Source organism: Gopherus evgoodei, chromosome 15, assembly GCF_007399415.2.
Source record: "Gopherus evgoodei ecotype Sinaloan lineage chromosome 15, rGopEvg1_v1.p, whole genome shotgun sequence".
In the NCBI taxonomy this organism is placed as follows: domain Eukaryota; kingdom Metazoa; phylum Chordata; order Testudines; family Testudinidae; genus Gopherus; species Gopherus evgoodei.
In genome coordinates, this window is record NC_044336.1 from 20,659,854 (window position 1) to 20,720,033 (window position 60,180).

General features: G+C 38.9%; 1 protein-coding gene across 2 annotated transcripts; it reads left to right on the forward strand.

Moving 5' to 3' along the window:
* Window positions 1-6,408: 6,408 nt before the first annotated feature.
* SUZ12 (SUZ12 polycomb repressive complex 2 subunit) lies at window positions 6,409-59,432 on the forward strand. 2 transcript variants are annotated; one of them, XM_030534122.1, is made up of 17 exons: window positions 6,409-6,904; window positions 9,933-9,979; window positions 10,074-10,138; window positions 18,425-18,493; window positions 26,774-26,823; window positions 30,971-31,056; window positions 33,554-33,785; window positions 34,655-34,757; window positions 38,907-39,012; window positions 45,531-45,708; window positions 52,510-52,601; window positions 52,908-53,051; window positions 54,025-54,182; window positions 54,972-55,170; window positions 55,783-55,862; window positions 57,009-57,114; window positions 58,480-59,432. In XM_030534122.1, the coding sequence occupies exons 1-17, from the start codon at window positions 6,595-6,597 to the stop codon at window positions 58,561-58,563; spliced, it is 2,109 nt and encodes a 702-aa protein (XP_030389982.1). In that variant the 5' UTR covers window positions 6,409-6,594; the 3' UTR covers window positions 58,564-59,432. The 2 variants fall into 2 exon arrangements, with proteins under 2 accessions (XP_030389982.1, XP_030389981.1); XM_030534121.1 differs by having other exon boundaries at window positions 6,410-6,904; window positions 57,009-59,432.
* Window positions 59,433-60,180: the final 748 nt, after the last annotated feature.

Below are 60,180 nucleotides of genomic sequence, written 5' to 3' on the forward strand. Positions count from 1 at the left end.
GGAGCTTCTAAGCAGTAGCTGCAGTCTCAGGTCTCAGCAAGCTGATTTAATTAACAAGGCAGTGTACTTAAGCCTGGGGTCAGCATGCACATGCTTGGAGCCATGGTGTCAGCAATGTCAGAATTAGGCTGCCAGAACTTCAATTTACTCTGACTTCCTACTGGAAGGGGTAATTGGCTTCTTAAGATGGGTCATTTCAACACTGGGCAGCCACAATATGGAGGACTGGGAACACTGCGGCTGAACTGTGAGAAACAGAAGAGTGCAACTGTATGAGCTCTGTAAAGGAGCAAAAAAAGCATCCAATTGTGGAGGAAGGAGAAAAGTTCAGGATAAAATATATAAAAATGCATATCTTTTTTCACATACAAGTCAGAAGGTACAAAATCTCTGCTATTCAATCATTCAAAAGTTCAGAGGAATTCCAAGATGGGTGTAGATTGTAATGAGGTCTGGGATAAGAGGGATCTGGGATTAAGCATATGCTTTTAATGGGCAAGAAGCAAATTTTGACATTTTGGATATTGAATGCTAGCCACCCTGTTAGTATATGAAAACAAGACTAGACCAGCTATTTTGAATGATAAACTCTGATATATATCCTAAAATCATCCCAGCCAAGTATTTCTTGACAATTTGTACTGTACTGACACACATGACATTTGCAAAATGGTTGTTTTTATTGCATGCCTGAAACTGAACCTCTTGAGCTGGATGCATTCGCATTGTCACATGATATCCTACACAGTTATTGCAAACAAAACTGTTCTGTGTCATTTGCTTACCCTTGATTTTTATTGTTATCTCTTGGTATAAGTTTTTAGAAGGATGCACTGCAATACTTTTACTATTTGCTAATACTTTAATTTAGGAAGCATCATTTTCACTAACCTCAACTTCCTTTAATAATCTTGCTCTGACATAGTTTAGTTATACCACAAATAATTTGATCTCTAATTAGTGCATCCTGCTAGCTTTGAAAATTCACACAATTTAGGATTGCTAGGTAGGCCTATGACATAATGGTCTCCTATGACATATAGTCAGTGATCTCACTTGGCAGCTAGTTTCTTGCAAAGAAAATGTGCTGTTCCCAGATAGACAAGGTGGCTGAGGTAGTATCTTTATTGGACCAACTTCTATTGGTGAGAGTAACAAGCTTTAGATCTTGCACAAAGCTCCTCTTCAAATAATTTCTTGAATAGTTATATCTAGTAGTTTGTAGTCTTCTTCATGCTCCTCTGGAATGTACTGCAGATCCCTGGTGCTTCTGGGCCCACCAGCAGCATGGAGAATTTCACCCTCTACAATTTCTCTCCTATACCACTTGCTTTCAGAAAAAATTGGAAGGGCTGCAACTAATTTCAAGTTCCTTTCCATACTAAGGGATTCAGGTGGCTTAATTTGTTCAATTTTTGCCAATGATTTAATTTTCTTTGCACACCATGTAATAAAGAATGTTTGATAGACAGGCATATTGATATGAGATTGATCTTTATTGCCAGGCCCAAACATATGGCAGTTCAGAGTTACAAAATGTTATACCCCTGTCACAAAGCAAGGGTCAGAATAATTGATTCCAATGGTTATTCAGTATTGTCTATCCCATAAGAACATAAGAATGGCCATACTGGGTCAGATGATAGGTCCATCTAGCCCAGTATCCTGTCTTCTAACCTAGCAATGCCAGGTGTCCCAGAAGTAATGAACAGAACAGGTAATCATCAAGTGATCCATTCCCTAACACCCATTCCCAGCTTCTGGCAAACAGAGGTTAGGGACACCATCCCTGCCCATCCTGGCTAATAGCCATTGATGGACCTATCCTCTGTGAATTTATCTAGTTATTTTTTGAACCCTGTTATAGTCTTGGCCTTCATAACATCTTCTGGCAAAAAGTTTCACAGGTTGACTATGCATTGTGTGAAGAAATACTTCCTTTTGTTTTAAACTTGCTGCCTATTAATTTCATACGGTGACCCCTAGTTCTTGTGTTATGAGGAGTAAATAACACTTCCTTATTTACTTTTTCCACAGCAGCCATGATTTTATAGACCTCAATCATATCTGCTCTTAGTCATAATTTTTCCTAGCTGAAAAGTACCAGTCTTATTAATTTCTCCTCATAGGGAAGCTGTTCCATTCCCCTAATAATTTTTGTTGCCCTTTTCTGAACCTTTTTCAATTCCAATATATCTTTTTTGAGATGGGGTAATCACATCTGCACGCAGTATGCACTCCGGGGCTGGGGAGGCTGGGACGGCGCTGCCCGCCTTCCTGGCGCTCCAGGGCTGCAGGGGCTGGGGCCGCACCATCCGTCCTCCTGGAACTCTGGGACTGGGGAGACTGGCGCCATGCCACCCACCCTCCTGGTGCTCCAGGGCTGCGGGGTGCTAGCCTGGGGCAGGGCCATGGGGGAAGTCTGGGTCCAGCATGGAGAAGCACAGAAGAGGCGGGGCCTCAGGTGGAAGGGGTAGGGTCTCTTGGTGGAATAGGCGGGGCCTCAGGTGGAAGGGGTGGGGCTGGGGGTAGGCTTCCCCATCCAGCAGTTCACGCGCCACCCATGTTCCTTTCCCTCATCCCATGTTCTCTTATTGGCCATCCCACACCACAAAGCCCCAAATCTTACATTTCACAGTCTTTGGGGCTCTTCCTATGCTACTCTAATGAAATATGTCTGAATTGTGTTTCATAAGAGTTTAAGGCCAAAAGGGACCATTGGATAGATCATCCAGTCTGACCTCCTGCATACCACAGGCCATTACATTTCACCCCAATAGTTCTGTGCTGAGCCCTGCACTCATTGATGTAAATGAACAAGAAGAAGCCAAGGCACCAGGACTAAGATTATTGTTATTATTTTTCTAATTACAGAAAGAACCTTTATAAAGCATCTTTGTACTCCAAAGTCTATTTCTTGGTAGGCAGGATATATTTATGATAATATAGCCACATAGGGTCCCATACTTCCAGCAGCCCCACATGTACACATCTGACTCACCAGGCTGGGATGTCAGCCTCAGTTTCTCCATTCAGAGGCCTCTCTGACTCTACTGTCAGAGATTAATTCCCCAATTGTCCTCCTTCTCCCTGCTTGGAATGTAGCCCTCTGGCTCCACCTCCTGGCTTCCTACTTAGAAGGGTGAGTCACCAGAAGCAGCAGAACCTCTCATGTAGGCAGCGGGAACCTGTAGGAGGGTGGCAGACAATAGGTGACCTTTAAGGATGAGTGTATTGTGATGCAAAGAGGAGGAGCCCATATGAGGCACTATGGGTTACTTGGCAGAGGGTACCACACGCCCCACAACCAAACTTGGAACTCTTAGAAATGGTTCTCACGTGTTAACCCCACCTGTTGAGCTGCCTCTGCTCCGATTTGTGCGTCATCAGAAAAGCAGCACATAGACAGCTCATGTAGGACAGCACAAACACCATAGTATTAGAAAGGAAGATAAGACCACCCTATTAGATTACCTTGCTCTCTTTGAGATTACAGTGCATCAAGCAGTTGTGATGCAACTGGCTCACTAAGCACAAGATATAATCAGTAATAATCCTGAGTGAGTAGCAGAGAAAGAAAGTTAAGAGTTCGCTGGAAATTGAATAATCAGGGGATATTGAAGTCTGGTATTCTGATTATATGGTGGTGAGCATGGTATAAATGTAAAGGATTTTTTAAGTACTATTATTGTTGTTTGAAAAGAGATTGCAAGGCCAAAGGGGGATGGAGGCAAGCAGGGCTGGCTCCAGGCACCAGCACGCCAAGCGCGTGCCTGGGGTGGCAAGCTATGGGGGGCGCTTTGCCGGTCGCCACAAGGGCGGCAGGCAGGTTGCCTGCGGCTTTGGCGGACCTCCCGCAGGCATGCCGCTGAATCCGCGGGACCAGGGACCTCCCGCAAGCAAGCCGCCGAAGGCAGCCTGCCAGACGTGCTTGGGGCAGCAAAATACCTACAGTCACCGTTGGGGGCACGGAGGAAGGAAGGAGGGAGAGAGAGAGAGACATAACATTGACAGATGGGAGAAAATTAAAAATGAAATAATAAGAAAAAAGATAAATGAACATTAAATAACATAAATTATACAGAGGGGGCAAAGACTGTTTACAGAAAATGTCAGCATCTGACGAAAAATGGGAGCAAATAAGAAAGGAAATAAATAGGAAGCTAAACAATTACGAAAGGAACAATTTCGCAGAAAAAAAGGATGAAAGGTGGATGGTGTTGGAGAAAAATGGCTGAGGGTAATTAAAAAAAATTAACAAACAAATTGAAAGAGGAAATATATGTTCTGATACTATCTAAAAATGAGTAAAAGAGAATAGGCGAAAAAGCAAGGAGAAAAAAGTGACCAGGTAAAAGGGTACTATCAGTCTATTCTTACAATATTAAAAAATTGTATTTTAATCTATTTTTATAATCCTTTGTTGGATACTTTAAACAAAAATGTCTTCTCATTGAACAAAATTCCCTTTAACTCTCTTGATATGTATTCACTAGTTTTATTGCAGGGTTATTCATAATGAAAGCTTTTCAATTTTTTTAACAAAACGAAGGTTTTATAGAAAAACATTTGAAATGATTGCATGGACTTTGCAAAGAGAAGCAAGAAAAGACAGTAGCTTTTGTTTCTGTATTACACTTCCTGCCAGGTTTTTATACAAATATATACAAGTTCTTAATAGGGGCCTCTGGGGAGGGGGGCAAGGGGGGCAATTTGCCCCGAGCCCTTCAGGGCCCCCACAAGACTTTTTCAGGGCCCCTGGAGCAGGATCCTTCACTCGCTCCTGGGGGCCTGGAAAACTCTCGCGGGGCCAGGGCCCCCGGAGCTTCTTCCGCTCTGGGTCTTCGGCGGTGAGGGGGTCCTTCTGCCCCAGGACCTCCCACCGAAGACCCCAGACCCCCTGAATCCTCTGGGCGGCCCTGGTTCTTAAAATACAATAAAGGTAATCATACAGAATCAGTTTGCAATATAAAGTTAGAATTCTCCCTTGTGACGTATTGTATGTTTTAACACTGTTGGGCTTGATGTCATGGAGTCAATAATTTGACAAGTTTATGCTTCACACTGCTTTTCTATTTTATATAAACATTAACAATAAAAAAAATCAAAGAACCATATGAATGCAACAGCTGAGGATCTAGTTATTGGCTGTATCAAAATTCAAGGTTATATTCCTGGGTAGTACATTTTTAACCAGGTGGCATTTCTCTCTCATATCATCACTGTCAGTATGTTTAATTTCTCAACAGATAGGGAATAGAGTTGGATGACCATGAAAACCTTTTATTTGCGGAGCCAACCATATTGCTGGTAAGTGGGAGTAACACTACTAAATAAAGTGGAATTGCATCAGTTTATTTCAATGAGTTTGTCTTAATGCATCTTTTGATAATATTTCGTTTTATCACATAAAGGATGTGCATTATAGATTTCTTTATAGCCCAGATCCTGAATTTATGCACCTAACTGTACATACATGAGTACTGGTATGGGTAAATATGGAAAGAAGTGTAGTAACATAACATCGCTTTTTGCTTGATTTTTCCCTCTCTTGGCAAAGAAAAGGGAGGGGAGAGAAAAAATAAAAAGAAAGAAAACAGAGAAATATTCGGTTCCTGGAGGGGCAGGAACAGTATTTCTCAAACACTTTCCGGGGGGGCATTGGATTAGGTAGACTAGAGCTGATCCAGTTCCTATGCTCAAACCAATGGCTATTCACAGCCAAGCCCCGATTTAGTTATTTCAACTAATTCAGCTTCATTTGGCTCTTCTGGAGTTTTTAATGGTCTTAATCCGATTAAACCTCACAGAGGCCATGCTGTGGGGCAGCAGCACGGCCCGGGGAGCGGGTGGGTGGAAGGGGCAGTCCTTCTGGGGGCACAAAGGCTGCTAGCTCTATGGGGCAGCACTAGGGATGGAGGCAGCAGAGCTGTGGGAAGGCATTTGCTAGAGCTGGGGGCATTTGGCACGAGCATGGAGAGAAGCAGCTGCTGGGGAAGTTTGGGGGCTGGAGGGGATGGGTGACCCTATTGGGCCGAGGTGAGACAGGCGGGGGGCAGAAGGGCCTGGGGGGCTGCTCTGAGTGGGCGCCTCGCGGGCAGAAGGGGCTGTTACTAGCTGACGGACACAGAAGGCGTGAGACAGCGCAGGCACTGCCGACGACTCCCAGGGTGCAGGCAACCAGTGCTTACCCACCATGCCCCGCGGTTCGCAGAGCGAGAGCGAACGAGCGGCTCTTTCCCGCGAATTCAGTTCAAAGGAGGGGGAGGGGGAAAGCACCGAGCGGCGAAGTGCACCGACCAACCAAACTCTTCCAGAACCATCTCTGCGTCACTCAGGGGCGGGACTACCTTCGGCCAATCCGCCGGTGCGGCGCCATCCGCGGAGCCAATGGGCATGCGGGGGAGGCGGGAAAGGGGTCGGCGTCGGGTTCGGCTGGTCGCCCGTAGAGCTGAGGAGAACGGAGCGGAGGAGATTTAGAGGAGTTGGAGCTCGGTGCTTCCCCTCCCCCCTCCTTACCCCGCCTGCCCCAGCCGCCCCCCTCCCTCCTCACTCGGTCTCCGGCCCGCCGGGGCCCGCTCTGGGGTGAGGCCCATGGCTCCTCAGAAGCACGGTGGAGGCGCGGGGCCCAGCTCGGGTTCCGCTGGCGGTGCCGCCGGAGGAGGTGGCGGAGGAGGAGGCGGCGGCGGGGGGTTCGGGGGCTCCGCGGCTGCCGCGACTCCGGGTGGTAAATCCGGTGGTGTTCCAGGAGGCGGCGGGGGAGGAGGAGGAGGAAGCGGTTACTCGGGAGGCTCTTCGGCCTCCTCGGCTGCTGCGGCGGCGGCGGCAGCGCTGCCCCCTGTGAAGAAGCCGAAGATGGAGCAGATCCAGGCCGACCACGAGCTCTTCCTGCAGGCCTTCGAGAGTGAGCACCGGGAGCGGCCGCAGGAAGGGAGAGGGGGGCTGGGGGAAGAGGAGGCTCGGGGGGTGAGCACGGGGCGCAGGGAGGCCGGTAAAGGGGGACGTCGGGGCAAGGAAACGAGATCACACCGTGGGGTGGGGGGTGGGGGCGAGAGATGAGCCCTGGGCCGGACTTACCGGAGGGAGGAAGGTCTGGGGGCTAGAGAGGTTCGTCGCATGGAGCGGAAGCGGGGATCCTGGGGTGCGGGTAAGCCCGAAGTGGCCGGCGCTTCCTTCAGATTCGGGGCCCCTTTTCGGGGGACGGCGCATTTGTAGCCGTTCTCTACTGAAGCGCCTTCCTGGCGTTGAATTTGGCCTCTTGGAAATGGTTGAGAAGGGAAGATTTCAAAGTTGATTTTATTTTTTCTCTTCCCCAGCCCTAGGACGCTTCTTGCGAGGGAGGGAAGGGGTATTTGCGCTCCTTCGGTTATTGCTCTTTTTGGTGATTTTTGTGTCTTAGGCTGTTAAGGGAAGATTATGATCCTCACTCAGTTAACTTAATTTTGCTGCTTTGTGCGAAAGAGCATTATACTGGGTTATTTTAAATTGGAAATTTAAGTCACCGCCCCACCCGCCCCCGGTGGTTCCAGGTAGGCAGAGATTCACTTTGGATGCAGGATACAAAGCTTGGTGCGAACACCCAGTGTAATAATTAACTTTTACATTGTGCCCTAGCACCCCAAGCCCTTCAGTCTACATGGTTTGAAGGAAAAATAAATTATTAAATCCAGAGGTTGTTTTGGGATGAGCTTGTCATCACCACTGCAGTTATTTGTAATACATAGTAGCTATCATTTTAATGTTTTTTGTGTGGAGTCTTGAGATCATTGACTAAAAATTCTTTACAACTGCTAATTAACCCCATCAATGCAGATGGAAGGAATGTAGATATTGCATTAGGTCAAGTGATGTAAGGAGAATTAAGTGACTTGCTCTGGCTCACAAGTGATCAGTGGCAGGGCTCAGAATATAACCCAAAATACTTGCTCCTAGTCCTGCTCTAACTACTCGAGAAGATGGCTTTAAATTTGGGCATGTAATGAGTAAAAATAAGTAATACTGTGTAAGGTATACTTGAATGTCTAATTGTGAAATCAATTTTATAGCACTACGTGAAAAGAATTCAATAAATATTACTAGGATTTATGTATAACCTAGCGGTTGTGTATATCATAAACACTTGTGTGGATTTTCTTTTTTAAGGTAATCTAATTGAAGAGGGTAATTTATTTTTGGTTTTGACGACAGTATGATGGGATTGTGGAATATATGTGGCTTAATAGGTATTCTTGGAAAAGTGTTTCATAAAGTATTGTTATACTGTGTGTTTTTTCACTCCTCACTCATTCCTTTAGGAAGTCAGAGTTTAAATTCATGAAGTCATAGTCTGTTTTTAAATGAAATATTAAATCTCTATGACTGCACTTGGTTTTCTCATGTCTTTCTGCATAGTAGTTAGTTTTTACTTTTGGGTTGCTAAGGTGTTAAAGATTCTCTTAAAAGAATGATGACCACAAAACATTTTTATTTTCTATGATACATCCTTAATCTTTTTCCTTCGGTTCTGTTTTTTAACTTGGTCCTAAGCATAGTAAAACCTAATTATAATCACAGTTTATAATTAACACACAGTGAAATCTTTCAGTTTTTCAGTTGGGATATGCAGAATTCAGGACTGAGACTACTTAAGTAAAACTGGATTACATTTGTGAACATTAATGAGCAGAATACTCTTTGTAGTGCACGATCTTTCTTGTTCATTTGCTATTTTCAAAATTCATCAAATTACAATATAACTTCCAGTCACTAGAACAAATTAGGTGTGTCAGGAATATAACAATAAGCAGCTAAAACTTGTACTAAAATATTGAGATGGTTCCCTTACTTTTAAAAATAATCTTGTGGGGGACACAGTGGGATGCAGGAGTTGTATAGGAATTTTCCACTCATTTCACACACTCCAGTTTGCTCTATATTTTCCCATTTGGGTTAAATTGGTGAATATTCTTATTTCAGTTTAAGTGGCTTATACCTTTTTATCTTAAACTGATGGTTAATTGAATTAACCTAAACTGAAAGAAGAGTTTTGTGTAGCCTCTTGAGCTGGTTTAATTAAGTTGGTTTAAAGTAATACCTGTAGTTTGACCAGCGTATCTTCTTATGTAGACAAGGCTCAGTCTCTAGACTGGTGGCTACCTGTCATTATATCAAAAAGAAGTTAGCATACAACATGATTATAGAGTAATAGACCATAGACCCACTATCACCAGTTATGGTAACAGCCAACTTGCTGCTGAAATGGTTGTTAATTTACTAAAGTTAATGTTTTCCCATCCTGTGGACATGAGAGCTTTCTGATATTTTTGTCCTGGCCTAAACCCATTTATATCAGGCATTTTTGTACATGTGTAAGTTTTATACGTCATCATGATTGCCACTCTAAATTAAGATACTCTTTTGGCATGTAATTATTCACAAGTGATGTCTTCATGCTTTACAGCAAAGTAAAACAATCTCAAGTTGTCTGATGCATTAATAGCAGGCTAAGTTATATATCAGACATTATAGATTGGTTGGGGAGAAAACTAGCTTAGTGTCGAAGAATGCTTTGGGATTGCTTTCATAATTATTAGTTTTCTGTCTCTGCCCACCTTCTAAAGGATCTAAGGTGCAACAGGGACTACATCTTTTGATGAAAAATCAAAGGTAGATCAGAGTTCCAATACTGTAGTTGTTATATGCTGTAATGTAGTAGATTAAATAAAATGTTGGTCATGATACAGATAACAAGTGGATATTTAAACTGCTGTTAATCTGAATTATGATTTATACATTATAGTTGTCACACAGTTTTTAATAGGTGCTGTTAAAGTTAAATATACATTAAGTGAAACCTGTTTAGAATTGTCTTTATATTTTCAGTGTTGGCTTGTAAGCTTAGTTTTTTTGTGGAATATAAGAAACACCAGATAATGTGTATTTCTTTCCCACAGAACCAACACAGATATATAGATTTCTACGTACCCGGAATCTCATAGCAGTAAGTAATTTGTTGATCTTAGTCTATTTCTTCACTTTGAATTTGTAGGAATCTCCAATTTAAGCATTTTAATTATTTTTCCATTTCTTTTCAGCCAATATTTTTGCACAGAACTCTCACGTACATGTCCCACAGAAACTCCCGAACAAATATCAAAAGGTAATTTTATTCTGTTTGAAAGCTATTCGTGATATTTGAATGTTAACTGATTATTCTTTCTCATTGCTCCATTTCTATTTTGCACTTTAAATTGGACTTTTCCGATGTAGTGAGAGCCATTAGGCATTTTTGAAGTTAAGATTCACACCAGCACAGCTTTGAAATATAGTTTGCAGGGAAAAAGTTCATGTTTATAAACTGAATTGTTTTTGTAACAATGAACCTCATCCTCCCAACAGTTCAGCACATGCTTAACTTTATGCATGAGAATATTCCCATTGTCTTCATTAGGAATACTTAAATATGCAAGTTAAGCATGTGCGGAATCTGGGCCTAAATTCTCAATAAAGTAAGTTTAAATTTCTGTTGGCAATAACCTTTGACAAGAGATAGATGGATGAAGGCCCAATTTCCAAGATTATAAAACCAATTAGGCTTTATTGCATGAATATGATCTAAATTCTGATTTAGTTAATCAATGTATGTTTTTCTAAAGAACACTGCCAGGTTAGTTAGCTAAATGAGCATGTTGGGAATTCTGCTTTAAGCTACTTATGTATGAAAGTAAATCAGTACTACTTTTCTGTAATTGTTTTGAAAGCTGTTGAGCTTTATCTTTGACTGCACTAAAGTATTAATTTTAACAAAGATTTTTTTAAATATAAAGGCTCTAGAGCCATATCTTTAAAATGGTTGTATTGGGTTGCATTGGGTTGCATATGATTCAGTACAGGGTTTCTGGATATCTGCAGTTCTATAGTTGAAGACTGAAGTGCTTAGAGTTCTTTGGATGAAAGGCACAAAATGTTTGGTGGTTATAATTACAAATACTTTGAATTATTTCCATAGTCAAACAGCAAATCATTCACTATTCTATTGATAGTTAGCAGGCAAAAGTTTTACTAGTTAATCCATTAAGATATTTTAACGTTTGAATTGCTTGAAAAAAGTATTAGTGTGGACTGGAACATTTGTAATGGCGGGTATTTAAGGAATAGTTAAAAACATAAGAATGGCCATATTGGGTCAGACTAAAGGTCCATCTAGTCCAGTATCCGGTCATCTGACACTGGCCAATGCCAGGTGCCCCAGAGGGAATGAACAGAACAGGTGATCATTAAGTGATCCATCCCCTGTTGCCCATTCCCACCTTCTGGCAAACAGAGGTTAGGGACATCATCCCTGTCCATCCTGATTAATAGCCGTTGATGGGCTTATCCTCCATGAACTTACCTAGTTTTTTTGACCCCTGTTACAGTCTTGGCTTTCACAACATCCTCTAGTGAGGAGTCCACATATTGACTGTGTTGTGTGGAAAAAATATTTCCTTTTGTTTGTTTTAAACTTACTGTCTGTTAATTTAATTTGGTGACCCCAAGTTCTTGTGTTATGGGAAGGAGTAAATAACACTTCCTTATTTACTTTCTCCACACCATGCATGATTTTATAGATCTCTATCATATCCCCCTTTAGTTTTCTCTTTTCCAAGCTGAAGAGTCCTGATCTTATTAATCTCTCCTCATACGTAAGCCGTTCTATACCGCTAATACTTTGTTGTCCTTTTCTGAACCTTTTCCAGTTCCAATATATCTTTTTTGAGATGGGACAACCCCATCTGCATGCAGTATTCAAGATGTGGGTGTGCCATGGATTTATATAAAGGCCATATGATACTTTGTCTTATAATGTATCTCTTCATGATTCCTAACATTCTGTTCACTTTTTTAACTGCTGCTTCACATTGAGTGGATGTTGTATAGGCAGCAAATGGTTGTGTAGGCAGTAAATAAAATTGGCATCCAATGAGGATAGACTTGTATTAGATCCAACAAAAAATGTGAAGTGCAAATTCTGTGAGTAAGGCTGTATTTCGCATTCTCATATTTTGTTTTAGTTAATAATCAGCATTTAATGTAATTTCCTTGCCCTTTAGGATTGTAGAAGTCATTTCCACTTATTGCCAGTGAATTGAAGATAGTGGATTTTTTTGTTTTGTTTTGTTTTAAATCTGCACCTACAATCTGTTGTTTCTTCTTAAAAGGACGTTAGTGTCTCCGAATAGGGGATGAACTGAGTGCATGTTCTGACTTCCTGTCATGAGTTAACTTGTAGCTACTTTTTTAAAAATTTTATTTCTCATGACAGTTACTGCAGTGGTTTGGATAGTTTATCTTGACTTTCCCCCTTAATTGTTCTGAATTGGTGCAAAGCCAGACTTTAAGAAATAATGTTCACTGTTTTTTCAGACTGCTTTGGGGTTAGGGGGCCAGCTCATAGTTTCAAACTGCCGTTCTTCTTTTCCAGCAAGTTCTCCAATGGCTATTCAAGCAACCTATCCTGTACCAAAGACTGCCATGTCTCAGCCTAAATCATATTGGTATCTACCGGATATACCAAGCAAACTATACAGTATGCAAAAACAGATTTGTGTTGTGAAAATTGTCATGTGCATTCATTCTGTATAGTTAAAATGTCTCCCCTCATTACCTGAAACTTGGTTTTTTTTTTTCAGATGCCTCTTGTTTGTTGCCAAGCAACCACAAGTGGTGTTTTGCATGTACATTAAGCATTATTTGCTGCTGTCTTCCATAATAGGAAATTTCAATTTCCTCAGCTGGATAAGTAATGCCCAGATTCTCTGTTTGAAACAAATATTTATCTTTACTAACCTTCATGAATGGTTAAAATATACCATCTTTTAAAGTCTAGAAATCTACTTTGTCAGCTGTTATTTCCATATGTAGTGAATAGTTAGTGGTCATTTCATCTATAATAACTATAAGTTCAGGTTTTCTGAAAGTAATCTGCTCCATTGAAATCAAGTCAGTAATTAGATATAGGAAAAATGGAGAGGCAAAGCTTGTTAATACTGTTTACTTTGTAAAGAAAACAAATGTAATACAACTGATGAAGTAGATTTACACGGTATTTCTGAATGTTCAAGGGAAATATTTTTAAACTGCTAAAGATGCTTATCCACAAATTCATTTTCCCCTAAATCTTGCTGGTGGGTCTCTTGTTAGACCTGATCTATACTTAAACTTTTGCCAGCATAGCAGTGTGTATTAAGAGTGGTGACTTTTTCCCCCTTTCCTGACCAACATAACTATGCTGGCAGAAGCCCTAGTGTTCATGCACTTTATATCTGCAAAAAAGTCCTTTTGCCAGTATAACTTACTTCATTCAAAGAACTGGTTTAATAGAACTATTTTGCTGGTGTATATGGCATCTCCAATGGGAGAATTGCTGATATATACCTCTGCCAGTATATCTGTACTGGCAAACATGTAGGCCAGACCCTTATTGCCACTGTTTATTCAACAGGAATCTGTACAACCAATTAAGCTCTTACTAAGAGCATTATGTACTACCTACTCCTTACATCAGACACTATGATTGCAGGTAGCAAGAAGCTTGAAAGGATGTTTCCTTTATGAAGGAGGGAGTGGAAAATCTCATTGACTGAGGCTTTTATGTGGAAAATTTGTGTACACAGCTTGAGCATGAAAATTTTAGTGGGTTCATCATTTCTTGATAAATGGTACTTATGGAAAAGCTATTATAAATCACAATGCATATATAGTAAATACTTCATTTTATCAAGTGACTTTTATGCTTAGCAATTTTTTTATATTTAAAAAGCCTATTAATTGCTCTGGGTATTTACAATAATATAGAATATACAATATAAAGCAACATCTGAAACTGCATGTGATATATTTACATACCACAATAATAATCATCTCCACTCTTAATATCCCTGGTCTCTCAAATATCTCAAAAAATGCCAGACAAATTATAACTAAATCACTTACACCATAGGTCATTCAGGGGGAGAGAAACTATCGTGTCAGAAATGAAGTTTTCAATAAAGCTTTGCTTTGATGTAATTAAGGATCAATCCATTTTGCATTTTATTACAAGCAAAATGCAGTCCATTTTGCTTGTAGTCCAGCAAAAATTAAGGTTTTGGTGGGTGGTGTTTTTTTGGATTTTTTAATTTTTTTTAACAGAACTGATTTTTCCTGTTCACTCAAGCAGTAGTTTAGACAGCATGAATTTTTCTAGTTTTCAAACTATTTTGAAGTTTTGTAGTGAGTGTTAAAAATTTACCTTTTTTTGGGAAAAAAGTACCCAAAAAGTCATACTGTTGTTACATATATGTATATTGAGGATAAACTGGTATTTAATTAAATACGTATTTTGTGTTTTGTAATGATTTATTTAGTGCAGAAGGGTGACCACTTATCCTATCAACTTGGACTGCTAAGTCGGTTTTGGTTAGCAGTCCTTATTATGAAAACATTAATATTAAAGACGTTTGGAGAAACTTGTGCTTTAATATTGAGGCACACTACCATTTTTATTCTTATTGTTAAATGTGTGCTGCTTGACTGGGGGGGAGACACAAGCATCAGTAAATGGTGATAACTTGCAAGATTTTCAGTGTATGACAAAATCATTGCAATGACAATGTGACATATTTTAGTCTTCAGATATTTCAGCTGTGCTTATCATGTTATGTAATGTCCAACATGACACAAACCTAGTTCTACTCTTCTCTCACTTTCCTTTTATGGAAGTCTTCCATGACTAGTCATTGTCTGTCTATCTCTGGACCCCTTCTGTTTTTTGCTCTCTTTGATAGGATTACCAGAACGGTACTTAAAATGAAGTTATATCATGGATATTATAGTGATTATATGTATATGGCATATTTCAAAGTTACATTCTATCCCATTTTTAAGCACCCTGATGTTTTGTTTTTTTGCCTCTCTCTTTGTATTGAGTGGATACTTTCTTTTTCCTGAGTTCTATAATTTAAAATCTAACAATGTGTTAAGAGTTTAGATAATTTTAAATATGCACTACATTGCATTTCATTTATCATATTGCTCCTTCACCAGTTGCGTTTAATCTCTCAGAATTACCAGAGTAGTCAATGCAAGAGAGAAATTACTTTTGTCATATGCAAATGTTGCTACTTCACTATTTAATTTTTTCCCCATCTTTAATAAATATACTAAACATCAGTCCTAGTACAGCTAACTGGGTCATCTCATTATTAACCTTCTGATGTCTTGAAAATTGACCATTTATTCCTTTGCTTTGTCACTTAGCCATTTTTTTAACCAATGACATAACTTTGCTCTTGAGCCATGATTGCTAAAACTTTGTCTATGGTGAGGAATAGCCCTCATTCAACAATTGGTATTGGCTTGTACCAGTGTAGACAAGGGCATTCTCACTGCTTGAAATCCCAATTACATGTAGAGGTAAATCTTGATTGTATATAAACCTTGCATGCCCTTGTCCACATTTGAGTTAGTAATGGTGCTGCTTCACTCTTTGCCAAACAAGGACTATTTCCAAGTGTAGTCAAGGCCTTAGTTTTCTTAATAGATTCTGTCAAAGGCTTCTTGAAAGTAGAAATAAATTTACTGATTCTCTTTATCCAGTATCTTGTTGATATGCTAAAGAATTATAGTGCACTGGAGAGAGAATTTTTCATTTATAGTAGTTATGCTATTTTGTCCTTATGTTCACCTAGGTGTTCAGTAATAAAAAAAGTAATAACTATTTTATCTGGTATTATGTAAGGTCACTGGATTGTAATTCCAGATAATCCCTAGGACCATTCTAAAGATTGTACTTGTGCTATTCTTCAGAATAGTAGCTGATTTTAATTATTACAAGTTAAGGTATGCTTAAGTAACACACATGCCAAATCTGATTAATTTTAATTTCTTTACTCTTGGTTTCAAGGTTGTGGGTTTTTTTAACTAATTCCTCTTTTAAAAAAATGAAAAACAAAAAGCTCTTCCCCCAAAGCTTAATATATCAGTGCTAGTTTTGGTAATCTCTCACCTGAGAATGTGGTGACTATTACTTAGTAAGTATAGTTGAATCACTGTTGAAAAAAGTTGCTTTTATTACCGAGCCTTAGTTTGAGAGGACCATGTCCTGTTTCATGGTCTAGAATTAATTATTCCAAAAAAATAGTGGTTTGCTTTTCTAACCAATGTCACCAGCATGAGAGAGAGTCAGTTTGTAGAGAGTTGCTTGACCAATATTATCACTTTGTTGTGGTTTTGCTAGTAATATGAATCTATTTTTAGCTAAACACTCAAATAAGTGAGCAGCTTAACATAAATCAAAACCTGAGCAACTGAAATTTTGTACAAGCTGGAACTTCATAAAGTGTTAAATAGCTTTATTTCTGGCAACATTGTAATATGACACTGCCAATGTAGAGCTTCTTAATAAATTAATTGAATTGAAGGTAAATTTGTAAATGTTTCAGAAAGGCAACTGGAGAAAGAAAGGAAGTATGAGATGAGAAATTTGCAGTGGAGTAGGATAAACTATGCTAAAGTTAATAAAAGGCTTATATTGAGATTATAGCATTAAACCATACTTGCAAGTTATCAAAATAAAAATTATGGATGTGAAGGCAACTTTCAGGGTATTTGTACACTTATCTGTATAGTAAATATTGCATTTGGCCCCGTTGGTGGTAGATTTTGAAATAGCAGACCTTTATTTTTTTAAAATGCTATTTGAATATCAGTAAGATTTGAATAAAGTAGTTATAGTTCATTTAAGAATCGAAATAACAGTTTGATAAGCTGCCAGGTCACACTTACCTTTTAATTAATGTTTTGGTCTCCCTTCTTCACATTACATTTTAAATCTACAAATATCTAAATTAATGTCAGTGAAATGTCAGCAAAACAAGACTACCAGAAATGCAAGTATTGCCTTTTCTAAATCTAAATGTGGAAAATCTTGTTGGTGTAAGGTTACGTTGGTGTAACCTATAACATTGAAGGGAATATTTTTTGTGACTTTGGGGATGAGGATTCAATCAGTTTACACACCAGTCTATTTTTATAAAGGCATCTCTATTGTGCATCAGCTTAGAGCTAGAAAGTGCTCATTTAATTGCTTTAAAATGACTTTCTGATTTTATACCCTGATCTCTTGTTGCTTAGGCTTTTGCCATAAATATCCCACTGTTGATAACCACCTGGTCAGCTTCTTTGGTGGTAGCAGTGGAAGGGCATGAGTGCAGACATACCAATAAGATTTACTTGGAGCTCTAACTATTGTGCCATGTAGACTTGTTCTGTACAGAGTTACACAACTTGGTAGTTAATATGGTGTCTGCTGGAAGCCCTGTCTGGACTGTTGGTTTGACCATGGGCTTCTGGCCAAAAAAACGCCCCAAACCTTGTGTAGACAAACCTTTCATGTTCACTCCCTGTTTTATGGTAAGAGACCTTATATCGGGCAGAAAAACGTTCCTTTTTCTTCTCCATCTGTTTTGCTTAGACTAGGAAGAGAAATGCAAGGCGGGGCTGCATTTGCTGTTAGTGTGTGGATAAGTGCATTTATCTTGAGAGTCTAGTACTAGTCAATCTAAAGAACCTTGCTGGAATCCAGGATGGAACTTCAGTCTTCCTATTAAAGAGAATTGGAGGACTACTTCTGACAAATTTTGAATAACCTTTGCCTTTGAATGTTGTTTACAGCTTAATACCCATTGCTGAATACTGTATCATATAAGATAGAAAAGGATAAATAAGCTGATGTTAATACCTTACAGGGGAAAACATGTAATGTGATTATTCCTTAAGCTGTAAACTCATTTTCCTCTGAAAAATATTCAGAGGAAAACGAGTTAGTGAATGTCACTTTTATATTAGGTTCATTAATTCACCGTGCTGAGGAAAGAAATAATCTTTCAAGAATTAAATATAAATAGACCCACTTCTGCCACATAGTAACCATATTTCTAATCCTTATATATGATTGATTTGGGACAACCTGAGAGAAGATGTTTATGTTGATAGTTGGCATGGCAGTCAGTGTAAGGAGGTTGATTTTTTTCTAAATAATATTAAATGTCATTTTTAGTAAAACATTTGTACCAAAGTTTGAATGGGCTCCTATCTAGCTGTCTTGTTGATATTGAAGAGTGTCTTAGCATTAAATTGTGTTGCTCTACAAAATTCTATAATTTCAATTTCTGATAGTTTAGTAATTAGTCCTGTGATTATGATACTGAGGTGCAGCTTTTCAAGCAGTTGTCTTTGACTTCTTGGACCTCTTTTAGGAGGGAGAAATTAGAACAGCAGGTTAAACCAGTATTTGAAGAAGCGGATGTGTATAGTGAAATTTGTTTAGTAGAATCAGAATTTTTATTTCAGTTAATATTGTATATAAAGAAAATACCTCTAAAATGAAAATTACCTACTATTCATGCCTTTTATTTTTCCACAGGAAAACGTTCAAAGTAGATGACATGTTATCAAAAGTAGAGAAAATGAAGGGAGAGCAAGAGTCTCACAGGTATTACCTGCTCATATTTTTATCAATAAGTCATGTATGGCTGTCAATGAGGGAACAGGATAAAAGGGAGTGATTATTACAAGGTACAGTACCCTGCCACATGAGTGCAATGTAGCATCCAATTAATATTTGATGTATATGCACTCTAATAGTTTGAGTACATGCAAAATATAAGAAATTGAGAGCATAAAAGACAAGGTTACAAGAATCTGGCTTTCTGTTGGGATAGACTTCCAGTATTGCTACTGTTCATATTTCAAGAATCTTAAGCGTCTTCGTTAGCTTTTAAAAAATAAAAACAAACTTGTGCTTAACTGAGTTGCAGTGTCAGCAACTGATCCATGAAAATTATATTTAAGCAGTGGAGAAGATTTTCATGGTCTTTATTTATTAAGATTCTGACTGTAATATTCTCATTTTTCATGTGATTAGTTTCTGCTCTTCTTGCTGCTTTCACAGGTTCCTTTATTCCTGGTCTTTACGAGAAGAAATTAAAATTTTCATTGAATGAATTTAGCAACTTTTTAAATATTGAAGTGCCTGTATTTTAGAACTCTGTAATTTACTTTTACAGTGCTCTTAATAAAATAAACTTATTTTCTAGGGCTGTGGGGGAAAAAAAGCAATCAAAAAGATTAATCGCATGATCAAACCATAATAGAATACTGTTAATTTAAATATTTGTGGATGTTTTCTACATTTTCAAATATATTGCTTTCAATTACAACACAGAATACAACATGTAGAGTGCTTACTTTATATTTATATTTATTTTTATTACAAATATTTGCACTGTAAAAAAAAATATTTTTCTCAATTCCCCCATTGGAAGTACTCTAGTGCATTGTCTTTCTCATGAAAGTTGAATTTAGAAATGTAGAATTATGTGTAATAAATAAATAAAAACTTGAATTCAGAAATAAAGCAATCTAAAACTTACAGGCCTACAAGTCTACTCAGTCCTGGTGCTTGTTCAGCCAAATGCTCAGACAAACAAGTTTGGTTACATTTGCAGGCGATAATGCTGCCTGCTTCTTGTTTACAATGTCACCTGAAAGTGAGAACACACATGGCACTATTGTAGCCACTGTCACAAGATATTTACCTGTGAAATGTGCTAAAGATTCATATGTCCCTTCATGCTTCAGCCACCATTCCATAGGACATGCGTCCATGCTGATGACAGGTTCTGCTCGCTAACGATCCAAAGCAGTAGAGACATCCATCTGAGTCAGATGTCACCAGCAGAAGGTTGACTTTCTTTCTTTTTTGATGATTCTTTTTCAGATTCTATAGTTTCTGCATCGGAGTGTTGCTCTTTAAGACTTCTGAAAGCATGCTCCACGCCTCATCCCTTCAGATTCTTAAACCTTGGATCGATTGCTGTAGTTATCTTTAGAAATGTCACATTGGTACCTTCTTTATGTTTTGTCAAATCTGCAGTGAAGTGTTTTTAAAATTAACAGTGTGTGCTGGGTCATCATCCGAGACTGCTATAACATGAAATATATGGCAGAATGCGGGTAAAACAAAGCAGAAGACGTACAATTCTCCCCCAAACAGTTCAGTCACGATTTTAATTAACACTTTATTGTTTTTTGATGAGTATCATGAGCATGGAAGCATGTCCTCTGGAATGGTGGCCGAATCATGAAGGGGTATATGAATGTTTAGCGTATCTAGCACGTAAAGACATTACAGTGCCGGTTACAAAAATGCCATGCGGACGCCTGTTCTCACTTTCAGGTGACATTGTAAATAATCAGGCAGCATTATGTCCCGAAAATGTAAATAAGTTTTTGTCTTTGCAATGACTGAATAAGAAGTAGGACTATGTGGACTTGTAAGCTCTGAAGTTCGACATTGTTTTGGTTTTGAGTGCAGTTATAGAACAAAAAAAAAATCTACATTTGTAAGTTGCACTTTCACGATAAAGAGATTGCACTCAGTACTTGTATGAGGTGAACTGCAAAATACTATTTTATCATTTTTAGAGTGCAAATATTAAAAATAATATAAACTGAGAACTGTACACTTTGTATTCTGTGTTGTAATTGAAATCAATATATTTGAAAATGTAGAAAAACGTCCAAAAATATTTAATACATTTCACTTGGTGTTCTTTCACTTAACAGTGTGATTAAAACTGCAATCATTCATGATTAATTTTTTTGAGTTAATCGTGTGAGTTAACCGCGATTAATCGACAGCCCTATTAATTTCATTACCTTTAATGGCCTTTTCTTATTCTATTATGGTGCTTGTTGTAGTGAAAGCTGTTCATTAAAGATTGCAGGATTTCCACCATAACCCTCTATTCTCATCTGCTGGGCTGGGGGAGAGAAAACCTCCTTTGGTCTGAGGCTTTCTTGTTTGATCTGAGCCACATAGGTACATTTTAAAAAATTTTATATGTTTCTCTCAGCAGTGCTTGAACTGTTGGGTGTGGGGGGAGGGGTTTTCTTTAAAGAAGCATTAAAAAAAAATTATGCAGAGAAGAAAGAAGGCTGATCTTAAATTGTGAACATCATATTTGACTTGCTCAGTGGGAATTATTGCTGTGCATTTGGAAAAAAAATATGGTATTAAGCAATGAAATGGTGGGTTTAATGAATGCATAGCTAAATTTAGTAAGTTTTGCAGTTTGTCATTGTGGAAGTAAGCAAACCAGGTGAGTTTAAAATGTGGCATTAAGAAAAGCATACTTGTGTAGATTCATGTAGGTGGAACTAAAAATTTCTAAAGAGTGTAAAGGTTTGAATCTAATTTTTTTTAAAAGCATTTGGATCCTTTAGAGCAGTGGTGGGGAACCAGTGGCCAGGATGGTAATCCACTGGCAGGCTGCAAGACAGTTTGTTTACATTCACCATCCTCAGGCAGAGCTGCCCACAGCTCCCAGTGGCCACGGTTTGCTGGTTCCCAGCCAACGGGAGCTGCGGGAAAGTGGCAGCCAGCATGTCTCTGCATCCTGCGCTGCTTCCTGCAGCTCCCTGTTGCCGGGAATGGGGAACCGTAGCCACTGGGAGCTGTGGGTGGCCGTACCTGCGGATGATCAGTGTGAACAAACTGTCTTGCAGCCTGCCAGTGGATTACCATCCTGGGCCACAGTTGCCCAGCACTGCTTTAGAGTATTAGCTTTATTTTGTTTCCATTTTGATCTTGTGCAGCAGACGTTTAAAATAGAGTAAGCTGTGCATCTTCCTGCTCCAGTAGAAGTATTTGAGATGTCAGCTCTTACTTGGCAAGGTCTGATATCATAATTGGAAAACTTCAAAGTTCAACATAGCAAATCTAAAACTTGGAGTGACACACTTCTGCTTATTTTGACATTGTGATGGTTGTAGAAAAACGGATATTCAGGTAACTAGTATGTTGTCTCCATAAACCACAATCAGTTATTGACATAATGGCCAACAGCAGGCAAAAGGTCTCTGAAACATAATTTTATTTTGGTTTTCTGTATCCAATTAATAGCTTAATTGATTTCCAAAGAAGTGTATCTGGACTGACTTCATAACAAATTACAGTGCAAATCAACTTTAAACAGCTCAGGTATAAAACATTGGAAACTTTAAGAAAATGAAAGTGGCTCTTAAATAGCTAAAAATAGTTGCACATCCTATACCTATCCTGAGCAACTTACTGTAAGTTTATAGCTATACTCCTGTTTTTATAAAGCTGCTTTCTGCTGTACTGAAAGACTCAGACTTGAGAGGGAGAGTGAAACTGACGGCTTGCAGAGAACTCTGAAACGCAAAAAGTAAACAATTTAAAAATATCTCATCACTCAATTAGTGTTTTGTGACAGTAGCTGATAAAAGAAATCACACTTCTTTGAAAGTAAGTTGATATCTGTCCCATTAACTGTCAGCGTTTTGGAATGTGCACAATATATACTTCACTTGAATTTGACTTGTATAGGTGAACTGAAAGTAAAAATCCTCAAATCAGTAATTCATGCAGACTTGTATTTTAATTTAGTTTCCTATGTTTACTTTCTATACCAGATTGGAAGGGTTGGATTCCCTTTCATCTGTTAATATTGCAGACATCTAACATATGCAATAAACACTGCTCCTTTCATTAAGTATCTGATATCTCAGTAATTACAATTGCACTTAATAGTTTCAATTGCAGACCCCTAAAGATTTTGCTGGTGATTATACATTTTGGTTCCAGCAGTATTCTGAGATTCTTGACATTGTGACCATTTTGCTACTATTAAGCATTTGGTGCACTATACTCTAATGAACAAGAATTGTAGTAGAGGCCTCACAGTTTTATTTGATGGATATCATAAGTACAGAACACTTCACCATACTCTCTCAATCCAAAAATATTAAATCTGTATTCATTAATAGAGCAAATGAATAACATATAAGCAGTTGGTAGAAATTATGATGGGAAGACACTAAAGCATACATTGTACTTCTGAGGTTTTAGGTGCAATTCCAGTGAATGAAAATTAGAATTTCTTCCCTATCCTAAATAAGACATTGAACTACCTTAGTATTTTAGGAAGGAATATGGTGGAATTTCATTAACGCTGTTTATGAATGTCCACAGTAATTTATGCTATCGGGTATGGTGTATCCTGATGAACAGGTCACATTTAGTTCTTTGTGCTGGTTTATATTTATCAATAGTTTTTGCACTGAAGATCAGCTAAAACATTTCTATAGGTTGTGTTTAATTTATGAAATTTTTATGCTTTCTATAAATTATGGAAATGGGAGCCAGACAGTGGAAAGATTGTAACTGCGTGACGAACCAGAACATTAAAGAAGCTTTTTTCACAAACTGAGAATCATTCAAATGTGCTTTTTGCACTCTTCTTTATAGGCCTCTGAGGGAAAGTATGCTTTGCAAAGTTTTGTAAAATATTAGCTGAAAATTGGTTATGAAGCACATGTGCTACATTGAAATCAGCTTATTTGGGAATTCTGTAAATCATACCTAAACAGTTTAGTTTATTCACTAATCAGTTAATTCATTTTGGTTACAATTGTGTATTGTAAAAGTATTGCTTACTTGAAATAAGCCAGATGGATCTCTGGTTTCCAAGGATTGTTCTGTGACCTTACTGAAGCAAAATATCCAAGTTTAAAATACATTTCTGTTTGGCCTAACACCAAAATGTTTGCTTTGCTCTCTCTACTAACTTTAACTTTTCAAATATAAAATCAAGTCCTCATCCTCCTGATGATAATGCAGTCTGGCACTATAACATTCTTTCACTCTGATGTAATATACAAGTCAGTGCAAGCATTGTCTTGTAAATACTAAAGCAATTGGGGTACTTATTAAAACATCAATAGTTTGAGAATTCAGGAAAATACTTGTCATGCACTGACAAAGCACCTCTAGAAAAGTCTGTTCTAGGGTCGATTTGATTTTTTTTAACTCAAAGGCATTAATCAAACAGGAAATCTTGGTTTAAACCTATTTTTAATTTTTTTTTGCAATTTTAAAATTATTTTCTAAAGAGAAGTGTTAAAACATGTTGATTTACAGTGAAATTAGCCTTTAACACTAAATATGGTAGTATTTTTGCTAACCTGGAGTATCTGTGTGTGTGTGTCTCTCTCTCTCTTTCTTAAATAACTTCTATTAGATACTTGATTTTTGTTTATGTAGAAAATGCTGAATGATATGTTTCTTTACTAGATTTTTTTACTTGTGATTGTCAGCTATACTTGGATGGAAATTAGAATTTTAAAGTGCACAAAACTAGCTTTTTTTATTAAAACTACTTTAAGTATACCGGGTGCATAAAAATAAAACAATTATCAAAATATATTCTGCATTTAAAACTAAGCAAGTATTATCTGTAGTTAGTGAATTGAACTGAATATTTCTGTCACCATGTCCTTCAGTATTTTAGGACAAATAGATGTCATCCTCTAACACCTAGGTTTATTCATACGTTGAAAGAGGGAAAACAAGCTTTCCTGCTTTTTCAGCTTCCCGTCAGTTTTTAATTTGAGTGACATAGTCACAGAACTGAACGAGCTGAATAACTGAAATGAAAAATATATTCTCTCTGCAACTGCAGAAGAGGCTGCTGTTGTCAAAAGCTGGTTTAGCACTTCAGCAAAACTCTGGTCTAGTTGCTTAACCAATGATTCCACTAGTTCAGTGGTTTGATTTTCATTAAAAGTTTGGCAGCAAGTATGTATTGCTTAATATTATAGTATGTTTAGACCTAACATAGATTATCAAAATTTCAAATTTAACTTTAAATAGTTGTGGGGGAAAAGGTAAATAAAAATTCAATTTAAATCTGATTTATTTTTTTTAAAACACGTCAATTTTATTTATTCTGCTGGTTCATAAATGGTTCTGGAGCCTCACAGGCCATATTGGGGGGAAAAAAAAATTGAGTGAAGTTATTTAGGATTCCAGCTGCCCTCAAATTAAATGATTTGAATGCTGTTGTGACTTATATGGGGCACTATCCAATATGAACAATATTTCATCAAATATTATAGATTCTGTATGTAGAGGACTTAAGCATATTCAGATTTTAACCCCTGGTCATAGAGTGACAGCTATTTCTGGAATAATTTCATTTTCATTTATTCAACCTATCCAAATACTATTAAATTACCTCATTCTGAGTTTAGTAAATTCAGCGTAGTCAAATCTTAAAGTAGTATAATACGAAAAGTAGGATGATCTGTGTAATAAACTACAGTAATATAAAATACACAGTAATCAAACCATTAACTGCGCGTGTGGGAGGTTATGTGTATTAAAGGTGGGGCTGCTAGTCCCACCTATTAAGGTTGACCATCAGTTGTCATAAGATCCGATTTTCAGTTGCAAATAATTTTACCTGACTTCAGAATTGTGCCTTTTGCTAGCCCATGAAAATAGTTATAAGCAGCCTTTGAAAAACTGTAGGTCACGTGTGCTTAGTAGAGACTTCTTGGATTTTAGCAGCTAAATCTCACTGCGCATGCTTGAGCCTCTCACAGCTCCTCGTGCTCACCAGGTTGCACACGCCATTGCCACAGTGACTGAGTATGCTTAGCCCAGGGCTACAGGTGAGAGAACCAGATTTTCTCTGTAATGGCTGCTGTGGGCTGGAGCTGGCCAGTGGAACTGTGAGCAGGGAGCCTGTCATGTCACTCAATTAACCACCTTGCTGGAACCCAGGCTGGAGGAGGAAGCAGTGTGATTGGAATGCAGCGGAGACAAAAGCCAGACTGGGAAGAAAGAATGGAGTAAATTATGACAAGGAGTCTGGGGAGGTTTGGGGGAGGGGGATATGGAAGGCTGAGACTGTTTAGGGGAGCAGGGCTGGGACTTGGAGTCAAGGTGACAGAAGAGTGACAGGGCGGTTGGGATGGCTTTCAACTGCCATAACCATGAGACAGTCCTTTCTGTTCCTGCAGTCCCCCACCTTATACACCACGTCTTCTAACTTCAGCAAATGAAGTAGGGATTTTACAGATAGCAGCCTCTCTTTTTACACAGCCCTGATTCATTCCCAGAGCAGATTCATCCTGTGCACTAATGCTGGGGCCCTGTGGGGAAAATATAGTATGTACTATGTAATAGAAGACTGTATCATAGTGCTATGCACAGGCAACTCTAATTCTATCACTTCCTAACTTTTGAGTGCCTGACATTTCAATCAGAATGTTCTTTTAGCATAGATTTTGTGTGTAGTATATTACAAAATACACCCTCAAAACCTTGTCTTCAGGCACTGAGTATTCATACACAGTATGGCTACACTTGCACTTGCAGTGCTTTAAAGTTTCGAGTGTGGTTGCAGTGCCGGTGCTGGGAGAGAGCTCTCCCAGCACTGCACGTACTCCACATCCTCTATGGGTATAGCTTGCAGCGCTGGGAGCCGTGCTCCCAGCGCTGCGGCACTGTTTGCACTGAGGCTTTACAGTGCTGTATCTTGCAGCGCTCGGGGTGTGTTTTTCACACCCCTGAGCGCGAAAGTTGCAGCACTGTAAAGTGCCAGTGTAAGCCAAGGCCTAAGGTAGTGGTCAAACCCTCTGCCTTCTGAAAATGCTGATCCACGCAGGGGTACCTTTCTATATGCAAAGAAGTTTGTCTTAAAATTTGCATCCAGCTCCTATATTATATATGCTGAAGCTCTGGAAGTTACTAAGTGAATAGGAGACAATTTATTCACTTATTGATTATAGATCTGATTCTGGTTATAGATTGATTCTGAGGAATAATGTACTGAATTACCTGTGATTTTTTTGAGGCAAAAATACCTATTTATTCTAACAACTTTTTTTTCCTGTTTAGCTTGTCTGCCCATCTGCAACTCACATTTACTGGTTTCTTCCATAAAAATGGTATGTCTGTTAAAATTCATTATACTAGATTATAATGTATAATAAACCTCTGAAGTTCAGTATTGGGGGTACACTTGAGCTGAATAGATTTGCCATATATTAAAATCCCAGATGTTGGTACAGTATTTTTAATTGCTTTGAGCTCAACTATCCCACTAGCACAATACTTACATATTTTTACTTTTTACAATAGAAAAATGTGTACCTTCTCATGTGTACTTTAGATAAGTGCTTTGTGACATTAATACTAAGCAATAAAATGTTGCAGACTTTCACTGAGTACATGCAGATTCTATTAAAAGCTTAAAGTCTTTGTCGTGCTTTTAAACAGTTATTAAAAGATAAAAGTAGGGTTGTTGTTCTCTTTAAGTAAGCATCCATATGGAATTCTTCAGGTTTTCTTGGGAATTTGAAGTGGAACAACAAAACCCAAGAAATGCTAAATTAATATTTCGAGGTTCCACAAAGTTGGAAGAATGTTTTCATTGATATAAAATATAGTCCAGAAATGAGACTGAAAATGCTATACCTAGATCTTTAAAGATGAATTGAAATAATCTTATTTTGCTAATGATTTACAATTGTAAATATCTGTATGTATAATATGTGCAGCCTTAACTTCACAAAAAGTTAAGAGTTCTTGAACTACAAGACCAGAGTCGTGGTTCTGTTTCTCCTTCAGTTAGAACAGGAAGCTGTGTTCTTTACCGTGCTTTAGATATTTATTTATTAACTCTTACATACCCGAACTCAGTTCCATGCAGATAAGTAAAAGATGACTTCAAAATATTTTATTTTAAAACATATATTTCCAACTTTAAAGAAACACATATTCTATTAATGACCTTTTTATATTATTCAAAAAATGTTCAGCTCACTTAAGATCTGTATTTTAGTATTGGTAGTTGTATCTCCAGACATTTATGCTCTCTGAACATTTTGTATACTTTACTTGGCCTGGAAATTGTTCCAAAATACACTTAAATTATGGTTAGTAGCCTCTGGATTTGAAAAACTATTTGTCAGTGAGAAATAGGATTTTGTTTTGGTGAATGCGTCTTGCTCCCTTGATCTAGGAATAGTTCTGAGTGTTTTTTTTGTGGATTTGAAGAGGAATATTCAAAGAAGAGTGCTAGTCCCACTGCTGCCCTGATTCCATTTGGGAATACTCATCTTCTGTTTATTCCCTCGGGAATCTTTCAACTTGTTGCCTCTACTGTAATGCTTTATCATGGAAGCAACAAGGAGATCAAGGACCCCTCCATACCCTGTGGTGAGAACAGAAGCAAAAGAAATCATTGTTTGCTCCCCAGGGCCTGGCAGATGATGAGGGTTGGGGGAAGGAATGCATAGTGCTGTAGTCTAGCTTCAGACACCTAATGATCCATTCCTCCCCCGTATAGCCTATGGACAACATCTAATGGGAAGCACACTATACACAACTTCAAATAGATGATGTATAGAATGGGGATGCATGGGTGCTCTCTAAGGGCCCTGCTGTCAGACCCTGTCTTTTAATTTAATTTCTGACTTAGACTCCCTGTGTTAGTAGGTTTGAGCAGATTTTTCAAGCTGTTAGCATATTTGCTATAAATCATTCTATGACTGTTGGTAATGTGACTGCACTGTTTAACCATGAAATCCTCATACACTGGTGCTGCTATTTCAGTAGAGGACTATGCATAGTGAGAACAATGATTGCATGTTCATCCTAAAGAACATCTCTCACGAGCAGTAGTGAATACTAAATATAGAAAGTTTTATGACAGACTAGCCATTGACATGCTTTTTTGGTGTGATAGTAAAAATGATTCCAGAAGCTCTCAGAATAATGCTAACTATTTTTTAATTTGCAAATTAAACACACTATGGTTTTTTTGTATATGTGCTGGTAGGTGGTTGATAGGAATGTCTTTCTGTGAACATTTTACATACTTGCCTGAACAGGATTAATTTTCAAATTAACAGTGAAAGAGTCTCTTAAAACTAAAAAGCAAGTAAATCCATTACAGTTCTTATGGTTGCTAATGTCCCTGTAAGTAATTAAAATTTTCAGATGCACTACCAAGGTTGTTACTAAATTAAAAACAAATCATGCTTGTTCAGTGTAAATATAATGCCAGTAGGAAGGCTAGTTAGGAGACACAGGGCATGGTCTCTAGTATGCTCACAACTCTTTGCTGTCTCATCTGTTCTGATAGGTGCGGTTGAACATTTTACTTGGTGTCTGAGACTTTGGCTTTGGATGAGGGCTAGTTGGTTTAAGCTTAACTCAAATAAGACTGGGTGTATCCTGAGCTAATAGGGTGGGGATGGCAACTAGAAGAAATGGGCAGATTATGAAAGTCCTTTGATTGTGAAACTGAGTAATAAACTGGATATACTGCTGCAATTTTAAGTGTTAGCATCTAGCTGTCATTGATGATTCAAGGTAGCAGCTTTGACCAAGACTGCCTGTCAAATCTGTGCTGGTCAAGAGCAAAACCTTATTTTGGATGTAGACCTTTCTACAGTTATCTGCCTTTGTTGTCGTCATACTATTGTGATGTTCTCTGGGGATGCATCTTAACTCTTTAGAAACTAAGTTAGTGAAGAATATGGTTGTCTGGTTCAGTGGTGCAAAATGCAGAAAGCACATTGTAAGAACATCTGTTTCACTGCTTTTCATGAAGCCATGGTGTGAGATGTACTTTTTTATATAGTGGGTGTTGTGGGCAGTTTTTATTTTGGCTGGAGTTAGCGTGGGTAAATAAATTACTGGGTTTGGGATTTTTTTAATCTTTTAGTTATATTTGTATTTACACAAGCACCTAGAACCATGAATAGTGCTCTGAAATACATTTGCAGAAAAAATTATTCAGATGAGTAAAAAAGAAAAGAATTGGACTTCAGGAATGTTGCCAGTTAGTTTAATAAGGATTTGATATAATGCAGAGGTTAATTTACATAATAACTAGCAGATCAGTAAAATAGACTAGTTCCTACTACATTCAAATTGTCTGAAATAGTTGTATTTTACTTTATCATGGTTCTAAATTTCAGTTTTAAGAGAACAGCATTAGATCTGAAGAGATCTGTTCAGTGCTGGACTGGTCAGTTTATATTGCCAGAGACTGAACTTGTCTTTCAGAAAGTTCATCTTTAAATCATGTACAAAGTAAAATTTAAAGTTGTTTTCTTACGCAAAACACACACTCTAAATTAATGCTTTCTTGTTAGAGAATATCTTATATTCACAGGAGGAGGCCTTTATTTATACTGTAAATGTGTTTTGACACAGATTTTTATTAGCATTGCTGATCATACTGCTGGTAGTAAACACCCTGAAGATTACATCAATTGGAAAATCTGTAGCACAGGGATTGTAAAATTATTTATTTTAAACTGCATTTTTTTTTTCAGTTCTCTCTGTCTCTGACACTCTTCTTGGGGTTGAGATTTCTAACTGATGGCATTTGGGTTCTTGGCAATGATGCAAAGTAAATTGTAGATTTGGGAGGAATAAATAAGAATTTTTTATGGGAAATTTGTCACTCACCTGAAACTGGAGTTTTCTGGTTTTTCTTAACAAATCCACATTCACCCTTTCTTTCCTATTGCTTTAGAAAATTGTGGTTGGTGAATGTTCTACTTTGCCTCTGGGCTCTACTATGAACCTGTATAGTACCCTCAGTTACAGTTTTTAGTTATAGCAGTATTGGGTACATGTTTATGATGTAAACTGTATTTTGGCATGTGAATCTGTGAGGGAGACCTATTTGGATAACTCCAGTTACAGGTAAATTATTCAGTTTTTTTACTGGCTGTTTCCTTTATTTAAAAGGAGAGTTGAAACTAGAGTTGTACTTTACTGTAAATAACCAAGAGCTAAAAAAAGACCAGTGGAAGTGAGTTTGGCCTGTTCTGCTTTAACTTTCAAACATTACAGATCAACTCTTACATTTTCAATCTGCTAATAATGGAGTAATTACAAAGTAAAGTTCTTTCTCAAGATGGGGAGCACTGAAATTTCAGTGAGCGTGTGACTTTAGAACTTTGCAGTAAGTCCTTGTTTGTGAAAATGGCAGTGATTTTAAAAAAAAATCTCCAATAAACTTATGGCACTGAATAGTTATTTTTTCAAGACTTAAAATATTTTTCTGTTTAGATAAGCCATCACAAAACTCAGAGAATGAACAAAATTCTGTCACCCTGGAAGTACTGCTTGTGAAAGTTTGCCACAAGAAAAGAAAGGTAACATGACTGGAGAAACATTTAACAAATATTAAAGTGCAAAGCTTAATTGATTCCTAAACATCTCTTTATCCTCCAGGTTGGTAATGTTAGTTAATGACAGCATGATGCTTCAGTTAAGAGATTAAATTGATCTTAAACTTACATTACTACTAGAGAACAGTACCTGTCTAAATTACTTTCTGTTGATTATGGATGGAATTTTCAAAAGCACTTAACATTGGCTTTATTCTGCTCTGACTGAAGTCACTGGGAGTTTTACCACTGATTTCACCAAGAGCAGAGTTGACCAGTACTGAGCACTGTTGAAAATAATCTTGTAGGAAAAGCTACTTAACTTATGGATGCTGTCTTTAATCTAGACGTGTGTTTGGAAGGAAATTAACTTCTCACTTTCCATTTTTGCCTGCCAAGATATTTTAGAGTATATTTATATTTTAGGAGGCCCAATTTTTATTCATTCAACTAAAGTTGTAATTCTCAGGATGATTTCTTGCAGATCTTGAAAAATCTGACTAAGTGGTAAACTTTTCCTCATGAATATGGGTGGGCTAAGACTGCATCAATAAAAAAATGTAGTTTGCATTTAAAACGTTGTTACTCGCTTGTATTGTTACGAAGATAACTTACCAAATGTAGCATGTCTTTCTGAGTTTGCATATACCTGTGAACAATATCGGCTAGGCACTGAAATGATTTACACGGGATAAGGTCCATGCTCCGTTCCCCCCCCCCCCCCCCCCGCGCGAAAAAAATGGGGGGAATAAAACTGTGTGAAGAGTGGAGAAATGCAGTTTTTTCTTTTGTAGCATCAGTTAGGCTGAAAAGGAGTACACTAGTGGAGACCTCCTTTCAATTTGTTAGAGGTGTTCTAAAGCTTCAGATTTCTAGATATGTAACAGCTGAAGCCCAATGTAAAAGATGGTGTCCCAAATTGAGTCCAGGGACAGGACTCTGGTCTAAATCTTAGCACCCTTTCTTACCACCTCAGAAGCTGGACTTCTCACAAGCCACTGCCTTTGACTTCGCTGGTGGCCACACCAGCATTTGTATTCATTTTAACTACGCCACATGCATTTGTATCTGCCCTGACTAGTAAGTGGGCTAAAACTTTTCAAGTTTTTTTCTCCTGGATGAAACCTACTTTAGAGTATAATGACACTAGTGGAGGTTCTCAAATTTCAAAGTTGTGTTCAGCTTTATTTCATATAATTTAGTCTCCTTGTACATCTCACCTAATTTGCTGTGTTTTTCAATCATCTTTTATGTAAAAGACATTTTCAATATTTTGTCCTGTCACCAATCTAAATCCATATTTCTAATTTATCTCCATGTATTTTGTTTACATTGTGGTGATGTCCAGAGGCAGAATAAACTAGGCATTGTACAAAATTATAGGATAACTGCTGTCCTAAGGAGCTTAAAATCTTTTGTATTCCCCAGTCATGTGCAACCTCTTCTCTTCCTTTCCTTGTTCCATTCTGTATTCATTTTTTACATTGTTTTTCTGAAATATTTTTGTTTCACAAATTTAGTGTACTACAGTAATTTGCAGAAGCCTCTGTGAGTTAGCTTGCTACTTTAATTATACTTAATGCTACATCCCGGCTACCAGCAAATTTCACTTCTTGAAATTAGCCATCCAGATAATTGATCTCCAGGATCAATCCAGACTAATGTTAGCCAGACATTTCCTTATATACTCTTAAATCCCTCATGACTATGGAAATGTGGAAGCCAAGTTGTAAATCTGTTTCCATTTAGGTTTAAAATTAGGGAAAGTACTTTGACTGAATGTGCTTAGAAGCCAGACATTCAGATCTGTTTTTAAGATCTGTCCTATAATTCAACGGTGTTTGTTACTACTTAGGGGTGGACAAGTAGAATGATTGGAGCTACTGTTGATTATTTTAAATAGAAATTTTGTTGTGAGTTTAATCATTCTAAAGGTTTCCTGCCTTGTACAGCCAATATGGCAAAGTGCTTCATGTTTTGTTTGGGAGATACTGCATATGGCAAACCCAAGTTGAGTAGTTCTTTATCTCCCAAACATTTCATTAAGAGCACTTTGTAATATTGGAAGGACAAGACAGGAGAGCCCATACAAAATATATATATATAATGAAAGTATGTAATCTTTTGTTAAGTAAATGGAATTAAATTGGGACTAAGAACAGCATTACAGTGTTATTGAATGCTGCATGATAGTGTAACAAATTAATCACTTTTCCAAAAAGATGGCTGCTCTTTATACAATGCCATTTTTAACTACACTTTCAAATTTCTGTTTATGCATGCGAAACCTGAGATTGCTGTTTCAGATTGGTAGCTCCTTGAAATTTGAATCTAGTCACACCAAGAGGATGCATTGTTTTAGGCAGCACCATTATTTCCAAAACGATGGTAGAGCAGATAGTTAAATTTTACATATTTTCAAGATAGTGAAGAATATCCATTTAACAAAACCCCCAAACCATAAAAACTTTCTTTTATGCAGGATGTCAGTTGTCCAATAAGGCAAGTTCCTACAGGTAAAAAGCAGGTGCCTTTGAACCCAGACATCAACCAAATAAAGCCAGGCAACTTCCCATCACTCGCTGTTTCCAGCAATGAGTTTGAACCCAGCAACAGCCATATGGTGAAGTCTTACTCATTATTATTCAGAGTAACTCGTCCAGGAAGAAGAGAATTTAATGGAATGATCAATGGTGAGACTAATGAAAACATAGGTAAGTTCAGTTTTCGAACTTGCATTTGTCAGGTTTAGCTTATATGTATGTGTATTGTGTTTCAGAACTTCAGGTTGATTAGTCATGCTCAGTAGTATCCAGAATCAAATATGGGTGCCTTAATTGGCTTTCATTAGTTTGTAAAGATGTCTGCTTCAAGACAGTACTAGAATACTCCTATATAATGGCTTTTGGTATAACATACACATGTAATAGCTAACTTTTATCAAGATGTATGGTGTAATGTGCATAAAATAGTAAAGGCTAGTTCTGGCATAGAGTTGATATAAAACAGAACTCTGGAATCTCTTCATTCCTGCTGTTGATTAATCGTCCTGCCAAAACACTGCTGGAAGTTACTAGTGACTGAACTAAACGGATTCCGCAGATACTGCTGTGTATTTCATTAACAGAGCAATCTTGTTTTAAAATAAAACCGACTAAATCTAATACCTTAATTTTTTTCAGAGAATTATAGTATTCTAGAGATAGCAAAGCTTTAATGGTAGTTTAGAGAAAAGTATTTATTTATTTATTTATTTTTGCTTTTAATTGTTAAAATACAGAATGAAAAGGGAGGGAGAACAAGGCTCTAATTCTGTAAGCCAGTTTATCTAACACCCAAGTTAAAACATGTGATTAACACTATAAGAATGAGGTGTCCTAAAATGTTACTAGTATTCAATTAATGATAAAGTGCCAAAAAAAAATTGATCACATTATGTTAATCCTTGCTTCTGTTACTAGTTAAAAATCACACAAATGTTATAACTTAAAATATATAGTTGGGTCTTTATTCACACTGACTTCCCAATTTCCTGGAATTGCCTGCATTTTTAACAATTGTATGCAATGTTTGTGAAATGCAGATGTCAATGAGGAGCTTCCCGCTAGAAGAAAACGTAATTCTTCGAATCGTGAAGATGGAGAAAAGACTTTTGTGGCACAAATGACAGTGTTTGATAAAAACAGGTAATATTATGAAAATCAAATGGTTTTCTTTTGTTTCTCATGCACTTTGTTGTTAAATTAAAATCTGCTTTTGAATTTCATTTTTCTCAATTTTTGTATTCTACATTTTCAATGTGTAGATCAGTGGATGGCTGAAACAAGTGTTATTAACTTGGGCTTTGCTGCAAAAGTGTAAACTCCTTGAAAAACTAGTTTGCAGATTTCACAGAGTACACTTCAGATCTAACATTCTTTTATAACCAATGCAGAAAAACATATTGCCTGCTAAAACAAGTTTTAAGATCATCCTGCGGATAATCAACATAAAATCTGTGTCCCTCATCAGTTGTTGGAGGCAGGTATAACTTCTGTTGTCTTATGGACCAGTGACTGCATAATTGGGAAAATAACTCCTTAAGTACAGTAGCTGATATTTTATTTATTGAGAGAGAACTTTCTCCTTACCCTGATGCAGCCACATATACTATTCCATGATCATCTCAAGGATAGATTAGTTATTCATTACTTCAGTAACACCACAGTAATTGCATATTTCTCCTATCAAAAGCATATGATTTGAGTAACAACAAGCATGTGTGCTCCCTCATTGCAAATATCAGTTCCTATTGATTATGCAGGTTTGTTTAAAGAAAACTGGGTTGTATTCTTACTGATTTGCTTTATTAGGTTATCATAAAAGGATTATTAAATGTTTTTGTTTTCATTAAGATAACATGACACTAGTTAGTATATTTAGTTTTTTTAAAAAAGGCACTTCGCACTTATTTACAACCTAAAGCAATCCAAGTGCTTCAGAAGATACCCGTTACCGTTACTTTGATTAAGTGAATACGCCAGTATTCTGTGTTTGTTTTGGAAAAGTCATGCAGTAAATGCCAATGATAGCAAAGGATGAGATCTGCTTGTGTATAGTCTTAAAATATTGGAGTCTGGGATGAGAAACAATCTGTGTGCTGTGATTAGATGGAAGTATGACTTATTAATATAGAATTCCCTTTATTGCAGTTGGATCAAATAGTCATTCTGCAGGTCATCTAGATCAGTCTCTGAAACCTTGGGATATGACAGTTTTATTTTGTGGAGCATTGGGTAGGAGTTCTTCAGAGTAGAACCAAGCCAAATCAGCCATATGTTCCAGATGAACATGAGCAGAATTTGTCCCCTGCAGATTTCTTTGCTTCTGCACAGAAAAATGACTTTCTGATGGCTTTCTGGGAGCAAAGGGAAGCCACAAGAGCGGTCATGCAACCCTCCCCAGCAGTATGTTTCGGGTGTCCAGGTTAGCCAGCAGAGAGAGAGAGAGACATAACCGTGGGGTAGGGAGGTGGAGCTGGGGAAGAGCTGGCCGCTGGCCCCTACCCTGCACCAGGCTCAGCTGCTAGTCCTGGCTGGGTTGGGGAGGACTTTGCTCTAAAGCACTATCAAGGTTTTGGTAATTGTAACAAAAGACTGAGTTGGAGTTCACCATTACTGTTTGAAGTAGTTTCAGTGGATTTGTGAAGTCTGCTGAAATTTATCTTTTACTTGTGTATGTTGCATAACAGTTTTGAATGCCTAAGTAGTAATTGCCTGCACTCAGATTGAAGAGCTGTTAGAATTCTATTAATTGCATCCCTATTTTGGAAATCTGAGTTTGTCTTGCATTGGTTGTCTCTTGTATTGTAGCCAGTCCCTATGCACTAGAAGCAAAAAGTGTCCTTTTTCACTTGTTGGCAAATACATTGTTCATAATATACTGATGAAGGACACTTCATGTTCAAGATTGCCTCCCTGTCTTGTCTGTGGAATATCTGATAATAAATATAATTAATTAACCTGTGAATATTGAATATACAGTGTGTAGCTTGTATCCTTGAGTCCAAATCAGTACTCAACTCACTTACACTAAGCAAAGGTGAGCCTTAGTTTAGGTTAGTGGTTAGGACTAACAATTAGCTAATAGTTTCCATACGTTCTCCTCCTTCAAAAAATATAAATTAACTGTATCATGTTATGTATGATATTTTGTTTAAAATGCATAGTAGTGCATTTAACTCTATCACAGATCAAAAATATCTGAAAAGTAGTTTAATCTTAAATGTCATCCTTATTGCAAAATCAACAAAATTCATGTTCATATCATGTGACCGTAGGAAGTAGAGTATGAACTTGAACTTAGACTGTTCCCTGTTTTCTCTGATAGCACAGTATTCCAAATTATGTATGTATTTCATATTTAGTACCTCTTTACTTTCTGCTTATTTTTCTAAGTTACAAATGGTTAGTTATTTTCCTTTGTTTTTATTTACCATGAAGTTGAAAATTCAGCTTGGTAAACATTCTTTTTCAGTTTCAGCAGATTCAAATGATGAAAGAAAACATGTTTGCGATTTCAAACATGCTTTCTGTTCTGTTAAAATCAACTTTTCTTCATTGTCAGAGTTGCCAGTTATAGCAACTTAAACTTCCTTTTAAATTTTCCATAAAAATACAAATTAATCATTTATATTAATCATTTGAGGCAAGTGTTTTAATCACTGTTTGGGGCAGAGTATCCAGAAAAGGCAAATATTTAAGATTCAGTCCTCCAGTTGAGATCTCATTTACGTTCCCTGCTAGTCTCCTGTGTTTTCTTTCTGTCCATGTTTTCTTTGTCATCTTCTTCTAAATCTCTTTCCATTTTCTGAACGGAGTATTGATGGATCATTTCGCGGTTTACCAAATGCCATCAAGAAGCAAAACAAACAGGTCTCTGACGGTTTACTTGCTCTATTTCTAACATTAGACTAAGATTCTTCCATTATGGTAAACATGTTTCATATCTAAAGGGAAGGCTATTCCAAGTCAATAAGCAGCTATTACAGTATCTCATGTTGAGACATCTAAAAATACAGGCAGTATTGTTTTCCAGCAAGGCATGATTCTTTTATTGAATACTGATAAAATGGTTTGGATAAACTCACGTAGCACTTAACTATTCAGCAAGCAATTTTTAAAGTTTGTTTCTTTCAGACATGGATTATGCATTTGCAACTTTGAGCTGTTGATAGGGATTGGAATGTGGGTAGTAACATAATAGTGCTCTGACAAGCAAAATATAATATCTTGGTAGGAAGTGAGTACATGGGATTGTATTTTGACATTACAGAATACTTAGGGCTATTCTACATGGGGCATTATTGTGGTTTGGCTACTACTTGTAAAGTATAGTAAGTCAGAGCAGAGTATGGGACTTTATATGCAGCAAGCTAGTTTACTGTAGATTCATTTTCTGGCTTGCCGTGCAGTAACATCCCATGTTGACGAGCCTTTAGTTGGTGTTTGTGTATACCTTCAGAAATGTCATAGAAACTTGTGCTGCCATTAAACATTTTCTAGTATATGACTTCAAATTTTACTTCCTAGTCACTTCTCTGTTGCTCCTCCATGCTGTTCAACATGAATGACAGCAATGAACTTAATAAAATTTTTCTGTGGAAATCTCAGATAGCAGCAGAGCTTGCATGGCTGACTTTAGAATAATCGTGTTTGAGATGAAATGCTTATACAGATTATGCTTTGGCATTGTCCTTACTTACATTGTTAATATCTGGACAGAAGTGAAAAAGCATAGTATTGTGCTTGAATTGTCTATTCCAGTGGAGACAAAGGTGTTTTGTGGAGTTTTTTGAGAACTTCATTCATTAAACCAACAGTGTTTTTGAAAGATGGCTTCTGAAAATGGCAGTGGTAGTGAGTGGGACAAATTCTTCAGTCTTAGGAGTCCTGATTTGATGTCTTGACTGGAACGTCTTAATATTAGAACATGGATAATTTGGGCATTTTTTGATGACATTTGGTCAATAGGATTTTCATTTACAGGAAGATTCTCATCATTGCATTAATTTTGTATTTAACGTTTATTTTCTCATATCACACGTGGTTTTGTGTTCTCTAGGATTTTTTGTCATATTTTGTTAGGTGTCCCATTTTCATCATAGTTTTTGTTTTAGCTGAGATGCAGACTGTGTTGTCAAATACACTTCTGTGGGGGAGTTGCATCAGTTCTATGCAAATGAATTACCTTGAGAGATTTGTATGTGCAAGTTTCATTGAAATATATTCACTAGTGTTTAAAATGTCAAATATATTTCAGCAGACAGTGAATAAAACGTTACTTTGTGTATACAGGCGCTTGCAGCTTCTGGATGGGGAATATGAAGTAGCAATGCAGGAAATGGAAGAGTGTCCAATTAGCAAGAAAAGGGCAACATGGGAAACTATACTCGATGGGAAGGTATGGACCATTCTCAGTTTACAGAATGCTTAAGAGTTAAGCTGCTGAGATCATTGCTGGTCACGCTGATCAATACTGTTTTATTGTTCACTTGTATTCCTCTGTATCATCTCTTGTCTCTGGGCTTATACTTAAATTGTAAGCTTCTTGGGGCAGGAATCCTTTTTGTTTGTACAACTCCAAGCACAGTAGGGTCCTGGTCTATGACTAAGGCTCTTAATACAAATCTTAAATAGTACTCTAACTACAATAAAATTAAGGTCACTACACAAACTAAACTTGTGTTGAAATTCTCCATTTCTTCAAGTGCTTGCTCGTGTCGTTTCCAAGTAGATGTGTGCGTGCCGCGTGCACAGTCGTCAGAAGGTTTTTCCCTTAGCAGTACCTTCAGGTCGGTCTGGGCGCCCCCTTGAGTCATGCCTTTATGGTGCCACATATAGGTCCCTACCAACCCACCAACTCCTCAGTTCCTTCTTACTGCCATTGATGGTTGTTGGAGCTAAGGGTCTTTCTTGCTTTGGCAAGCAATTCCTCTAGTGATTTTTGTATCTTCAGTCTTTAAATAGTTAGTTTTAGTTGTCGTTAGTCTGTATTTGGGGGTTCCCCTCTCCACCCCAGTTTGTTCCCCTCTTGGGACTCAGGGTATGCCTTGATCCCAAGGATATAAACTGTGTGAGACCTGCCACAAGCCCATGCCAAAGGGCAATCCTCATTACTCCGGTCTAAAGTGCCTGGGAGAAGCATGTCAAACAGATGGTTGCAGGATCTGCAAAGGGTTTTGTCTTAGAACTCAAGCTCAAGTAACTTCTCATGGAGGCAGCTCTCCATCCCTAACCAGCTCTGGGCTAGCAGAACACAGCACCTCCGTGCGGCGCACGCTAGCCTCCGTTAGAGAGGCTGCAGCACAGAGGAAGAACTTTTGGTGCACAAACCCTTGGCACGGTCAGTCCCTGGCACCAAAGGCCGCTGCGGCAATAAGGCACCATTCACATGAGGCACAAAAAGAAAAAAATTGCTCATCCACAATGAGAGCAGCCGGGACTGAGAGCGCTGGTAGTGTGCGTCCCATGCTGCGGCACCTGGCACCTGTCTCTCAGGAAGGGGCACTGTCGACTTCAGGCCTGCAAGGGGGTTTGTCCAGGTTGGCGCCGGTGGACTGTCCTGCTAGAGAGTGCCAAGTGGAGGAGTTTAGAGCTCCCTTCCATTCTGGACAATTCGAGGTAGCCAGGGACCTGATGGCCATGATGGTACCGCAGTCCCCCACTGGATGAGATAGACCTCAGGCACTGCAAGGTGTGGTGCTGTTCAGAGGCAAGCCTGCAGTGATGTAGTACCGCTCACGGTCTCCGCGGCACCATCCCGCTTGGTACCGGCATGGGCTCCGTGTTTGGAATCTGAGTCCAATGACAGAGGCATAGTTCTATTACTTAAGACGCAGTCAGCACCCATTGGAATGGGTGCTGCTATAGACAGGAGGCAGGCTAAGTTCCCCTATGGTGCTATGACTGGTGCAGTGGCAGGGGCCCGCACAATGGCCATTCTGGACCCCGTGGCCATACCATCAGGCCCAGGGTACCTATTTCAGGGACTCACAGTAAGTTTCCAAAGGGCATGTCTCTCCACCACCCCAGGACTTGCCTCCCATCGCGAGGCACAGAGATGACGTCGGATACTGGCACCGTGGCTGCCCCCAGCACCAAACAGCGAGGCATCGAGCAGGATGATAACAGGGAGCAAGAGGGTCAGGAGGGCCTAGTACTGCCTAGGATGTTGTCATCTTTTCCCAACGAGGCAGTGGCAGGGTTGTCTTCTTTTGTGCTGCCTCCCATTGACAATAGAGCCCACCAGGAGCTACTACACAGAGTGGCTCAAAACCTAGAGCTACAGGCTGAGGAGGTGGTCAAGTCAGTGGACTCCCTGGTGGACATCCTAGGTCCCGCGAGTCCCTTTTAAGGTAGCATTACCCCTCATAAAAACTATCCAGACCACCACGAAAACCTTGTGGTAGACTTCTGCCTGTATACCCCCTACAGCTAAGGGGGTAGAAAGGTAATATTTCGTACCTTCGAAAGGGTACAAATACCTGTTTACTCATCCACAGCTGGGGTTGCTAGTGTAGCTGCTGCGAATGAAGGAGAAAGAAAGATGGGCAGCAGGGCCCAATCCCAAAATCCATGGACTCAAAAAAGCTGGACCTTTTCAGCAGGAAGGTGTACTCCACTGGAGGGGGCAGGGGGGACTGCACCTTCAAATTGCTAACCAGCAAGCAGTCTTGATCTGAAACAGCTTAAATTCATGGAATGCTATGACGAAGTTTAAGGAGCTGATCCCTGCAGACTCTAGACCAGAATTTGCATCTGTGGTGGTGGAGGGCAAGGCAGTGGCACGGACCTCCCTGGACATGGCAGACATGCCCACACTGACCATATCCTCTGCCATTGCCATGAGGAGAATTTCCTGGCTTCAAGTCTCGGGTCTTCCCCAGAGGTCCAGCAGACAATACAAGACCTGCTCTTTGATAGGTTGGGGTTATTTTCAGAGTAGGCGGACTCCAAACTCCATAGCCTAAAGGATTCAAGGTCAACGTTGAAGTCTTTGGGCCCACACACTCCAGCTACTCAGAGGAAGCATTTTAAGCCCCAACCTCCTCTGTTTCTATCCTCCCCAGCCTAGGTGGGACTTCTCCAAGAAGCAGGGCATGAATAACAGGTGCAAGTTTCCCCATCTGCTGCCCAATTAGGGCCAGGGCTCAGTAAAGCAGTCCTCTGGCTCCAAGCACACCTTTTGAGTCACTGGATCCTTCCCCCTGTTGTCTAAATTGTCTGTCCCACTTGTACTGTGCATGTGCCCAGATAACCTTAGACTGCTGGGTTCTCCACATGGGATATTCTCTCCAATATTGCTCTTCCCTTCCCTCCCATCCCCCTTCCTGGTCCCAACTTCTTATGTTGGAGGTGCAAACGATCCTAGCTGCAGGAGCTTTAGAGGGGGTCGCTCGGGAGCTATGAGGCAAGGGTTTTTACTCCCAATATTTCCTAATCCCCAGAGCCAAAGAGGGTCTCAGACCCATTCTCGACCTTCAAGCCTCAACAGATTCCTGAAGAAACCGAAGTTCCGCATGGTCTTTTTGGCTGCCATCATCCCATCCCTGGATCCGGGGGACTGGTGCACCACCCTTGACTTGAAGGACGTATACTTCCGCATATCAATAGTCCCGTTCCACAAACTTTTTCTCAGGTTCATAGTGAATGACAGCCATTACCAATTTACAGTCCTTCCTTTCGGCTTTTCAGTGGCCCTTCGAGTGTTCGCCAAATGCATGACAGTCGTGGCCGCCTTCCTAAGGAGACAGTAGATGCAGGTGTTCCTGTATCTTGACAACTGGCTTGTCAAGGGCTGCCCCAGGGCTCAGGTAGAGGCGTATGTACATTGTCAGAGCTCAATCATATTAAATCTAGGGCTATTGCTGAATGTGCCCAAGCCTACCCTATCCCCAACCCAGAGGATAGACCTTACAGGACCTGTGCTAGACTCCACCCAAGCCAGGCCATTCCTGCCAGAGTCGTGCTTCCAGACCATGTGCTCTATTACAGAGGACTTTCAGTGTTTCCACAGCACGACAACGACAGAGCTGCTTGAAGTTGTTCTGTCACATGGCTGCTTGCACATAAGTAGTCCAGCACACAAGGCTGCGGCTCAGAGCCCTTCAGGCCTGGCTGGCTTCAGTATACTGTCCAAACAGACAGTTTGGACAAGGTAGTGTTGCTTCCTCCTTGGGCTGTCGGATCTCACTGTTAGTGGCTCAACCCTCAGGCAGTTTGCACAGGAGTGCCCTTCTCTAGACTGCAACCAGCAATGTCGCTAGTCACAGACATTTCAGTGTAGGGTGGGATGTGCATCTGAGTGAGCTCAGGATGCAAGGCCTCTTGTCCCAAACAGAACTTTGACTCCATATCAAAGTCAGAGAGTGGTTCGCTTAGCCTGTCAAACCTTCCAATCCCACCTGGAGGGCAGGTATGTAACGATCATAACGGACAGTACAACAGCAATGTTTCATAGAAACAGATGGGGTGGAGCACGCTTCTCTTCCCCTATGCCAGGAAGCCCTCAAGCTATGCACTTAGGCATAGCTCACTCAATATACCTAGAGGCATCTTACTTTCTGGGATCACAAAATGAGCTGGCGGGGACCATCTCAGCAGATCCTTCCTTGCCCATGAGTGGTCGAGTTGCCTGGACATTGTGAACATCATCTTCCAGTTGTGGGGAGTTCCCCAGGTGGACCTAATTGTGACGAAAATGGACAGGAAGTGTCAATAGTTTTGCTCCTTCCTGAATCACAGCCCGGACTTGACTGAGTATGCATTTCTTCTCTTCTGGAAGGACCATTTGTTTTGTGCTGTCCCACTTGTTCACAAGGTCTTGCTCAAGATCAGAAGGGACAGGGTGTCAAGTCATTCTGATAGTGCCAGCCTAGCCCTGCCAACACTGGTACACATCGCTGGAACTGTCAGTAGCTGCTCGAATTGCCCTGCTGGATCTCATCACCCAAGACCACAGTCACCTTCAGCATCCCAACCTTGAGTTTCTCCGACGCATAGCATGGAAGCCTCATGGCTAAACGTTACGCAGTTGGCGTGCTCTGAAACTGTCAGGGAAGTCCTCGGCAGCCAAAAGCCATACACTAGAGCCACTCACTTAGCTAAGTGGATGAGATTTTCCATTTGGGCGACGCAAAGGGGAACATCTCTGACTCGAGCATCAATACCTTCCATCTTAAACTGTCTGTTGCACTTGAAGCAGTCAGATCTGGCGGTGTCATCCTTAGAGGTTCACCTAGCAGCCATCTTGGCATTCCACTTGGGTGGACGGTCAATCAGTTTTCGCTAGTCCGATGGTAGGTCGTTTTCTCAAGGGTCTGGAGAGGTTATACCTTGCAGACCATCATCCAGTACTAGCATGTGATCTTAACTTGGTGTTCTCCAGTTTAATGGGACCTCCCTTTGAGCCCGTAGCAACATGCTTGCTCTTCTACCTCTCATGAAGAGTAGCATTGGGTATCTGAGATTAAAGCCTTGACATGTGAACCTCCATACACGGTCTTCTACAAAGGCAAGGTCCAGTTGCGGCCCCATCCAGCCTTTCTGCCAAAGGTGGTATCTGTTTCACATAAGTCGGAACATTTCCCTTCCGGTGTTTTACCTTAAGCCATACACTAACAGCAGGGAGCAAAGACTCCATTCCCTGGACGTGAGGCGGGCTTTGGCCTTCTGTATTGAAAGGACAAAACTGTTCCGGAAGTCTAACCAGCTATTCGTTGCCAAAGCGGCTAGGCTGAAGGGCCTCCCTGTATCATCCCAAAGAATTTTGTTGTGGAACATTAGGAGTGTTACGACCTGGCAAAAGTGCTAGCCCTGACACTAACAGCACATTCTACATGGGCGCAGGCCTCCTCAGCCACTTTCCTGGCACAAGTTCCTGTACAGGAGATTTACAGGCAGCGACCTGGTCCTCAATCCACACGTTTACTTTGCATTATGCCAGCATGCCAAAAATGAGACAGCTTTTGGCAGAGCTGTGCTTCAATTAGCAAATCTGTGAGCTCCGACCCCTCCTCATACGGTCTGCTTGGGAGTCACCTACTTGGAATCAATATGAGCAAGCTCTCGAAGAAAAAACGGTTACCTATCTTCTTGTAACTGTTGTTCTTTGAGATGTGGTGCTCATATCCATTCTAAGACCCACCCGCCTTCCCCTCCGTCAAGAGACTCCAGCAAGAAGGAACTGAGGAGCCAGTGGGTCAGCAGGGACCTATGTGCAGCGCCATGAAGGTGCGACTCCAGGGGGTGCCCAGCCTGACCCAAAGGGTACTGTTAGGGGAAAAACCTTACGACAGCTGTGCTTGCGACATGCGTGTGCCTACTTGGAATCGTCATGAGCAACACATCTTGAACAGTTACGAGAAGGTAGGTAACTGTTTTTATGGTACTTGGTCTTTCTTCTAAGTGCCACATTTAATTTGAAAATCAGTTATATATTACATTTGACTTGGGCAAACCTACAGGAATACGATCCAGAAGGAAAATAGTAAACAATATATTTTAAAAAAAAAGAGAGAACTTCTAGAGAAACAAGCTGGAGCATAAAAACACAATCATAAAAAGATTAGTGATCATGGAATTTGGGCCCTCTCTCATATTGGTAAGCTGTTATTCACACCAGTAGGGCCACTGAGGTGAGAACTTTTCATGTGAGTAACTGCTCACCAGTGTGTGAGGAGATGGAGAGAGAGTCACAGTTTGTCCCTTAGTGTTAGTATTTTTAAATTTAAACTTTTTTAAATGCTTATCTTGAGAATAAGAGTCTAAATTTAGAAAATGATTACAATTATGATCAAAAGCCACTTGTACATTTTGATTTGTTGGGGGAAAATAGTGTCACTTCACCCATAAAAGCTTTTTCATGCAAAGTAATTTCAGTGTTTCCCAGGTTAAAACATGCCTTGTTTTCTCCCCCAGAGGTTACCTCCATTTGAAACATTTTCTCAGGGACCTACACTTCAGTTTACCCTTCGTTGGACAGGAGATACAAATGATAAATCTACAGCTCCTATAGCCAAACCTCTTGCGACACGAAATTCAGAAAGTCTCCCTCAAGAAAACAAGCCTACTTCTGTTAAGCCTGCTCAGACTATAGGTAAGTTGAACACTCAGTTTCTCATGTTTTGGGGACACTGATTTTTTTGGGTCTTAACAATCTGTTTGAGCTCTTCTACACTGAAATGCCCACTTTAAGAATTCCTTATTGCTGCATTACTAAATTAAAAAACAAACCTGTGGAGTGCCTTGTTACACCAGTGGAGCTATAAAAGATCATGTAAAACCACTGCAGCTGAAACATAGTGTATGTACTGGTTTTTCCGAATTTATTTTTTGTAGGATTATTATATTTTAATTGCTTTACTGAAGATTTTTTAATGTAATGTTAAGGTAAGCAGAACATGAAGTAGCTGTCCTCAAGTTTATTTTAAGACTAGCAGGTGAAATCAGTTTAAATATTCATAAGCAGATAGATAAAAGCTTATCTTGTATACTGATATGATATAAATCTTTGGAATAGTAGTGGTGGGGTCTAAGTATACTTTTTCTAGGATTTTCTGCTTTCCTAGATTGCCTTAATCTTTCTAATTTATTATTGAAATTTCATCCAACTCATGCATTGTGGTGAAAATGATCCCATTAATCCAGAATTTGGCATTCATATGACAATTGTGTAACACTTAGAAACAACTGGCTGTTAACGTAGTGGAAAAGCACTGTCTGAAATAGTTGGTGCTTTAAATCAGAATACATTTTGATAAAAGTTTGAGATGGATGTTTCAACTGGCATTCATCAGAATATAGAGATTTTCTAATCTCTGGAGCTAATTTTTATATTGTCTGGGAATAATATTGAACGGGTAATGATCTCCTTGACATGTAATTAATATAGTGTATTGTAAAACTGAACTATATTTACTGTTCAAGAAAGATGAGTTTCTTAGACATTTGTCAGGGTTTTCAATTTTTTGACCTTTTTGCTCAGTATTTTGCATGTGATTAGCTGACGGAAATTACTTACTCTTAGAATATCATGCTTCTACTTTCCATCTATATGAAAGAGGAGTTCTGAAAATTGTAACAACTCAACCTTCAGAGGAGCGGCAGTAGCTCCAATTTCTAGCCATAATGCTCAGCGGTAAAACTGTGTACTGGTGTCCTGTTGGTCAGTTAGAACAAAGCTGATTTAGTCATTTGTAATTGAGGTAAATTAGTATTCATAGAATATAGGTGAAGCTTTAAACTCAGATTTTTGTGTTTTTATTATTGAACTGCTTCTTTTGACCATCTTTCTCCTCAGCAACCTGTTAGTGGAAAAGTCAGTAATTCTAAGGATCAGAGCTCTAGATATTAAAAATCTTCCAAACTTTGTTCTGTCTTTTCATTTTGATTAAATTAATTTTCTCTTGACACTCTCTTTTTTTCCCCTCTCAGCAACCTGTTAGCGTTTACTGTAAGGTCTTCCCGTAACGGATTGGGAGTCTAGATTCATACTGTAACAATGTCAGTGTTTAAAACTTTTTGTTCATCACTGCATTAAATGTCATTAAAGTCAAGCAATATTGGCTAGAGTGCTTTTTTCAAATTCATTTAATATTAGTTCAAAATGCTTCAGTTAGGAAAATGACTTGTTGAAATGTTCACTATTTCATTCCCATTTTAATTTGTAATAGAATTGAAGACTTTAATGGATTACTGTAGTTGAAAAAAATTTTAAATAGTAGTATTTTACATTTTTGCGTTTACTTAATCTTGAAATCTTTTGTACTCAATGCAATATTAGTGGAACAGTTGGATTTTTATACATAGATGTTGGTGCTGCTGTGCAAGTAGAAATTTAAATCACTTTTGTCAATATAATCTGGCCCACTACTACTTCAGAGACCTGTTTTATCATAAGCTATTGATATTCACTGCATACCTAAGATAGACATTTTTTCAGTCATCTGGCATAATTAAATTGGTTTAATTTATATGAACTAGTATTTTGATGCACCTTAGAGACTAACACATTTATTTGAGCATAAGCTTTCGTGGTCTACAGCCCACTTCTTCAGATGTGTAGAATGGAACATACAGTAGGGAGATATATATATACATACAGAACGTGAAAAGGTGGAAGTAGCCATACCGACTCTAAGAGGCTAATTAATTAAGATGAGCTATTATCAGTAGGAGAAAAAAACTTTTGTAGTGATAATCAAGATGGCCCATTTCAGACAGTTGACGAGGTGTGAGGATACTTAACATGGGGAAATAGATTCAGTCTGTGTAATCAAGAATCAGAGGGGTAGCCGTGTTAGTCTGGATCTGTAAAAGCAGCAAAGAATCCTGTGGCACCTTATAGACTAACAGACGTTTTGGAGCATGAGCTTTCGTGGGTGAATTCACCCACGAAAGCTCATGCTCCAAAACGTCTGTTAGTCTATAAGGTGCCACAAGAATCTGTGTAATGACTCAGCCATTTCCAGTCTCTGTTCAAGCCTAAGTTAATGGTATCTAGTTGCATATTAATTCAAGTTCAGCAGTTTCTCATTGGAGTTTCCTTACTATATGTTCCATTCTATGCATCTGAAGAAGTGAGCTGTAGCCCACGAAAACCTATGCTCAAATAAATGTGTTAGTCTTTAAGGTGTCACAAGTATTCCTGTTCTTTTTGTGGATACAGACTAACACAGCTGCTACTCTGAAACCTAGTATTTTGATGAGCACTATTGAAATGCCTGTACATAAAACAAAATGGCAAAATATACACAAGCCTAAAGAAATGTCTTCAGTACCTATTTAAAAGCTGTCACCTAAATTTGTAAATGGGTCATTTTTGAAAGTGTATTTTTATTGCATATAAAATTATGTCTGGACTTTGATTTTCATTGAGAATTATAGTGGCTATATAAGAAACCCCTTGTAAAAGGGATTAATGCAGGCATTGGTCATAGCTATAGTGTTGGAGGTAAGGTATGAAAATGACATTAGCTCTCTCTTCAAAAAAGACACTTCTCAGTTAAAGGTCCTAAAATGTCAAAATAGAAAATTTACCTTTTTACTCATATAATAAGCCTTGCTTTTAAGCATCATCGTTGAAATCTTGCAAATCTATTCAGATTTTCAAGATATATTATTATTTATAAAACGTTAACTGTCTTGGAAACTTCCAGTGTCCCTCATAGGTTTTAGCTGGAATGAAGTTCTATCCACCAGGATTTAATTCCTAGATGTTGAAGGAGGCAGTTATTCTCTTTAGAGTCTCCTCTGTTCTGGAGTTTCTTCTTCTAGTTCGCTTAAGTCTGATGCCTTTAGGATGGTAGTGCAAGATGCATTAATTTAATCTCTTGTTTGCTGATTTTGGTCCATTGGAATAATAACCGTCTGGCTGGAAGTAGTAACAGGAGAAAGTCTGTTTTGTGGCCATTTGTTTCCAATAGGTGCATGTTTTTATAATTTGCCCAGCTATTGTGTTATACAGTAATAAACTACATGGGTCACAAGTGGCCCCCATCTCTATACAGCTTCTTCCAGGGGATAGGAATTCATGTAACTACTTCAGCTCTTCTGTGTAATAATGCAGACACCAATCAGCAACAGCATCAGTGCCTAGCTCTCCAGAAGTCCATGCCCAACCTTCACAGGATGAACCTTAACTTTCTCAGCTATACTCAGAATGGCAGCTGCACCTTCTAGGAATCTGAGATGCTGTCCAGAATAAAGCACTGAAATGATGCTGTCCTCAGTAAGGCCTTCCTAGTGCCAGATCCTTTCGATTAATCCTCCACCCAAACTAGGAATTAGAGATGGGATAGGAGCTACTTCATGACTTTGGAAATACGGACTGCTAATTCAGCCCAGATAAACTTAGTTAAGTCCTAGTAGAGGAAGCCTTCAGGAGGAAGTTGTATTCCCCCTCGACTGGCAAAGTTCCACTTTTCTTACTGCTTCTCCATCCCAGGTCTCCTGGTGGTCCACTGTTTCTCTGGGCTTGGCTAGTGGTGAAATTGTTGAGCAGAATATTAGTTGACTGCAGAAATGAACAGAGAGGGACAAGGAACAGGTTGTTGGCCAGAAAAGCTGCATTGTTAACTTGTCTTGCATCAGAGCATCTTATCAAGCAGGCTGGCTCACCGAAGATCATGTTCTCCCAGATGAGAGATCCCACCAGGCAAGGTGCTCCAAAGCACTCTGCAATCAATAGATGATCTTGAAGGTGTATTTATCAACTAAAACAAAACTTTGAAGATTCTGTAATAGATTCGTATCCCAGCACTTTGGACCATTGACAAGTTGTTTTTTATAGTGGAGGAAGTTTCTAATATCTACATCTTATTTCCTGAGTGTTGAGAAGTGAAGATGGACAGAAAAGACTTGATTAAAACATCTGCAGATTGAGATGGTCTGTAGTGGAACCCAGACAGCAAAGACAGGATCTGATGCTGCTTTCTGAAGGATAAATATGCTCTGAATGTTGTCAGCTGTGTTCCTGGCAGACTTCCTAAGGCAGACTTGTGAAAGGATCTCTCTAAGACAGTAAAGCTTTTCAGAACATTGGGTTGACCCTCTGCTAAATCCTGAAAACCAGAAGAAAGCCCATAGCTTATTACCCATGCAGTGTTAGTTCTTTGTAGGTGGTGCAAAGAACTAGGGGTGTAGGTCCTTTTCTTGCTTTTATGTTGGAATTATAGCAAGGGTCTGCATATTTTCACCTGTTCCTAAAATCTTAAGTGCAGAGTGTCTGTCTGCATTTTGTAAACAGCTTGAAAATCAAGATTCTATATTTGGTGGTTAGAGCAGGGGTCGGCAACCTTTCACAAGTGGTGCGCCGAGTCTTCATTTATTCACTCTAATTTAAGGTTTCACGTGCCGGTAATACATTTTAACATTTTTAGAAGGTGTCTCTCTATAAGTCTATGTATTATATAACTAAACTAGTGTTTTATTGTAAAATAAACAAGGTTTTCAAAATGTTTAAGAAGCTTCATTTAAAATTAAATTAAAATGTTGATTTTACCACTGCTGGTCTGGGGTTCTGTTCACCTAGGCCGGCAGTGAGCTGAGCAGGGCCTGTGGCCGGGACCCCGGCTGGCAAGGGTCCAGCAGCCAGAACCCCAGACCAGCAGCAGGCTGTGCGGGGCCGGCTGCTGGGACCCCGGACCGGCAGTGGACTGAGCAGCTCAGCCCACTGCAGCTCAGGGGTTCCATCTGCCGGCTCCTGCCAGCCGGGATCCCAGCTGCTGGACCCGCTTACCCCACTGCCCGTCTGGGGTTCCAGCCCTGCCCACATACAGTGGGTACTTACCTTTTCCCTGGTTCTGGCCCAGTCTCTTCCTCTCTCTGCACTGAGCTGAGGGTGGGAGTGCATTGAGCACAGGGCTGGGGGTGAAGGGTCTAGCCAGGAGCTAGAATGAGGGAGGGGGTAGGAGGTGTAGGTGTGGGGGCACTTACCTGGGCAGCTCCCATGTGATGGGAGGGGGTGCAGATGGTAATGTGGGAGGGGGGAGGTGCAGGAGCTCCCATTTGGTGCTCAGGGTGAAGGTGGGGATGTGGGGGATGCATCAGGTATGGGGGGCTCGGGATGTGGGGGGATGCAGGTGTCAGGGCAGAGGCTGGTTGGGTATGTGTGGGGATGCCAGAGTCAGGGCTGGGGTTATGGGGGGTGTGTGAAGAAGTCAAGCAGAGGTCTGGGTGTGCATGAGGGAGGTGCAGGGGCCTGGGGTGTGTGTGTGGGGGGGGTCAGGACTCAGGGCAGAGAGCTAGGTGACTGTCCCCCTCAGAACCTCCAACCCCCCTTTCTCCTTGTCCCCTAACTGCACCCCAGGACCCCATCCCCTATCGAAACCTCCCTGCTCCTTGTCCCGTGACGGCCCCCCCAGGACCTTACCCCCTACCTGTCCCCTGACTGCCCCAACCCTTATCCACACCCCCATCCCCAGGCAGACTCTGGGGCTCTCATGCCCCATCCAACCACTCCCCGCCCCCTGCAAGGTGTATGCTTAGGTCTCTCATCTCTGACCTCCATTTGAGTCTACGTATTGCATGTATCAGAGGGTAGCCGTGTTAGTCTGGATCTGTAAAAGCAGCAAAGAATCATCTGAGGAAGTGGGTATTCACCCACGAAAGCTCATGCTCCAAAACGTCTGTTAGTCTATAAGGTGCCACAGGATTCTTTGCTGGTATTGCATGTAATTTTTCTGGCTTACTACTAGTAACTTGCCTAGTGGGCATCGTGTTACTATGCTGAATGAAAGGAATGACCATAGTGGGCTAAAAGGGAAGCTGTTGGCAGAGACCATGTGCTAAGCACCTATTTGATGTTTAAATCTCACTGTCAACTAAGGAATTGTTATGTTCATATGTGATGCCAAAACTTGGCCCTAATATTAACCAAAAAAGTTTGATTTCAGGCAAAAATTCTAAATTATATACTTGTTTTTTACATTATAGCTGTATTTGATACTGTGTGTTCTCTTGTCTGACTTAAGAAATCTTTGAAATTGAATTTAGGCAATGTGTTCTGAGTGCAGTCATCTGAAGCTGTAGTTTTCAGTGTTTCCCACCCAGCTCTGTTTTGACTATTATAAGAAATGTCTTAACTTAAATGGAGAAGCCCTGACCAGAAAAGAGAACATTGTTCTTAACTTGAAATGTTCAGGTAATCTGAAGGGTTCCCCCAATCTGGAGAGCCACTTGGTGTTTAAATTATATTTGTAACTATAGATTTGAGAAGGAAACTGAACACTGACTCGTTGTTTGATGAGCTACCCAACTCAAAGTACACTGAAGTAGCTCATTCCCTCCAGAATGAGGGAACCCTTTACAGAGCTGCTATATTCAGGTAAGAAACAATGTCCTTTTCCCATCACACTCAACAGACGTGCGTGTCTTTATACATATATTCTTTTTGTAGCTGTGAAAGAATCCTTGCCAACAGACCTACAAACAAGAAAAGAGAGAGATGTTTTAAATGAACCTCGACAAAAGTTACGAATATTTTACCAGGTATTGGAAGTTTAACACCATTAAGAATGGAGGAGTATAGAAGTATTATAGAATTTAAATGTTCAGGCCTGATCTTTATGCAGATTTTCCCATCTGTGTGAAAGAGGAGGAATTTTTAGCTATATCTGCAGCACTGTCCCAGTTGCCGCTTCAGCAGAATAGCACTTCCCCTAGATCATTCCCATAGGGAATATATGTGTGCGCGTGCTAAGGTGATGGATTTGTAACTGGGTTTTGAGGGTGGAGGACTAATAAATGAAATATTTCAGATAATGCTAATACCAACCTTTTTTTTGTTTGCATCAGTTCCTGTATAACAACAATACAAGACAGCAGACTGAAGCCAGAGATGACTTGCATTGCCCCTGGTGCACGTTGAACTGCCGCAAACTTTATAGTTTACTCAAACATCTTAAGCTTTGTCACAGCAGATTTATTTTTAATTATGTTGTAAGTAATCTTAAGTTATCAGTATGAAACAGTCTGTCATAGATACTGCATCATGCAGTGACATCATTGTCATTCTGTTGTAAGTCACATAGTAAGGGTCAGCTCCCAGTTGAAGTATGTGAAGCCAAAATTGGGCCCCAAGATATTCTCTCCCTCTTGACTTAATCTTTAACAGTACATGAGACTCACTTTAGTTTAGAATATTTTTCTTTACTGTAGTTGTCTTTTGATACTGTGTATTCGTTTATATGACGTAGTCAGTAATTTAACTTAGGTTTAAAATCAGGAATTTCCTGAGATTTTTAGGAAGCAGTTAACGATTCCAAGTCCTGTTAATTTTAGTTTAGTAAGGGACTGTATGCAAAAGATTACTTAAGAAATGTTTCCTTTCCAGTGCATTGTTTCAGTGTTTTCAAATCACTACATTTATTTCTGATTTTCTTCATTTTAAACTCTAAGATTCCTATTTCCTCTTTTTGTCTATATCATGTCCATATTGTAGCTTCAGCACTTGGTGATTTGGTTAGAATATAGGGCAAGGACTGGCAGGTTTCCTAAAGGATTCATAAAACTTTTGAGGCACTCTTCTGAATCACGTCTGTATTTGTGAGCTTCTGAATGTTAATTTTGTAAACTTGTTACTTTTATTGAGTGTTTCAAACGAAACTGTTGGCTTTGTATTAAAATTCTTGGATGAAAAGGGTAAGAATGAACCATTCAGGATGAAGAGGCCTTTGTTTGTATCTAAAGGAAAAAATATTACTTAAGCTGTCTTGCTATCTCTGGGGGAGGAAGAGAAAACTAGAACCACGTGAGACTCGATACTGTGGATGCAATGATTTTGTAAGGCATTTTGAGTTTGAACAGTCACTGTTCTAAAACTCCCTGAGGGATTGAGAAAAAGAGGATAAATCCTGGTACAATAGTGACTTTCCTTTATTATGCTAAATATATTTACTATTATTTGTTACAGTATCATCCAAAAGGTGCTAGGATAGATGTTTCCATCAATGAGTGTTATGATGGCTCCTATGCAGGAAATCCTCAGGATATTCATCGTCAGCCTGGATTTGCCTTCAGTCGCAATGGACCAGTCAAAAGAACTCCTATCACGCACATCCTTGTATGCAGGTAGGGGAATAAAAAGTGAAGTGATGTTCTGTATGTATTGCATGGACCAAACTTTGCCTTTACATACCCACTGGTTTCTGTAAAGTTGCACATGGTTTGAGGGTAGAATTTGTTCCTCTGTTTGAAAACCAGGAAAGGAAATTCAAAGTGAACGAGTAGTTTTATTTTGAAAAGTGACCTTGTAAAATGGTATTGAGAGAGATCACCACCAGTGATTCCATTTAAAACTAGTTCACTTTTTAAGTTAAAAGGTAGCTTTCATAGCTGCCAGCCATACCCAGCTCATCCTGTGATCTGAAAGATAAGGTATATTCTTTTTCTTGTGCTTCACCAGTAATGATGATTTTTAATTTGGAGCATAGCTAACAAATCTCTGAGACAAGAATCCATCTGATTCTTCTATATGTACTGGCTCTGTAATGCTAACAGAAGTAAAAAGTAGTAAGAGAGTATTGTTACTGAAGCAAGGAGATATGACAAACCTTATTCTTCATGTATGTTCAGTCAAGTAAGAATATGGTAATTTCATATTCTATTTAATCTGAGTGTAACTGCACTCTTAAATTATATTATTCAGATAATTGCACAATAACTTATTTTCTGAGGTCTAATATGGTTTTTATGCTTAATCCTTTGTATTAGATTTGGAAACTACAATATACACAACCCAATAAAATGATACGTATTAGTAATTAGTACCACTGGTGACTAGTGTTTGCATTGCTGAAGTCTGATAGAACTGAAAACTAACATGTAAAGTATGCTTAGTTAATTTTTTTCTTTCATTAGGCCAAAGCGTACGAAAGCAAGTATGTCAGAGTTTCTTGAATCAGAAGATGGGGAAGTGGAACAGCAAAGAACATACAGCAGTGGACACAATCGGTTATATTTCCACAGTGATACCTGTTTACCTCTCCGTCCACAAGAAATGGAAGTAGACAGTGAAGATGAAAAAGATCCTGAATGGCTGAGAGAGAAAACTATTACAGTAAATTACTCTTTATTACAAAAATGTGTTTAGATGAATTTTCCTTGCCTATGTTTTATTAAAATCATCCAGCAAACAATTTATCAATTTCACTAAGCAGAGTTAGTTTTCCATCTGTCAGAAATTTAAATAGTGTTGTGTGTATATATACACACACCTTCTCTTATTAGACTAGTCAAATGGCACCTAGCCTTTGGGATTAAAGCCCTGAGTTCATTAGAGTTGCATCACTGACATTAAACGTTTATCCATTTGAACTGCAGGCACTAAAGTGAACATGAAGTCTGTCCTCAGTTGCTAACCCAGTGCAGTTCACATCTTACATGCCCCCTTCATTTTCATATGTTGCCAATATTTAGTGCAGGAATACCAGTTGATAACAGGAAACATACAGAAATGTGGGTGTAGTAATAAAGAATTTGTACATCACGTTTTTGCATCGTGGTCTACACCATGATCTACCCTGACTGAAGAGTATTTTGATGAATTTACAGGAGCAGTTGTTTCTGTGAAATATAGGTGATTGAAAACCAGGAAAGGAAGGTCGAAGTGAACAAGTACTGTATTTGCTAACCTTTGGATTTTAATGTTTGTTTGATATTTTCACTGCAGCAAATTGAAGAATTTTCTGATGTTAACGAAGGAGAGAAAGAAGTGATGAAATTGTGGAATCTACATGTTATGAAGCACGGGTATGATAGTTTCTTATAACTTTTACTAGAATAGACTTACTTTGTACCATTCTTTGCTGCATCGAAGCTGACTGAAAATACACAATTAATTTGTATGTGTTTAACCTTCTAAATATAGTGGATCCTCCTTTCCTCTTTACTCCCTATACTCAATCTTGAACAGTACCTTGTTGGAGGATATTTAAATCCTTCATTTTGATTGGAGTTTCTGGAAGCTGGGGTATTTGGGATGCTATTTCTAATTATGCCTCTGATCCTGGAGAGATCACAAAGTACTTTAAAACTGCGTGAAATGCTTCACATAGCACTAAATTACAGCCAGCTCTGGGGAGAAATGGAGCGACTATTTAACAGTGCACAGACATCATTTAGAAATGACGTAAACATACCATTGTATTCAATGGAAATTGGATGAGGTAATTTAGGTAGGCAGATTCATATTGCTTGAATTTGAATTTGCCAGAATGTCTATGCTAACTCTCTCCCTTCTCTTGCAAAAAGTCCAGTAGAATCTTCAGTAGCCACAGCTGCCCAGGATCTTGGGTGAGACACTACTTTTGCTAAATAGTGTAGCATGTGTAAAGGAATTTTTCTCTACACATAGTGTATTTTCTAGCCTTAATTTTTCAAAGCCAAGCTGAAAAGGAAACCCAACATCTGATGTGGTGTAAATATAAACCCAGCAAGTCAAATACCTTCTGTAGCTAAGACCACAGCTGTATTGTATCAGTGATGATTCAGAAATTGTGAAGTACACCTGTGGTTTGATGCAACTGAAATATAAGTCCCACAAATAACTTCTTTTAGAACTATCTCTACATACATATACTAAGGATGATGACATATTCTGAAACTGATTGATCCAATGACTATACTGTGATTTAATTGATTTGTTTGTAATTCACTAAACAGATATAGAGCACTTAAAATCCAAAGGGAGATCAGTTTAAAAGAGGAATGTGCTGCAGTGTGTTTGCATTTTCTTACTATTTTAGATTAATCTCTGGGAAATTTTGAAAACTTTTATATCTAGTCACTATCAGAGCCTGGTAGCTTCGTTACTATTAGTGATGTGAACTACATGTTGTATTGGTTTTGCTTTCCAAAATGTTTTACTTCCATACTGACAGTTTTTTAATTTGACAGGTTTATTGCTGACAATCAAATGAATCATGCCTGTATGCTGTTTGTTGAAAATTACGGACAGAAAATAATTAAGAAGAACTTATGTAGAAATTTTATGCTTCATCTGGTCAGCATGCATGACTTTAACCTCATTAGCATAATGTCAATAGACAAAGCTGTTACTAAGCTTCGAGAAATGCAGCAGAAGTTAGAAAAAGGAGAATCAACTACCCCAACAAATGAGGAATTTTCTGAAGAACAAAGTGGGACAACAAATGGATATAGTGAAACTAATGCGAGAGAGAGAGTTTCAGAAACAGATAGTGTCTCAGGGGTCACAAAACAGAGCAAAAAACAAAAGCTCTGAAGGAAAAGGCAAATGCCATTCAATGGACAAACATTGAAGTGACATTCTAGGGTGCATGAGCTATATAAAGAATTAAACAAAAAATTACACAGGTTCCAAACAGGCACTGTTGGATGGAAATAAATGATTTCAACAAGGATACTGTTACAACTGATTCCTATTCAGTTAATTATGCAAGTAATACACGTATATCAGTTTTGGTGATGTAATGACAATATTCTAAGAGTTTGAGCATGAAGAGCAATACAAAAATCTTTTTGTAATTTTAGTAATTAGTATCTTACGAACTCTACTGAATTTACATAATTTAAGTATATGTAAAACAGTTTTTATATTAAGGTTTTTGCATCTGTACCTGGCTGTTTTTCCTACCATGAAGTTGTGAAACATTGGGAAGGGATTGGGATAGAATTTCCTTTTTTATTTAGAAATGCTCCAGTTAGCCTTTTTTGTGAAAATATGCATCATTATTTAAAGTTTAACCTTGATCCTTGTTTTTTGGAATCATTTATCAATTTATGATCATCATAAACCACAAATTGATATTTTTACACTAAAATTGTAAAAGTTTGCAAATTTAACATAGCACTTCTTTGTCTTGTGCCTGTTTGGAAAGACCTTGGCTTTTCACATTACAGACACAGTGAAATACCATCTTGGCTTTTTGAGGTTACTGGCAGTTTGTTTTTTGTGGATAATTCTCATGTATTGATCGCCCAGTGTACCATTTTAAACTTGAACATTTAGCTACTTTCTATTACACCTTTACACAGCTACACAAGAACTATCTGGTGTCTAACTCTTTTTTAAAGGGTTGCATCATAGTGTGCCATGCTAAGGCCCAGTCAGTATGTGGTCATTACTCTGATAAGTACTCCGGTTGGAGTTATGCATACTGTTTTGCCTGAGTACAGACTGCAGGATCAGGCCATAGATTTAGCTTGGGCTTTTGAGATACCACTCTTCAGGAAAAATGCACTGTAAAATTGGACCAGAAAATGTGTTGCACTTCTTATGCAAGTATTCTGTGATGTATTGTATTCAATACAGCTACTAAGATGCTGACTAAAATATATTTGAGCAGTTTTGCACTGCTGTTAACACATTTTATGCATATGTTTACAGATTTTTTTCCAATGGAAAGTGGTTTCACTACTGGTACCAGTATCAGCACCGAAGGGTTTATTCAAGCAAGCACTGTGGTTGTGACATCACCTCAATTTTTTATTATCCTTAAGATATTGCATTTTTCATATTCTTTATTTATAAAGGAACAATGCTGCTGTAAATACAGGTATTTTTAATTTTTTATTTCATTCCATCACCATAAGATGCATTTCCCTATTTTGTTTAAGGGATATATAAGCTTTCTAATGGTGTCTTCAGAATTTATAAAATGTAAATACTGATTTTGATTGTCCTTAAGATGATGTGTTTAACTGTGAGACTATTTAACTAATGGTGTGGATGTGATTTGTCATCCAGTATTACGTTCTTAGTCACTGATTTTGTGTAAAAATAGGAAAGAGGGAAACTGCAGCTTTCATTACAAACTCTTTGATTTGTCAGTTCTGAGTTATAGCAAACTCTAATTATGCCTCTGGGTAGTACATCAAGCATTTCTCTCTGGCTTTAATTTGCTAAAGCTGTGCACATATGTAAAAAAAAAAATAGATTATTTTAGGGGAAGATGTAGTTCTAGAATTATTGCTTATGTCATTTCTTAAGCAGTTATGCTCTTAATGCTTAAAAGAAGGCTAGCATTGTTTGCACAAAAAGTTGGTGATTCCCAAAAAAGTAATGAAATTACTTCTGTCCAGTAAACTTTGTATGTCATGTCAATTTATAATAAAAGCTGAAAAAATCCCTTTGTTTTCTATTTATAATAAAGATGCCCTTTTCTATAGTACCCTTAATGAGAAATTTTGAAAAATCATGTACGCTGGTAAAAAGCATTTGGAATGAATACAGTAGATGTAAAGAAAGAAGCAAGTTCAGTTGTTTAAATGAACCTTTGTTTTACATTAAATGTTTATTTGAAATCAGATTTGTACATAAAGTTCAGTAATATAAATCTGCCACCATTGTTGTCCAGTCATTCTGTGTGCGTGAAAAAGGCCAGAAATACCTTGTCTGAACAACATAACTTTCTTTTCAGTTTTGACCAAATCTGGATCATCTACAATCTCCATCTGTCAGGTTGTTACAATTCTCCTGTCTATATTAGAGTTTTATATGGTCACCCATTGTTGTTGTATCTGAGTGCCTTCCCCATAAAATCAGTATTGAAATCCCTAATGGACTTCAGGGAGTCTCTGGTTCTTGCCGTTTGAAGGTTTAAAAAAGTCTGTTTGAGATTGTTTGTTTCACTTACAGATTTTTGTTTCATCATTTTTTGAGGGTGGGTGTTTGGGGTAGATGGTGTATGTTGTGAGCTAAGGCCCCTCTTAGTTGTGCAGCTACCGAGTAGGCTATCAAATGCTGTGCACTTCAGGTGTCCCTCCCCCCACTGCTGTGCTGCTCCTGCCTTGGAGCTTCTCCTGGGAGCCTCCCGCTTGCTGTGCAGGGAGGAGAGCATTGAAGTCAGGGTGTCCCCCTGCCCCTGTACCCCATCTCACAGAGTGGGGTTGGGGGGGGGCAGGAGGGCATGAAAGGGGGTCAGGACGGGAGCTTGCTGGCCAGCTGCTCCTGTGTCTGGACCTGCCCGTCTACTTAAAAGGGCAGCATGGTTAAAGGGGCAATGCACTCACGTGTGTGCTTGCATACACTCACTCACTATGTGTGTCTGACACTTACCTTTCAACACTTGTGATGGTGTTCTTGATA

Excerpts from the sequence above, each read along its gene's own strand:
- SUZ12 (XM_030534121.1), top strand. The coding sequence starts at position 6,595 with ATGGCTCCTCAGAAGCACGGTGGAGGCGCGGGGCCCAGCTCGGGTTCC. Across the intron at positions 18,494-26,773 it reads GGAGAGCAAGAGTCTCACAG|CTTGTCTGCCCATCTGCAAC; the intron begins GTATTACCTGCT and ends TTTCCTGTTTAG. Across the intron at positions 54,183-54,971 it reads ACGCACATCCTTGTATGCAG|GCCAAAGCGTACGAAAGCAA; the intron begins GTAGGGGAATAA and ends TTCTTTCATTAG.